The sequence below is a fragment of the Mytilus trossulus genome, chromosome 8 (assembly GCF_036588685.1).
Source record: "Mytilus trossulus isolate FHL-02 chromosome 8, PNRI_Mtr1.1.1.hap1, whole genome shotgun sequence".
NCBI lineage: Eukaryota > Metazoa > Mollusca > Bivalvia > Mytilida > Mytilidae > Mytilus > Mytilus trossulus.
Window position 1 is genome coordinate 78,675,210 of NC_086380.1, and position 72,089 is coordinate 78,747,298.

The following is a 72,089-nucleotide window of genomic DNA, read 5'->3' on the forward strand; positions in this document are numbered from 1 at the left end:
CGAGTTAGTCAGGAAAGGATAAGGGGGGTACCCTGGTATATCACAAATTCAAAAATGAACTATTGCCGGCTGGCCAAACGAAGAGATTCTCCACGTGGGCAATTATACCAGAGGAAGAGGTACTTATTGCCTTTCAAATGGCTCATAGCACTTGTACCCTAGACCCGTACGAACTTGTCAGTAGAAGGTTAAAAGGGGAGATATGGTATTCCGGTTTACAACGAATTCGAACTGAACTATTGCCGGCTGGCCAAACTAAGAGATTCTCCACATCGACCATCATACCAGAGGTAGAGGTTGGTATGGCCTATAAAATGGCCCACAGCACTTATGCCCTAGACCCGTACGAGTTGGTCTTGAAAGGATAAGGGGGGTACCCTGGTATATCACAAATTCGAAAATGAACTATTGCCGGCTGGCCAAACGAAGAGATTCTCCACGTGGGCAATAATACCAGAGGAAGAGGTACTTATTGCCTTTAAAATGGACCATAGCATTGTACCCTAGACCCGTACGAGTTTGTCAGTAGAGGGTTAAAAGGGGGGATATGGTATTCCGGTTTACAACGAATTCGAACTGAACTATTGCCGGCTGGCCAAACTAAGAGATTCTCCACATCAACCATCATACCAGAGGTAGAGGTTGGTATTGCCTATAAAATGGCTCATAGCACTTATGCCCTAGACCCGTACGAGTTAGTGAGGAAAGGATAAGGGGGGTACCCTGGTATATCAAAAATTCGAAAATGAACTATTGCCGGCTGGCCAAACGAAGAGATTTTCCACGTGGGCAATGATACCAGAGGAAGATGTACTTATTGCCATTAAAATGGCCCATAGCACTTGTACCCTAGACCTGTACGAGTTTGTCAGTAGAAGGTTAAAAGGGGGGATATGGTATTCTGGTTTACAACGAATTCGAACTGAACTATTGCCGGCTGGCCAAACTAAGAGATTCTCCACATTGAACATCATACCAGAGGTACAGGTTGGTATTGCCTATAAAATGGCCCAGAGCACTTATGCCCTAAACCCGTACGAGTTAGTCTGGAAAGGATAAGGGGGGTACCCTGGTATATCACAAATTCTAAAATGAACTATTGCCGGCTGACCAAACTAAGATATTCTCCACATCGACCATCATACCAGAAGTAGAGGTTGGTATTGCCTATAAAATGGCTCAGAGCACTTATGCCCTAGACCGGTACGAGTAAGTCTGGAAAGGATAAGCGGGGTACCCTGGTATATCACAAATTCTAAAATGAAGTATTGCCGGCTTGCCAAACGAAGAGATTCTCCACGTGGGCAATGATACCAGAGGAAGAGGTACTTATTGCCTTTAAAATGGCCCATAGCACTTTTACCCTAGACCTGTACGAGTTTGTCAGTAGAGGGTTAAAAGGGGAAATATGGTATTCCAGTTTACAACGAATTCGAACTGAACTATTGTCGGCTGGCCAAACTAAGAGATTCTCCGCATCAAATATCATACCAGAGGTAGAGGTTAGTATTGCCTATAAAATGGTTCAGAGCACTTATGCCCTAGACCCGTACGAGTTAGTCAGGAAAGGATAAGGGGGGTACCCTGGTATATCACAAATTCTAAAATGAAGTATTGCCGGCTGGCCAAACGAAGAGATTCTCCACGTGGGCAATGATACCAGAGGAAGAGGTACTTATTGCCTTTAAAATGGCCCATAGCACTTGTACCTTAGACCCGTACGAGTTTGTCAGTAGAAGGTTAAAAGGGGGAATATGGTATTCCGGTAATCAACGAATTCGAACTGAACTATTGCCGGCTGGCCAAACTAAAAGATTCTCCACATCGACCATTATACCAGAGGTAGAGGTTGGTACGAGACCCGTACGAGTTAGTCAGGAAAGGATAAGAAGGGGGTACCCAAGTATATCACAAATTCGAAATGAATTATTGCCGGCTGGCCAAACGAAGTGATTGTCCCCGTAGGCAATGATACCAGAGGAAGAGGTACTTATTGACTTTAAAATGACCCATAGCACTTATACCTTAGACCCGTATGAGTAAGTAAGTAGAGGGTTAAAAATGGGGATATGGGATACCGGTTTACAACAAATTCGAACTGAACTATTGCCGGCTGCCCAAGCTAAGAGATTCTCCACATCGACAATTATATCAGAGGTAGAAGTTGATATTGACTCTAAAATGACCCATAACACTTATGCCCTAGACCCGTACGAGTCAGTCAGCAAAGGGAAAGGGGTTTATTGAACTGTTGCCGACTAGCAAAACTAAAAGATTCTCCACTAGGGCCACGATAACAGGGACAAAGGTTGTTATTACCTTTAAAATAGATAAAAGCACTGATACCTTAGACCCGTAAGATTTTTCAGAAGAGGGTTAAAAATGGAAATTAACTATTGTTGACTGGCCATACTAAGAGATTCTCCACGTAAGCCATTATTGGTTAACCTATCGCGGGAGCATAACGTCCGATTTATTGTACTTGTCCATTGTCGACGTCGTACTGTCAGTGACTTCGCCTTGGAATACGAATATGTATATTTAATGTACTGGCTGAACAGTTGTTGTAGTACATATTGCCTTAACTATCATCTTTATTTATGATACCGTGACCCGGATCTCGAAAAAATGAAATCAGTTAGATCGGAGAAGAGAAGACAGAAGCGCTGTTACCAGACTATTCCAAAATAGAATTACCGGAGAAATAATATCTCGGAAATACGTTGTGTGTCGCTTTCTCAAAGTCGCTTGCTACAGTAATCCTTAGAGTTTTCCGAAACGTGTTTATCCCAATTCAATCCACTTTTCCATAGATCCTGTATGTATCCTTTGTTCGTATTGTGACCGGGCTAAGTATTCTAAGTGGATCGTATTTTTTCGAAGAATTTTCAAAATCTCACTTTTTGTTACAATGTCTAGTATTGGAATATCACATTTAGTCCGGCGGCCACAAGTATATTTCAGACGAGTTGTGCACATCCTGATATAAGCATGAACATTGGCATAGACCTTCCTGAAATATTACTCTTTTATTTCAGATAAGAAGGCATTTGAAAAAAATGTCTCACTGCCGATTAAATAAAAAATGGCGGACATCATACTTTAATCGGCCCAATATAGAAGGCTAGTACTGTGGATTCATTTATTTTCGTGGGTACCAATTTTCGTGGATTCAGGGAAACTTACATATTCGTGGATATTTAATTTCATGGTTTTACCGAAGTCTGCATACTAGTACAAGCCTTTGTAAAATTTGTCATTCGTTGAACATCAAATTTCGTGGTTTGCCTGTACCAACGAAATCCACGAAAAATTGGTATCCCACGAATAATAATGAATCCACAGTATGTGAAAAGGATCTATCAGCATGCTGCTATAATAATATTTGGTACAAACCTTTGTTATGTAATACTTTTGGATATATTATATAGATAAAATGTCTCTAAAAACCCTACTTTCGGTAGAATCCAATATAGCGGATATTGACTAAAATAAGCTTATTTTTTAGGGAGGGGGATTGAAATGTGTTTTAACGTATTGTTACTATCATTAAATTGTACAGGAACATTTCTTTGATGCTTCCAAGGGATACGATGTATAAGATATATGTCTTAAAAATCCTTTCTTCCGGTAATATTCAAAATGGAGGACATAAATATGTCATTTTTTTATTTTGATATTTATCTTTTTTTCAAAATGTGAAGAAAGTGGGTTTTTTTTTGTGGTGGTCATCAACTTTAGGCTTTAATTTATCCTCTAAACCACTTATCATATTCTGGAGTTAATATTTCAATACAAAGTTAACACTTCCGGTAAAAAAAAATCAATATGGCGTAAATGTCAAAGATGAGTCCTCACTCCATATGTTCGATGTAGAGCTTTGGATAGATTGATTTAATCAAAATAAAATCACTTAAGTACTAAAACTTTTAAAAATTACCACTATTTGGCAAAAAAAACTTGTAAATTCCCAGTTACCACCACATGCACACGACGCAGGGCACGGGAGACTTGATTTTCCTCATAAAAACAACCGCGACAACCTTTCTTACATCCACAATGTGCAAGCTTCTGACAACATGATGAGCCCTCAGAAAGAGTTTTTTAAAAGTGATCCTCTTTGTCCCGTCGTCATCCATTAGCGCCTGGACTTGGTAGCATACGAGCCAATTTCAGGCTCGTCCCCTAAACACGTGTCTTAGTATATTGTACATTTTGCATGCTGGAAAAGACTAGATTAAGTTGATAACCTCAATTAACCTACCCTTTTGCGTAAATAGATATTTCTTGCTTTGTTAACCATGCTAACCCCATATGATTATTTTTTGCTATCTTACAGTAAACACCGGTGATTTAGGCGGATCAATTATCATTTTTTAAGTTAAAGTCACATCTTCAAATGCTATCAATGTCTCCCAAACAGTCTTTTTCCCCCTTTTCAAGAAAACAGAGAACCGTATCACAACCGGAAAATGGATCACAATATTTGTGTGTGATCCCTAATCGCGAGTGCATTTGGAAGGTCATTTATATATATTTATCCAAAGCTTTTCCTCCTTTTAAACACAATCCATAGTTTGTCTACCCCTATGTCACGGAATAGCGAAACAGTAATGACAGCATCATCAGTAACGACTGTTCGAATAATGACTAAGTCTTGTTTAATTTCGTGTTTCACTGCATCAGACACATGCACCATGATTCTATTGTCAGTCTTTTGATACATATGTATTAATATGGTGTTTAACTTGAAACGCATCACGGCGGTAAAGATAAAAATATCCTGAACATGTGTTGCTACAACTGTCATATGCATCCAAGACTTTATCATAATAGTTTCATGCTTTTTAAGATAAGGGCATACTACCCTATCAGCATACTCGTTATGAAACAACTTGAAACTGTAACAGTGGATGAATGCATATATAGGCAATACCGGTAGTTTGAATGCTGCCACAAGAAAAAAGTAATACACTTAGGGGTAAGAGAATACAAAGACGAATCCAGAGTCGAAACAAATCTCAAAATTGGTAAAGTTTTCTGAGAGATGACGACATTAAGAAAGAACTTTTAGTTTTTATTCACAGGCGCTTGCTCAATAGATTTTGAGGAAGAGTTAGTTGTAGCAACAAATGCTCAGGATGTTTTGTGTTATTTACCACATGATGGTGTTTCAAGTTTAGCCCCATGTTAAAATGAATAGGCTTATACTATAGAATCAATATACAAAAAAAAAAAACATGTGTCTGATGCAGTGATTCACTGACTCATGACTTGAACAGTCGATACTGATGCTGCTGTCATTGCTGTGTCATTATTCCGTGACATGGGGGCAGATGAACTTTGGCTTGTATTTGGAAGTGGAAAAAGCCTTAGATATAATCTATCCGTGACCTTTCAAGTGCACGTTTACTTGAAAGGGAACTTCGTTGTTGACATGGATGGCGTTTGAAGATGTGACTTAATGATTTAGAATGATGATTGATCAGCCAACATCACCAGATATGGATTTGATAATGCCATTGATAAAAACGATACGTGGTTTTGTAGTAAGATCGAACAAACTTATCAGATGGGGTTTACGAAGCAAGAAAACATGTTTTTGAAAGTGGAAAGACTTATTGATGATATTTGAACGACTCGGTCTAATGTTTTTCATCATGTAAAACGTGCAATATACCATGGCGGTTGTGGATGAGTAACAAGCTTGAGATTTGGTTTCTATGCTTTCTATTCCAGACGCTTATAATGGCGGGAAAAATATGAAACATTGGAACCCCTTTTGACAACTCTTTGTGAGGCCTCTTCACCTTATCAGGAGCTTGTACATTATTGATGTAAAAACCAATAACGCCGCTGTCTTCGTAAATGAGGAAAATCAGCTTTCCGATTGTGAATATTTGCGGCCATAAATGATCTGTACTTTTAAAGATGTTTTAGTACTACAGTGATTTTATCTTATTTTCATCAATCTATCCAAATAAAAGCTCTATTTCGAAGATATGAACTGAGGACTCATCTTTGAAATTTACTCCAAATTGGTTTTATATACCGGAAGTGTTAGCTTTGTATTTAATCATTATCTATAGAATACAATAGGTGGTTTAGAAGATAACTTAAAGCCAAAACCAAATGGTAACTGACCAGCACAAAAAAAAAACAGTTTCTTTACATTTTGAAATAAAGTTGAATATTAAAGTAAAATAATGATGTTTCATGTCCGCCAGTTTGACTATAACCGGAAGTAATGTTTTTAAAGACATATGTCTTATGTATTGTATCCATTAGCAGCATCAAAGAAAGGTTCCTGAACAATTTAATGATAGTAGCAATACCCTCCTTTAAAAATAAGCTTATTTTAGTACAATGTCCGCCATGTCTGATTTTACCGAAAGTAGGATTTTAAAAGATATCTAATCTATATAAAATATCCAAAAGTAGTACATAACAAAGGTTTGTTCCAAATATTATTATATCAGCATGATAAAAACCGCTTTTCACACACTTACACTAGCCTCTGATATTTGGATGATTTAAGTATGATGTCGGCCATTTAAGATTTTTACCGGATGTGAGACATTTTTTTCAAATGCCCCCTTATCTTGAATAAAAGAGTAACAGCTGAGCTGAGTCTATGCCAAATTTTATTCCTGTAGCATGATTTGCACAATTTTTCACAAAGCGGCCGCATTAATTTCTGGTATATGAGATCATTGAATCAGCTATTCCATAACATACCAAGTACTTTTGTGTTTTGTCCGCATATAGTAGTACTTTTTCCGTTTTAGCTAGCTTACGTATATCGGTTTGACGTCCAGGATCGTAGATAGAATCCAGTTTCCTCCATCATTGATTTCCCTTCCTTATAGTCAGCCCACCCTCGTTCTGTAAACTTAACAGAATGTTGTTCACATACAAATCAGTCATTCAAACTTTGCGAATTATGCGATGTCGACAAATGCAGTCGTAAACAATTTTGATAGGCATAGTGCTTGATTCCTTCTGTACAGGATGATAAGGAATGTAGTGATACTTTTCTTAAGTTCATCTGTTTCAGCTACCTTCTCTATGAATCCTCTTTGTTCCTGTTCTTGTATAATGTTCCCGTACTTCTTTAACATATCTGAGTTTTGAGTAAGTCTTTGAAGGACGTTTTCTGTCCTTCTGTTCGTGACTGCTTAATTTATAGGCAATTCATCACGTTTTCAAGGTAACATAGCGGAATATTTGTTTTCTCAGAACTCAATTGATCTGTCCTGATAGACTTAAATATATGCATTGTCGTCTTCGTTTACCTCCCTACTATTTATTCCTATTGAATCTAAATTCTAAAATCTCTCCAGATTGAATTCTTTAACTTTGTGTGATACTAGAACATTACACATACTAGTATTCGACGTGTTTGTTTTCTTACCGTGTGTAAGTACCGAAAGCATTTATCCGATATTGGATTTCACGGCGGTCGGATCGTTTACACGGACTATATAATCTTTAACAATGTCCCCGTAGTGATATGCGCCTACCAGCAACGATATCTCGAATGAATCGTGCTTTGTCACCGTGTGCGCTATCTTTAAACCACGCAAATAACCGTTCTGTGTATCAATATTACGTATGTGATTCTGTATAGGCATGCCGATCATCTGTACTATCAGTACTTTGATTGACAATACGTGTCCTACATCGGTTTTCAGATAGATTGTTGACTTTTCTTTGTGTCTCACGTTTTTCTCTGCACCTCCAAATGCCGATTAATATATTATTTATGTTCCCGTTATCTGTAAATTTAGTTAAGTTTTGCGTTTCAAAAGATGTTTGCTCTCCTTCGTCAAAAAGAATATCCGTATCGATAAAGAACTGATTTGAGCCTACTTGTGCCACGGCAGTTTTCAAAAGTACATTCGATTGCAATTCTGTCCGTTGAGAATACAAAATAGTAGTATTATGTTCCGTATCATCAATGTCATTCACGAGTTGAACGTTGGGCGAATTCGAAGATAGTGGGTTTAACGTGCATTACATTAGTTTGTGTGGTATTTCTCATTACAATGTGCGTTTAGATTTACATTCGTTTAGTCTGTGTATACCAAGGTAGTTAAAGATAACAAATTTGTTCATACGGCATTATGTGTCGGCTGTTTTACTGCAATGAGTTGGTGGATGTATTTCGTGACATTAAACGCTAGGTCTAGTCTCAATATTCTTGTAAGATTTAGATTTCACCAATTTCGGATGTCGACTCTTTTGTCCTGTGTCCGGTATAACGATATCGTCTAATATGCTTTCAGGGAGGTCCGTTATACCAACGTTTTTGTTCTATGTCCTCACGCGAGATATTGTCTGACTTCAACGGGTAATTTCTTGACAATAATGGGAAGAAGTAGTGTGCCGTATGTTTCATGTGTCTTACCCAAAGTTTCTAGACCTTGACGCTACCTCCAATTTGATCGTAAAAAACTTCGTAAGCTTGTTTACTGATTTATAGGCGAAGGAATTTCTAAATCTAGTGCTTCGTGTTCTTCTTCATGAGCTTTCAAGCAGTTACACTTTTGTATATTTGTAAGTAACTAGTTAAGATGTACGGACGACTCACATGAGTCCCAGAAGGTTTGCCATTCTGAAATCGTGCCTTCGAAAGTTGGAAGCGTAAGTTTTGGTACGTTACTCTGATTAAAAGTTGCAGGAAATGTACTTTATTGCGTGTTGATTGTGAGAATGGCTTGGGCAAACTGGTTTTCAAACGACAGTGCGTTGTGTAGGTTTGCTATATTTTGCGTTGAAACAAACGGTATAGTTTTTAGATTTAAAGTGTGCGTTATAGTACTTTAGTATTTGATTCAATGTGACGGGACTGCAGGATTTTGGACATTTGTATGAACTTACGTACGTGTCAAATTAAGGTTATCATATTAACCGAAAATTCATCTGTATGAAATAATCTAATTTACCACATATTCCGGTTCCGTTAACTTTAGAATTTGTTCATTCAAGTTCTAAAACAATGTTTGTGTTTGCACAAGTTTTCCTAGTGTTGTAATGACTTCTACTTGATCGAATTTTGTATTCTCCTTTGTTTCATCTAATCTTCGGTATACCTTGAACTACACGTATTTTGAGACTGACTATCTGAACAACGGAACCAAAATTACGTTAGTGATTGCGAAAAGCAGATTAGCGCAAGTGAAAACCCTTACATAACCGCAACTAGAACTTATGGCCGCAGTTATTGGAACTAGACTAGCTTTTCATGTAAAATCGACCTTCTAATGTAAAAACGTGGCTTTCTGGTTGGATAGCTGTATAGTATTGCACTGAATAAATCATCGAAACTGTTTAAACGATTTATTGTGAATCGAGCGTGAGGAATAACAAAATCTACAAAATCAACATTAATGGAGATATTGCCCAAAAGAATGCAACCCAACCAATCTCTTACCACGAGGAATTGACGTCGATCAATACATCGATAGTGTCCTTTAAAAAAGACAGAATTAGTTAACGGTATTGACAATTACAGAAAAAAACGAAGACGAGGAATTTCTAAACAATGAAGTTCATACTGATCACTATGATATCAGTAACGTTATAGACAATTGGAAATATTGAAATTTTCAGGAAAGTGATTTGAGTAACTGCTTACGTTCAGCGGTTCATATTTAACTACCAATATACCGATATACCAAACATCTGAGATAAAAACACAAGGCAATATCCTAGCACTAGACAATTGTGACTCTTCATAGATGACGGTAGCTTTTTGAGATGCAATGGAAGGATTCACAGCGGAATCATTTTAGAGAATACCAAATTTCCGTATTTATTACCTGCGAATCATTTACTTACCAAACTGATAGTGACAGACGCACACGAGCGTTCACTTAATTCGGACTCAATGCTACGCTTACTTACGTATTACAATCGTATTTGGTACCGATACTTAGACAATATGTTAAGGAGTAATTGATCAAGTTTTCGCTGTTGTTAATCATTGTAATGTTACGTAAGTGTCACGTGTTGACATTAGAGTCAAAATAGATATACGACAAAATTGAAACATATGTACGTGGTTTAGAATCCCTTGGTCAGACAGAGAATACATATGAACCATTATTGGTCCCTATCATATTGAAAAAGTTACCGGGGACGTACGCATAAATCTTACAAGACACCATGAATCAAATAGTTGGCAATTAAATGATACTATCTCAAGAACTCAACATTATGGAGAGAGGCAATTCCTCTGATCATACGGAAATTTAAACCACTACAGCAGCATTTCACACCAATGCAAAGGTACGTACAAAATAAATCAACACAAATAAACGTAAAATCATGTGTACTTTTGTAACGAATCACATGTTCCCGTTAATTGCACTAAGATAATTGATCAAACAGCAAATATTTCTGTTGTTAAACAGCATCGTTTATGTTTTAACTGTCTTTGACCCCCAATATAGCTGATTGCAAATCACACAAAAGTTGCAGGAAATGTAAAATAAAACAGCATACTAGTTTATGCAAAGACGAGGTTAAAAAGATGAAAAACAGAGTAACACTAATGAATATATTACTAGTAACACAATTCAGTAAACACAACACAACGCGAAGAAAACGGGTACAGTTCTTCACTCACAGACACAGACTAAAAACTGTCGTAGCGCAAGTAAGTTCGGGCATTCAATGTACTTACACAAACACATTATTTGACAAGGGCGCACATATGCCCTCATCACAGAAAAATAAGCTACAGAGCTTGATTTGACAATTACCAGACAGACGACCATAAACTTGTCAGGATTTTTTGACACAAGTGATGGCACAGACAACGGCAAATTACCTATCAACGTTTTGATTGTACCAGAAATAGCTGTACCAATGAAGACTTATGTACGTAATATAACAAATTTAAAGTATTTGTTTCGCTTGAGATTAGACCATCCGGTCTCACATGACCCAATGGTTGAAGATTCTCTATTGAATCATATCTAATTCGATTATTACTGGTCAATTGTCGATGATAGAATAGTATGAGGAACAGGACCTACTACCGTCAAGTCGGAAATCCGTAATCTTCTGTCCGGCACAATCAATTGAATACCTGCAAATCCAGATCACACACTTACGTCAATGATGAACATATTAGTAGGTCACACAGTTGAAGAGTAGAACTTTTATAATGGAGAAATTTATGGAAGTTGAAGCTGCTAGTATAAATAATAGTGACAACAAATCTGAAAACAGACAATTCCAAGATGTATATAAATCAAATGGTAGAGGTTACCATATGGAAACATAAAGATATGTTGATAAGTTACCTTGTAAGGAGGAACACCACACCTTACTAGACAACAGAAGTACTGAATAACGGAGAACAGAAAATGTCATTAAGCGTCTTAATCGTGAACTTACACTTTTACAGAAAAACGGAAAAATTATTAATGAACAAGAAAAACGTAGATTTATCGAGAGAGTTGATGAACGAACAGCCAAAACAATTGTTCATTCCATACCGCACCATCATTTCCGTAAAAAGTCGTCAACCACGCCAATCAGAATTGTATTTGACTGTAGCTGCAAACCTTCACCTATTAATCTAAGCTTAAATGATTGTTTGATGGATCTTTGGCCAAACTTTAATGATTTAACCGGAATTTTTCTCCGATTTAGAATGCACAAATACGCCGTCTCGACAGGTATAGAAAAAAGCCTTACTTATTATGGGCTGGATGAAGAGGATCGTGATGTTACCAGATTCTCTTATTCGTAGTAACCCGGATGACCCAAATAGTCAACTAACCGCAAATAGATTCAAGTCAGTATAATTTGGAGCAACTTTCTCTCCGTTTATCCTAAATGCTGTTATACGTAAACATTTGACTGCAATTCAACAGACTGGACAGCAATGTTAAAGAAATACTTTTATGTTGACAATATGATATCGAGCTGTAATTAACAAAAAGCTTTGTTAGACTTCTTCCATGCATCACGTTTAGTATTTGTAAATGATTTGTATGATGCAAGAGCATAAGAAATTGAACATTTATCAAAATCATCATGTAACCGAGAAGCTTAATCCTTATGGAACAATTTTGTTCGGTGGATGGAATAACGAAAAACTGCATGAAACGAGCACATATGGACAATAAAACACTCAACACGAAAATGACTGAAGTAGAACGTTTACTCAGTGATCGCCCACTAACATACGTTTCATCGGATCAAACGCGGACGACGAACCCCTTACTCCGTCACATTTATTATATTGAAAACGGACCAAGACGCTACCGTATAACGGCCTTAAAGACTGTAGTTTACGACCAGGAACCAAAGACACTACGCATGAACCAGTAACTGGCTAGACAATCGAAGTTTCTTTCATTAATTCTTAAAAACTACATAAAAAGATGGAAGCAGGAATACATAAATTCGCTTAGGAAATATTACCGATACACAGATCGAAACACATAGAACATTAACGTCGGAAATATGTAGTTCAGAATCAGGACTATGTATCTAGAGTAAATTGGACTTTGGCGATCATTGACAAATTATTTTACGGCAAAGATGGACTTACACGATCAGCCATAATTCGAACAAAAACTGGTTTGATATCTAGACCAATCATCAAACTTGAATTCTTTGGAACTTGAAAATATAGCAGCTCAGAGTGAGGAAAAGACGAAAATAAAAACATAGACTAACATGTGTTAAATATAAATCGTGAAAAGTAAAATGATAACGTGTGATTAGCATATGGACATTAAAATGAATTTAAACCGTGGGCTGTTAAATATTTTACATATAAACTTTAAAATTTTACTAGTAATTTATTTTATTAGAAATTTAATAATTAATGTTGTGATCACTTTCATTTATTTTAAAGTAATTCATGTGCGGCCCAAGTATGTTAAGAGCAAAATCACAAACGCAACGTTCTCGCTGCCCATATTCATTGTAACATGTGTGACATGTTGACATTAGAGCTTGAATAGAAAGAATTATTCACACGAGTCATTATATCAGAGGGAGAGGTATCCATTGCCTCAAAAATGACAAAAATCTTTAATGCCCTAGACTCGTACGACTTAGCCAGGAAAGGATAAGGTTGGTACCTTTATATATCACAAAGTCGAAATGAACTATTGCCAGCTGGCCAAACCAAGACATTTTCCACATGGGTCATGACACAAGAGGTATATGTAGTAGTTGTATAATGGCCCATATTACTTATGTCCTAGACCCGTACGAGTTTGTCAGTAGGGGATAACAAGGGTTGTGGTACTCCGATTCATCACGAAGTCGAAAAAAACTATTGCCGGATGGCCAAATTAAGAAATTCTCCACGTGGGTCATTATATCAGAGGAAGAAATAGGAATTGCCTCTAAAATGACCCATACTACTATACCCTAGACCGTACGACCTAGTCAGCAAAGAGAAAGATGGGCACCTTTATATATCTCAAAGTCGAATTGAACTATTGACGACTTGTCAAACTAAAAGATTCTCCTCGTGGACCATGATACAGAGGTTAAGGTACTAATTACCTTTAAAATGACCAGCAAGTAAAAGTATGTTTGAATATTTTGATATACAAGAGTACTTCCCTTACCCTTTTCCTACCAATACGTACGGATCTATGATATACGATACATGGGCCTTTTTGAGAGAAAACACCTACGCTAATCTTTTCGTTAGCCCACAAGGAGAAACTCTTAGTTTGGTCTTTGTGATATACAAGAGTACTTCCCTTTGCTGTTCAACAGGTACGGGTCTAGGACATAAGAACCATGAGTAATTTTCGAGGCAACATTATTCCATACATCTGATATGTTTGACAACGCAATCAGGGTTAGTGCTATGGCCCATCTTAAAGGCAATGGCTACCTCTACCTCTGCTAATATGGTCCACGTTTAGATTATCTTAGTCGGTAAGCTGGCAATATTTCATTTTGATTTCGTTGTACACCGGGATACTATATCCCCTGTTAAACCGTCTGCTGACAAATTTGCACAGGTCTAGGGCATGATTGTTATGGGCCATTTTAGAGGAAATGCCTACCTCTACCACTGGTATAATGGATCACGTGGAGAATCTCATAGTTTGGCCAGCCGGCAATAATTCAGATCGAATTCGTTTTATACCGTGACACCATATCCCCCTATTAACCCTTTACTGACAAAATCGTACGGGTCTAGGGTATAAATGCTATGGGCCATTTTAAAGGCAATAAGTACCTCTTCCTCTGGTATCATTGCCCACGTGGAGAATCTCTTCGTTTGGCCAGCCGGCAATAGTTCATTTTCGAATTTGTGATATACCAGGGTACCCCCCTTATCCTTTTCTGACTAACTCGTACGGGTCTAGCGCATAAGTGCTATAGGCCATTTTAGAGGCAATACCAACCTCTACCTCTGGTATAATGGTCGATGTGGAGAATCTCTTAGTTTGGCCAGCCGGCAATAGTTCAGTTCGAATTCGTTGTATCCGGGATACCATATCCCCCTTTGAACCCTCTACTGACAAACTCGTACGGGTCTAGGGTATAAGTGCTATGGGCCATTTTAAAGGCAATATGAACCGCTTCCTCTGGTATCATTGCCCACGTGGAGAATCTCTTCGTTTGGCCAGCCGGCAATAGTTCATTTTCGAATTTGTGATATACCAGGGTACCCCCCTTATCCTTTTCTGACTAACTCGTACGGGTCTAGGGCATAAGTGCTATAGGCCATTTTAGAGGCAATACCAACCTCTACCTCTGGTATAATGGTCGATGTGGAGAATCTCTTAGTTTGGCCAGCCGGCAATAGTTCAGTTCGAATTCGTTGTATCCGGGATACCATATCCCCCTTTGAACCCTCTACTGACAAACTCGTACGGGTCTAGGGTATAAGTGCTATGGGCCATTTTAAAGGCAATATGAACCGCTTCCTCTGGTATCATTGCCCACGTGGAGAATCTCTTCGTTTGGCCAGCCGGCAATAGTTCATTTTCGAATTTGTGATATACCAGGGTACCCCCCTTATCCTTTTCTGACTAACTCGTACGGGTCTAGGGCATAAGTGCTATGGGCCATTTTAGAGGCAATACCAACCTCTACCTCTGGTATAATGGTCGATGTGGAGAATCTCTTAGTTTGGCCAGCCGGCAATAGTTCAGTTCAAATTCGTTGTATCCGGGATACCATATCCCCCCTTTGAACCCTCTACTGACAAACTCGTACGGGTCTAGGGTATAAGTGCTATGGGCCATTTTAAAGGCAATAAGTACCTCTTCCTCTGGTATCATTGCCCACGTGGAGAATCTCTTCGTTTGGCCAGCCGGCAATAGTTCATTTTCGAATTTGTGATATACCAGGGTACCCCCCTTATCCTTTTCTGACTAACTCGTACGGGTCTAGGGCATAAGTGCTATAAGCCATTTTAGAGGCAATACCAACCTCTACCTCTGGTATAATGGTCGATGTGGAGAATCTCTTAGTTTGGCCAGCCGGCAATAGTTCAGTTCGAATTCGTTGTATCCGGGATACCATATCCCCCTTTGAACCCTCTACTGACAAACTCGTACGGGTCTAGGGTATAAGTGCTATGGGCCATTTTAAAGGCAATATGAACCGCTTCCTCTGGTATCATCGCCCACGTGGAGAATCTCTTCGTTTGGCCAGCCGGCAATAGTTCATTTTCGAATTTGTGATATACCAGGGTACCCCCCTTATCCTTTTCTGACTAACTCGTACAGGTCTAGGGCATAAGTGCTATGGGCCATTTTAGAGGCAATACCAACCTCTACCTCTGGTATAATGGTCGATGTGGAGAATCTCTTAGTTTGGCCAGCCGGCAATAGTTCAGTTCGAATTCGTTGTATCCGGGATACCATATCCCCCCTTTGAACCCTCTACTGACAAACTCGTACGGGTCTAGGGTATAAGTGCTATGGGCCATTTTAAAGGCAATAAGTACTTCTTCCTCTGGTATCATTGCCCACGTGGAGAATCTCTTCGTTTGGCCAGCCGGCAATAGTTCATTTTCGAATTTGTGATATACCAGGGTACCCCCCTTATCCTTTTCTGACTAACTCGTACGGGTCTAGGGCATAAGTGCTATAGGCCATTTTAGAGGCAATACCAACCTCTACCTCTGGTATAATGGTCGATGTGGAGAATCTCTTAGTTTGGCCAGCCGGCAATAGTTCAGTTCGAATTCGTTGTATCCGGGATACCATATCCCCCTTTGAACCCTCTACTGACAAACTCGTACGGGTCTAGGGTATAAGTGCTATGGGCCATTTTAAAGGCAATATGAACCGCTTCCTCTGGTATCATTGCCCACGTGGAGAATCTCTTCGTTTGGCCAGCCGGCAATAGTTCATTTTCGAATTTGTGATATACCAGGGTACCCCCCTTATCCTTTTCTGACTAACTCGTACGGGTCTAGGGCATAAGTGCTATTGGCCATTTTAGAGGCAATTAAATGGACTAGTAATGTTGAGATTAAAGACTCTTATTGATCTCCGTAATTTTGAAGAATTATGTCATTGAAATAGTAATTGACAGTTTCTATTTTTCTGTTTATTATATTCCTTCAATAAACCATGTTTCTTGTTTTTCTGATCTTTTTAATTGTGTGATACTATCGTATGTATTGTATATTTTAGTTTTAGAATTGGACTATATTTGTAGACAACGAACAGATTATGGAATGCCCATATGACAATTAATTCCATTTAATTACCCTATATGTAATCATCTTGTTTTAATTACTATAGTTTACATTGATTCAATAATAACAACTTTTTAATGTTCATAATTGTTTTGTGTTGTGTGAGGCAATGCAATTAAACTTTTCATTTACTTTCATTTTAAATGACGCGGACCTTGCAGAAGACACCTATTGGCTTACTATTTCCTACTTACTTTATATTGCTATAAATATCATAACCATAATGGATATTAACAGCAAAAGTTATTTTATTGTCACAATCTAATAACTACCCAAAACATTTCATCGAACGCTGTTTTGATCTCATGAATATTATTGACGGCTAGCCTCATGAATATTAACGCCGGCTAGATCCACACTAGTGTCAGCCATTTATCTTCCACTTCCGACGGACTATCATCGTTTCCTTAAGACCATACTCATAAATGGTGTCAAGGGAGAGCCGAAAATTGAGTTCCTGAAATTTTCATCCCAAGACATGTTTTGACTCGAAAACTTGAAAATTAATATATTTTCCACAAAAAAAAGACAGAAAAAAGAACCAACAATTACAATTAATTATTAACTTAAAATTTAAAGGAATACTCACAATACATAGCATGACAAAGCAATGAACAATTTACAGCCGTAATAATTGATAATATACACTCTACATCGTGACTGACTTCCTCAGATGTATTGTCTTCATATAAATCTGACTCGATCAATATCTATGTCATTACTACATATAGACAAGTGAAACTGTAAACTGGTTTGGAACCAGGTTAATTTATATACAACTATATCATATATAGTAGGTATATCTATCTATCTGTTTACAGCAATCATAAATCAAGTAAAATATGTAATGAATCTGAGAATGGAAGTCCTCCAATGCATGGCGATAGGGAATATGACAAAGAGACACGAACCAGACCAAATAGCAGACAACATCATAACGCACGGTAAATATGTGTCTCGAACAATTGTGGCCCCTAAAGGTGACTGGGGAAATGAAATATGGTCACTTAGTCTTCTCCCGACCGGCAGTAAAACGCTTGCCGAAGTGGGGCGTCTGTTTGGCTGTGCGGGATGTATCAAGTTCGCAATCACGTCCTGTCAGAATAGGGACGTTAACTCTGATGCCTCGTGTAAAGAAAGTGACACGCTCTTTGCGCGTTAAGAACCCTTGCAACAACTCTTTGAGGTGTCCGTAGGTGGCCTGTTGCAAGGCAAAATTTCTGTCCCTATCAAATATACCCTCCTTTTCCAGTGACAGTCCAAATTTCCCCGACCATCATCTTGAATGGCCTCGATTTTGACAAGACCTACCTATTGTATTTATTGTTTCGTCCTGAACATGCATGAAATATTTACCACTGGACGTTAAGCAACCATATATCAATCAAACAATCGAACAATGGTGGAAGCAAACATAAAATTTGGGTTTACTAAAACATTTTTTTTTTTTTTTTTATCATTTTCCCATGTATATATCGGTTTGGATTGGGTTTACAGATATGGTTATAATAAGCCAACACCACAGATAAAAAAGGGGGACGGTGGAATAGAGAAAAGAATAAAAAAAACAGAAACATAGGAATAAAAATAATAAAATGAATATTTGATAAAAAAAAAAGAACATATCAAGGAAAGGCCCCGTGTAGATCCTCTTTTATAGCCGTTTACGTAAAACACATCTGTCTGAAGACATTCATTGAGCTTCATTATAGTTTTATTGCGCTTGCTGGGATTAGCTTATTGATGTGTTTCTGTGAAAAATATTTAATACATTTGTCAGATAAATTTCAGTAAAATGAAACTTAAACACATTAAAACCAGTATGACACGTTTTAAATCAAAAGAACCTCATTATATAGAATTTGAAGTATATCGCGATAACACTTCGGATCAACATGATCAAAGGCTTCATGATGGCAAAACAAAAAATCGCTGTAAATATATTATTTCCATTAGTTGACGTTTAGGAAGCATCTTTTTTCAATATGTTCACGTTACATTCAAATCTTTGAGAGAGGTCATTGAACAAAGTCATGCTTTTTTCAACGTCTGTACACTAAATCCGTTTGATGTGTACTGATTGGTGACATTTTACAATGAGTTAGTTGAAAATGGCTTTGAACTAGTTTATTCTTACTGTGAGTACTCTTATTTCGGTGCTTTGTGTCTATTGCTTTTATGATAGTTGTGTTTTTGCCTCGTATCGACCTTTTTAAATTTCAACTAAGTTTAACAATATTTATTAGTTCTTCTGTTGTGCTGATACAACTTTGTACCAGGTAAGGGAAATGATTGTTACGGAATCGTATTAGGTGGCGTTTTTTTTTTATATTCCTTCCTATGTTTGCGTTAAAAAACCTTTGCGAAATAATGCAAACCTTTACAAAATAACTCAAAAAATTGCGATATAAACCTTTGCGTTATAACGCAAACTTTTGCTCTATCTTATTTCTTATTTTCAAAGGAAGCAACAGTTATAAATTGAAGAAGCTGCATATATCAAAATTTATCTCTTTTGGTACTCATTGCAAAGTAAAATGCTTGAATATTTAGAGAATTTCATTTACTACAGTAATAATGAGTAGAATAATAGATATAAGAAGATGTGGTATGCACGTCATTTAGACAACTCTCAATCCAAGTCACAATTTGTAAAAGTAAACCATTATACATGTAGGTCAAAGTACGGTCTTCAACACATAGCATTGGCACACATCTCTCGTTAAGATTCAAACAAGCTATCTTTTCGCAATTAAAATGAAGATATTTTATTTTTTATGTTCTCTCCATTCAAATTGCTACATTTACCCAAGTATCTGCAAATAACTTACAAGGTTGAAATGAAAATTTCATGATTTTGTATCAAAGTATCGTTATCATATTCTAAGATTAAAAATTTAAAAACAAAATGTAACTTTATTAATAATTCATTTTAAAGCAGAAATATTATTTTGTCTATTTGACATGACAGTTTCGATACTTTGTGACATAATTATGGCTCTTTCAATCAAAATATGCCTACACCATATCTGTTTTCTTGTTACATGTACATTTATTACTTTTCTGATACACAAATCATTCTTAATTTATTAATTATTGCACTTCATGTATTCCCCTATCCTATGCACACTTATTATAATGATTTGACCTTATATTTATAGTTCTTTTTTATCAACTAGTAAGTCACAACAGAAATGAATGACAGACACACAAAACATAATGAATAATTGAACTCAAAATATTTGCGTAATAAAGCAAAGGTTTGCGTTATTTCGCAAAAGTTTGAAGTATAACACAAACGTAAGAAGAACTATTAATACGCTTATACATGTACGCCTCAGTAGATTGTGTGTGTTTAAACGCTCTTTTAAGCGCAACTATTTGGCCTTGCGTGGCAACCAGTGCTTATGGTCGGGGGAAGCCGGAGTGCCCGGAAAATAATCGACCTTCTTTACGAAAACCGACAATTCTAGTCTATTAAGATTGGAGTCGAGTGCACCCGCACGAGCGCGTTTCGAACTTACAACTTCTGTCAAGGTAAGGGGTAGAATTAGAACGTCCAAAAACAATTTTCTTACACACTTCAATATCAAGATCGTTAAACATTTAATTATTGAACAGAGCTAATAAGGTAGACAATAACTCCTATAAATAAAAGTTGTATGTACATTATTACAGCGGATTCCAATGAGTGTGTAGGGAAAGGTAATATCTTTGGTTTGCTTGCTTGTTAGCTGAACCGCGAAGTCATTGTTAGGTTAGGTAAACGTGTTTAAGGTTTATTACCTCTTCTGATCCGTAGCCATAACATTACGATTTTTTCCAACTGGAATTGTATCAACACAGCAGAGCAAACGATTAAGGTTCATGTAGACCCTATGGCTAAAATGGACGTATTTTCACCTCAAAATGTACTCTGAGTACAGACAAACCTGCGAACCTTAATATAGATTAGCCATTTCGTACATACACCAAAGGGAAACGTCGTGCAAAGCATTATTATTCATTGTAACATGACATTTAATAGAAAAGGGGGATTTTGTGGCAAAAAAAACCCCCAGAATGTTGTAGAAAATCCACAGATTTTAAAACCGAGATCTTTGTTATAAAATTCTAAAATGAAATTAGAGTACTCACTTATTTTTAGCTAACCTGGCCCAAAGGGCCAAGTGAGCTTTTCCCATCACTTTGCGTCCGTCGTCCGTCGTCGTTTTTTACTTTTACAAAAATCTTCTCCTCTGAAACTACTGGTCCAAATCAAACAAAACTTGGCCACAATCTTCATTAGGGTATCTAGTTTAGATAATGTGTCCGGTGACCCGGCCACCCAACCACGATGGCCGCCATGGCTAACAATAGAACATAGGGGTAAAATGCATTTTTTTGCTTATGACTCAAAAACCAAAGCATAAATAGCAAATCTGACAGTGTAAAATTGTTTATCAGGTAAAGATTCATCTGCCCTGAAATTTTCAACCCGTTGTTGGATTGCTGCCCTAAAATTGGTAATTTAAAAGACATTTTACTGTAACAGTTTTTGGTTATTATCTTGGATATTATTATAGATAGAGATAAACTGTAATCAGCAATAATGTTCAGCAAAGTAAGATTTACAAATAAGTCACACGACTAAAATGTTCAGGTGACCCCTTTAGGAGTTACTGCCCTTTATAGTCAATTTTTAACCATTTTTCGTAAATCTTAGTATTTTTTTTCAAAAATCTTCTCCTCCGAAACTACTGAGTAAAATTATTCCAAACTGGGCCACAATCATCTTTAGGGTATCTTGTTTACAAAATGTGTCCGGTGAACCGGCCATCCAACCAAGATGGCCGCAACGGCTAAAAATAGAACATAGGGGTAATATACAGTTTTTGGCTTATAACACTAAAACCAAAGCATTTAGAGCAAATATGACGAGATAAATATTGTTTATCAGGTCAAGGGCTATCGGTCTTGCATTTTTTTTTACTAATTGGACAACTTTTTGTTGGGTTGCTGCCCCTAAATTGGTAATTTTAAGGACATTTTACTGTTTTTGGTAATTATCTTAAATATTAATATAGATAAAGATAAACTGTAAACAGCAATAATGTTCAGCAAAATAGGATTTACAAATAAGTCAACATGACCGAAATGGTTAGTTGACCCTTTTAGGAGTTATTGCCCATTATAGTCAATTTCTAACCATTTTTCGTAAATCTTAGTAATCGTTTACAATAATCTTCTTCTCTGCAAAAACTGAGCCAAAATAATCTTATAATAAGCTTATAACTCAAAAACCAAAGCATTTAGAGCAAATCTGATAGGGTAAAATTGTTTTTCAGGTCAATATCTATCTGCCCTGCAATTGTCAGATGAATCAGACAACCCGTTGTAGGGTTGGGTTCCAGCCCCTAAATTGGTAATTTTAGGGCAATTTTTTACTGTTTTTAGTTATAATTTTTAATATCATTATAGATAGAGATAAACTGTAAGAAGCAATAATGTTCAGCAAAGTTAGATTTACAAATAAGTCAACATGACCAAAATGGTCAATTGACCCCCTAAGGAGTTATTGTCCTTTATAGTCATTTTTTTAACAATTTTTATAAAATTTTTAATTTTTACTAACATTTTCCACTGAAACTACTGGACCAATATAAAAAAGAAGATGTGGTATGCTTGCCAATGAGACAACAATCCACAACAGACCAAAATGACACAAACATTAACAACTATAGGTCACCGTACGGCCTTTAACAATGAGCAAAGCACAAGTTCATTATAGATAGAGATAATTGTAAGCAGCCAAAATGTTCAGTAAAGTAAGATGTACAAACACATCACCATCACCAAAACACAATTTTGTCTTCCTTTGTTTAAATTAAATATTCACATAGACCAAGGTGGGCGACACAGGCTCTTTAGAGTCTCTAGTTTTATGATGTCTGTGCTAGCGTTAATTGTTTACCAAAAGTCTTAAGGTTTATGACCCCTTCTGTAGCCATTTTTGTACTAATTTTTCAAATTTCAATTGTATCAAAACTACAGATATGGCGAATAATAGAGATAGGCATTTTATACATACACCAAGGGGAAACTTGATGAAAAGCATTATTATTTACTATTTCGTTTCATTCAATAGAAAAAGATTACTTTGTGGCAAATAAACCAAGATTGATATAGAAAATCCACAGCCTTTAATACAGAGATGTTTGTTATAAAATTAGAATCATAGATTACTCACTTGGTTTTCTATGATGTGCTAGTGTTGATTTTTTTACAAAAAGTTCTAACCAAACCTGTAAAATCCGAAATACCTCGTGCTTAGTCACTAAAGTCGAGCGAAACATAAAGATGAACTTGATTTGGTCCATATTTTTATTTGTTTTAACCAATAACTACATTAATAAACTTGTTTTAAGGAAATCAATGGTAGTGCCGCCTGCAATAATCCTGTTTTTATCAGTCAACAAATTGCCAAATATGAGAGTACAATGATAAAGGCTGTGTATTTTCTATAAAATTTCCATATGTTTAGCATTGAATCAACAAAACGGTACATCATTCTTAAGCCTGCCACATATTTGCGCCTGTCACAAGTCAGGAGCCGCTGGCCTTTGTTAGTCTAGTTAGGAATTTTATTTTAGTTTCTTTTATATAATTCGAAATTTAGTATGACGTCCATTGTCACTGAACTAGTACACACTTTTGTTAAGAGGCCAGCTGAAACACACCTCTGGGTGCGGGATTTTTTCGCGGTATTAAAGACCCGTTGGTGGCCTTCGGCTGGTTTTTGCCTTTAGTCAGTTTTGTGTCCCTTTGACACATTTTCCATTTCCATTCTCATTTTTTTCTTCTTTTCTTTCCTTTTTTCTTTTTATGTAAAATTGAAAATTAGAAAAATAAATTAACATAAGTGACTGTCGTCGTTGTACCAACTGAGATGGCCCCTTTTTTAATAAGGTTACCTGTACATAGGCATAGACGTAAGTTCAAACGTCGGTATCGAAATTATTACGAAAATGTCTTTGGAATGGACAACTTAAGTATTTTAGTAATATCAACCAAATATATGAAATTATGAAATAATTTACATGTAGATAACACCTGGAGTTGATTTCACAAAACAACTTGCGACTAAAATTGATCCTAGATAATGAATAATTCATTAGTCTAACGATCAATCTTAGTCAAACTTTTTTTTGTGAAACCGACTCCTGTTCTTTGAAGTTAAATGTAAACATGTGTTTATTTCTTTTTTGCAGAATGAGGATACATGTGCGCGAATCAAGTGTATTTCCTTCTAAATGTCATAAGAAACCTCAAATATATGGTTTTTTTTATAACTAAATGGATAATTTTCATTATACAACTTATATACATATACTTTTTTTCTGCGGAAAATTCTTTAATTTGTCCACATTTAGAAGAAGTTTACTTATTCTTAATTGCTTGCTTCCAGGGAACAATTCGCCGACATATTTTCCGTATGCATAGTGACCTGAGCGTAACCCTTCTCGTACAAATCCGGTGGTCGCAATACGCATGGATCTGTCATTTAAAATAAACAATTATCTGATTGTACATGCCAAAAACGTGCTCAATACCCATGCTTTTTGTTATATGTTTACTATAAGGTGACAATCGGTAAACTACGGCTTTAAATAAAGGCAACAGTAGTATACCGCTGTTCAAAACTCATAAATCCTTTAAAACACGGCATTTAATGAACAGCAATATTTGTTAAATCATTACAGACAGAGAAAAAAATGACGATTATACGATAAATTTGCGTAAAAAATGACAAAATCGTACACAGAGTTCTAAGTTTATGATATATAAAATTGAGAATGGAAATGGGGAATGTGTCAAAGAGACAGGCGCAAAAATGCGGCTGGGTTAAATATACATGCATTGGTTCAAGAATTGGAAAAACACTATTTTTCACCACTCATTGGTTTCATATGACTATAATTGAATGCATAGGTTTTTAGCTTTTGCTTAATAGTTAAAGTCATTCTAGAGGTTTCCAGATTTGCGACCGTACCAACAGTAGTACGAACTGGGAGCCGTCATTGAACTTTTGAAATTAATTCATATATGTCCTTAATGTCAATGTATTTTTTATGAATCATTAAAAAAAATATTTGGATGATATTTAGCTACAACTTGGTATAAATTTTATGTCGATATGTTACCTATTCATAACAAAAGATATTGTATGTACTCGATTATGCTTTCAACAAACCGTTGCTAGTAACCGTTGCAACGAACGGTTTGTAATTATGATTTATTTCCCCTGAAATTCCACAGGTAAAAATAAGCTTTATATATCGCACACTCATTATTTATCTAATATCTGCCTGAAGTATTGATTTAACAGTATAAAATGGAAACGTTGACACTTTTTGGGGATAGGTTTTAAGAATAGAAAATAAATTAAGAGCTATTTTGACATTCGAAATTGACCTTTTTCAAAATATATAAAGTTAAAAGTAAATGCAAAACCTGTTTCTTTAACTTGAAAGGCCGACCGTGCAAGGTATTATTAGCCAGTCAAGGGCGATAAAAAGTTCCATTTGTTGTATTGTAATTGCTCAAATGAAAGGAGGTATATGCAAGATCTTGTACAGTGTATACATATAATTACGCCAGAGCAAGTTTTAAAGTATAAAGTTCATAACAATATAAAGTATTGTTGATGAAGTGACTTGTTTTGATTATATAATCAGGAGGATACCTGTGCATTCTTTGATATAATTTCATTATCTTAAATACCATTTTTATATTTTTCTGAAAGCTGCAAAAATCATCATTCAGACGTATGAGACGTATGAGACGTATGAGAAATTTTATCAAAAGTTAAAAGTACAACTATCAAATAAAAGATACACACATCAAATATTGAAAGAACACAGTGTCAATACAATTGTATTTTAGTCATGATAACAGTGGCAAATTCAAAAGTTTTCATAAGTTGGGGACCACTATATACCTACGAGGGGGCCCGCTCCTGTCATGCTCCAGTGATTCGCAATATATTTAACCATATTTGTTTCCAGAAAAGAGAGCCTGCACTCTCCCCCCCATAAATCCGCCTCTGTATTATTATATGACAAGTATTCCAGTCCATTAAATAAGTTGATTCAAGTAATGTGTTGTTTTTTTCATTGCCAACTGAATAGTAAATACTGATTTCTCAATATTTATTCACTCTACTTTCCAGAATGCATATCGAAAAATATCGAAGAATTCCCTTTTTCACTCAAAATGAAAACTCAACTCCCACACCCTCTCAAAAAATGATCTTGCTGCAATGATCGAAATTATATAACTTTTATAATAAAAAAAATAGTTTCAAAATCATGCAAGAACTAAATTCTTAAACGAATACTACGCAATTTTGACACGTTTACAAATATAACCAACACCAGTATCATGTGTTTTAGAAAGTAGTTTATAGTTATTGTTTTGATTTATGCTTAACTCTGTATGAAAACATTGTTTTCTATAAATAACGAATCAAAACAAAACACATTTAACAAACAAAAACAAAATACCTTTAACAAACAAAAATAAAAATCTATATTTAGAATGTAAAGGTCGTGTCAATTTGAACTCAGTTCGTTTAAGGTCTGTTTGATTCATGCACTTGTGCATAACTATATTATTCCATAAAGAATCATAAACAAAGTGTTCTAGAAACATTAAAATCGCTATCAAATAAATCGTTAATCTAGTTGGTTTGGTGATACGGAAATCATTTTTTTAAATTTCATTATGATGAATCAGATAATTTCATGTGTTAAATTATATCTCCAAAACAGCACCAACGGTTGTGTTACGTACCTGATACGTAGCAAATCTGGAAACCTCTACTAAACGAGTGACCGGTGAAAAGTAAAGTTATTCTAATTCTTAAACCAATTCATACAAACATCATAAACTTAGTGGTCTGTGCACGATTTTATCATTTTTCTGCCTAAATTTCGTATAATCGTCATTTTTTTTCTCAATCGGTCACTGTTGTTGTGAAAATATGGCAGGTTATTTAAGTTCGTCTTTTGAAGCCGAAATTTAACGATTGCCACCTGTTTGTCAACAATAAACAAAAAAGGTATGGATATTTAGCACGTTTCTAACATGTACCATCAGTTGATAGTTTATTGTAAAGACATCCATGCGTATATATTCCGATCACCGGATTTTTACGAGATGGCTCACACTGAGGTCACTTTGCATACGGAAAATATGTCAGGAAATTACTTCCAGCAAGGAAATTGCTTCCTGGAAGGAAGCAATTATAACATGTTTAATAAAGTAAACTTCTTCTAAATATGAACATATTAAAGAATTTTCTTCAGATAAAAGTATATGTACATAAGTTTTATAATGAAAACGAACCATTGAGATATTTTTTTTTATATTGCATTTTTTTTAATTTGAAGTTTCTTACGACTTTAAGGCACACTATATCCATTGTATTAACCGAGTCATGTATTTAATACTGTATATTTTTTTGTGAGAATTAATTTAACCAACTATTGATGGCTAAATATGCAGTGACAAATAGTTGATGCATCTTCAGGACAATAACACACACTAGAGATACTCTGTAAGGTTCGGGTTTGATGGAATGAAGTGTCGGTTGTTTAAATTGCTAAATGAAAATAAGGATATGATGGATAAGGACACACATTTTGCCTTACAACATGCCCATTGTTATAACCTCGACACATACCATACAAATATCCGTGTAGAACTTTAACATAACGACTTACAATTGACTATGTTTGAGTTTCACTTTATTATAATTCATTATAAGTAGTTTTCAATTGTTTTCTCAGAACGATTGATGGTTATTATTGTTTTATCACTTTTTTTTTCAATTTTTCAGTCATCTTTTTTAGTGACCTAAAATATTTTCGTAATATGTTTCTCTTCTCAAACAATCAGGGAGCTCGATTGAGTTCCCGTGGAAATTATCTAGTGCAGACTAGTGATTTAATTCTAAAGATCATTCCAAGCTCAGATTCTCAAGTTTGTAGACGTTTCTATGTACAGAGGGAAGTTTGTACCTTGTAATGATTTTAGGGGGTCTCGATGAGGAATCTGGCGCTTTTTTGTGTGATGAAAATCTGTATTACGGCCATTTCTAGGTAAGGAGTTCCCCTCCAATTTGAAGTATATTTTGTTGACTAACACTTGCTAGCGTTGTTCAGGATTTACATTGTAAATATTTATAATTATGTATTGAAACGAAGTTAATGTCGAACGCGGTTTGTTGGTTTATTGATTTAAATTATGAGCTTAGCTAGATGTGTGTTTGATTGGGGAATTGTATTATTTTGTTATCTTTATAAATGTTTAACATTTTCCTTGACGTTGTCACTTTTGTGCTTTACACTTTATTTAAAGAATGGATTATAATAAAACTTATAACACTTATTTCAACAACAAGGTGTCATTACGGGATGAACATACCTTACAATGTGTGTTATAATTTAAATTGCTATCTATGTATCGATCTAAGTTGCAATATAAAAACTGTAATAGGCGAATGCCATGAATTATAAACGGTTTTTGTATTCGGCACAAAATTGAGAAAGATCTCAGTAAAACCCTGCCCTTCACCAGTTTCTTAGCCTTATATTGATTTGTTTGACTTTGACCTTTTATTGTATATTAATCCGGATAAAGATCACAGTTTTTAATCTATTGAGTTCTCGGAGGTATTAAAACGACTTCATGATGATAATCAAGGCATTGTTAAATAATTTAAAGTCATTTTGCTTCCAGAGTCTTTTATTTGGAATGTTGGACTTGAATATAACTCATTAATATTCGAGTAATTTGCGCAGTCATATTGGTTTCAGCACGCAACGAGGTGGCAACGACTTTCCAAGTCTATCAAACGAGCTAAACTATTATTTAAAAAAAAACATGTTTTTCAAGGACAACAACTACACGTCTTTGTTATGTTTTTGTAAGAGCAAACTTTTTTTTAGAGAAAATCCATATTTCTATGTTAGGATTTAACATTCGCTACTTGTTAAAAAAAGGAAGCTGAATATAGATTGAAGCGAAAATATTTATGACAGACGACATCAAACGCGACTATTTCTTAAGTAAAAGAAACGATCACGTTTGAGTAAATATTCAGAGGAAATAGAGGAAAGATAAAAGGTCTTTCCTGCAAAAGTGATGTTTTTGTAATGTAATGTATACGCCCGTTCGTTTGAAATACGACAAGCATACCTTCTGAAACTTTTCGCTTTTTACGCTTAATGACCTCATCCGCCTACATTTTCGAGATCGGAGTTATGATACATGTAACATAGACTTAATGATCTTTCATTTGATATGCGACAATGCCATGTTCTAGAAAGTTTGATTATTGCACTTAATAACTCCATCCAACTACTTTTTGGAGGTCAGGAATTGTATACATCATGGCCTTATATTTGATATACAACAACCTTATCTTAAAAGAATTTTTTTTTGTCACTAAATGACCCTACCCAACCAATTTTTGGGGGACGTCAATTTAAAAACTGAAATGCTTTATGTTTTTTTCATTTAAAATGCTACAACTTACCATCTGAGAGAAGGGGCAATAAGGCCCTTATTTGGCCCAAAAATTACTGCAAATTTAAAAGTTATTATACATACTCTTAAATTACTGAAAACCAGGCCTTAATTCCCCTACTCCTTTCCTTTGAAGTTTTGCACTACATGACCTCACCCTTGCCCCTGGGATGATTAAAATTATCATTTTAAGTAGAATTTTATTAAGACCTTCAACTTGATTTATTAAATGACCCCATTTGACAAAGTGCCAAAAATGATGCAATATCAACTATATATTAAATAGAAGTTATAAAACTTACAAAGTCAATGCAAAACATAAAAAATTCAAATTGATTTTTAGGTGTTTTTTTCATGGAATCTTTTTAATATTTGGTCGAATATATAACAATGTTAACCTCTTCAATTTCTAAAACATTTAAAGTGGTACATATAACCTCTTGTTGATTCAGAAATACATGCCCCCACTCGCAAAACTTCAAAATGAATATATCAAATATGTTAAGTGATAAATAATCTGCAGTTGAAGGTGAACATTGTCGAAAAAATTGGGATAATTCCAAAGTTCATCAAGGTCACAATGAATCATTAAATATATGCTGCAATACCAAACATGAGAACCGGGAGTCGTAGAGACATTGGAATACCACCATTCAACTCAAGACCACTTGACCTTTCAAATATCACGAGGTCAATGTCATAGTATACTGTGAAGGTTAAGCTGAAATTTTATCATGACCTATCATTGACATCGAATTGAAGGTCTTGGATAACTAATCATCTTTGCAGTTTATAGTTCGTTGATATCTGTTACCTTTAAAAAGATAAACACACAATAATATACTTTGAAGAATCATCCCGTTGTGACTTTTGAACAGACGATCAGACATTTTTGGGCTTAATATATAAAATGTAGAGCTCGTCAAGAGGAACATTTCATACGCTGTATGTATGCAGCAAAGTCTTATTTTTTTTTAAATATGTAAACTTGAAATTGCAGCGTAAATGATTTTGCACTCAGTGACCTTTGACCATGGGTGCATATAAAAGGTCACATGAATTAAAGATTATTGGTGATGGTTTCAAATCTCTATGAGATACCGTTCTCGAAAAAGAATTTTTCAAAAATTATTTATAATTTTCACAGGGGAAATATCTCTTTATAAGCAATGTTAAAGGTAAATAACAAGTTATTTGTTTATGTTTATAAACATTGCTATCTGTTTTTGTACATGCTGTCGTTTTCAATTAAATTCTATCGGTAATAATTTTTGCGAAAAATGCAATTAAAGAAATTGCTTCAAGAGGATATAACTCTCAAAGGGGATGATGAAATCCTATGCAGCCTCATATGGTTGAGATCTACCTATAGTACACACAAGGTCATGATATCTTTAAAAACCACAATGGTTGACCATATTAAAAAAATCAATAAAAGGTAAACAACTTATTAATAAAATGTTGATGACCTAAACAAGGTCATCTGGTAATACCTCATTATAATGTCTATCAATGGTCCATATTCGATCTTGATAACTTCAAAAGAAACGTGGGGAAGCCATGCCAAAAATGTTGGTAGAAAAAAAAAGAAAAAAACATTAGAAAAACAATGACGTCTGTCCTAACGTAGTGAAAAGACATAAAAAAAGGTAATAGAAATCAACACGAATCATTAAACCTGACAGTGAACCATTTTATTGAAATTGGCGACACTTTCCGATTTGACTTATTGTTAAAATGCTTAATTTAAAATTTGAAACAATCCCCGGTGAAATACAAATTTACATTTAATTTAATGAATTGAAAGTTAACACAACAGCTGTTTGTATGTAGCTCATTCAGGAAGAATCTCAAAACCTCCGAATCAGTTAGATTTGTATAATCAGATCAGCTGTTCCATTCCTTAAACAATTTATAAGTACCTTTTAATAGCAAAAAATTTCTACCACGCAGACTAGGGTGTTATAGTACTTCAGTCAAATAAAAAAAAAACGCCAGCGTGCAAGTGTTTACTATCACGTTGTAATAATAATCAGATGCAAGAGTTGATATATTTTTCCCTAATGTGAACAATTGTGTCTATGATATCGTAACATGTGTGCTTTACATTTGATATTACACACGTATATGAAGTTGAGATTACTAGCATAAAACTTATAACTGATATGTTAACTTGAAATTGCAGCGTAAAAGATTTTGCACTCAGTGACCTTTGACCTATGGTGCATATAAAAGGTCACATAAATGAAAGATTATTGGTGAAGGTTTCAAATCTCTATGATATACCGTTCTCGAAAAAGAATTTTTCAAAAATTATTTATAATTTTCACAGGGAAATATCTCATTATAAGCAATGGTAAGTTAAATATCAAGTTATATGTTTATGTTTATAAACATTGCTATCTGTTTTGTACATGCTGTCATTCTAAATTAAATTCTATCTGTAATAATTTTGCGAAAAATGCAATAAAAGAAATTGCTTCAAGGGGATGTAACTCTCAAAGGGGATGATGAAATCCTATGCAGCCTCATATGGTTGAAATCTACCTATAGTACAAACAAGGTCATGATATCTTTAAAAACCACGATGGTTGACCATGTTAAAAAAATCAATAAAAGGTAAAAAACTTCTAAAGGAAATGATGATGACCTATAACAAGGTCATCTGGTAATACCTCATTACAATGTCTATCAATGGTCCATAATTGATCTTCATAACTTCAAAAGAAACGTGGGGAAGCAATGCCAAAAATGTTGGTAGAAAAAAAAGAAAAAACACTAGAAAAACAATAAGGTCTTTCCTAACGTAGTGAAAAGACCTTAAAAAGAAAATAGAAATCAACACGAATGAATAAACCTCTGACAGTGAACCATTTCATTGAAATTGGTGACACTTTCCGATTTGCCTTATTGTTAAAATGCTTAATTTTAAATTTGAAACAATCCCCGGTGAAATACAAATTTACATTTAATTTAATGAATTGAAAGTTAACACAACAGCTGTTTGTATGTAGCTCAGTCAGGGAGAATCTCAAAACCTCCGAATCAGTTAGATTTGTGAAATCAGATCAGCTGTTCCATTCATTATACAATTTATAAGTACCTTTAGCAAAAAATTTCTACCACGCAGAAAAGGGTGTTATAGTACTTTAGTCAAATAAAAAAACGCCAGCGTGCAAGTTTTTACTATCACGTTGTAATAATAATCAGATGCAAGAGTTGATATAGATTCTTCGTATGTGAACAATTGTGTCTATGATATCGTAACATGTGTGCTTTACATTTGATATTACACTCGTATATGAAGTTGAGATTACTAGCATAAAACTTATAACCAATACAATTTATGTATATCGAGACATATTAGTTAGTTGTTTTCGTTCTCTATAAAGCTAAAGTAAGTACAGTTACACGGAAACATCCGTGGATCGTGGTCCGTAGCCATTACAAGGAATATGTTATGTTAAATCAAACTAAAAGGGAAAGTGAAAGTTGGGAATTCCCTTTTTTTCAAATATTTTACCGCGCACTATTAAACGTGTATAGTGTACATCTGTGACCGTGCCTGAGGTAAGACAAGTTATACCATATCACTAGTTAAACACACTATCCGGTTGCTTTCATCATTAGTGCTTTCGACGAACTAATTTTGATTGAATATTGAATCTTTAGTAGCGAACAGAACATTCAAACATTGACAAAAAGAAATTTGAAATCGATTAACCAGTGTAGCGTTTGATTCAAAGTTGCTAAAATGAAATCATAGAGTCTGTGTAATATAACGTCTTTATGGGAAATATATCTTGTTTCAGATTTGAAAAAAACATACAAGAAATATGCTAGGATTGTAAGGCGATATGCATTTTACCTAACCATTTTAATAACGCTTACATACTTCAACATATCTTAAGTTCAACGTAAGGTTATCGTGTTAGGTTTTAAACAATAGTTTAAGTACGATTTGTTCCAATTTTAAGGTATTAACCAACTACTTCAGATAAAAATACAGTTACAAATTTAGAATTTTGAAAATAATGAACGACAATAAAAAAATCATCATTACTGTGTCGCCTTCAAATGTGACTATATTAAGAACCACAACTGGGCATGCGTTGCTTTTTTTAATTGGTGACCTACCATGCTAGTTCAAAGGCAGTCATAACATGAGCTACCATGAAACAGCGTCTTGATAACAAACATGAAAAGGATACGAAACAATGCTTCAAACATAAGGCAGTTTTTTTTTAGATAACGTTGTTTGTAAAATATTATTTTGGCTGACACAAACGGTTTTCGAAGCCATTTTAGAACAATGTGTATTAGCCTTCCCCATAAAATTAAAAAAAAAAAGTAAAAAAAAAAATGTAAGTGAAAAATAAAAAACGAACAAAATAAATGCGCTATCAACATAATCAATAAAACCAACGTTATCCCCCAACTAGGACCAAGTTATAAATGTCTGAAAAAAAAATCGTCGTTTCAATTATTCACTGAATATTCAGCTTGAAAAGTAAAATCACAAAAATACTGAACTCTAAAGAAAATTTAAATGACAAGTCCCTTATCAAATAGCAAAATTAAAAGAACAAATGCATCAAAAGAATTGACAACTGTTGACATTCCTTAATTGATACATACATTTTCTTATGTAGTAAATGTTGGATTGAACTTGGTTAACAAAACTTTGAATTTAAATACTAAGACTTTTCTACCTCAGGAATATATTATCATAGCTGTGTATGGCAAAACTTGTTGGAATTGTTGGTCTAAAATTCTTTTCTACTTCGTACTTTATTTGGCCATTTAAACATTTTATTTATCCGAACGTTACTAATGAATCTTTTGTAGACGAAACGCGCGTCTGACGTTAATATAGAATTTCAATCCTGGTATCAATGATGAGTTTATTTACATGATTTTACGTGATGAGTCGTTCAAGATTCGTTCATATCGGTCAAAACATGTTTTTTTTCTTTTTTATATTTTAAAGAACAACGAATACAACTCTTTGTTATATTTCAGATCAGCATCGCTTGCTAACGGTTACAACCAATCTTTTGATAAGGCGTAAAATAAGAACATAGTTCACAGTCACTAGGAAAAACTGTGCAAGTAAAAGACTTATTAGCATAAACAGTACCATTTTCTCGGCACCAGAAGCGCATTTCGATAATCAATGTCGCATCATCCAGATCCAAATATTTGAAAATCCAAAGCATTGAAAAAAAGGGCTATAAACCAAAACGAAACAACAATGCATAGTCAAAGTCTGGCAAGGAAAAAGAGCTCTCAATGAGGGAGATACATTTCTTAATTTTATTTTTTTCCATCATTTTGTAACGGCATATTTTTATTAGCACATAATTCGTATTTTACTGCCAGTCCTTAAAATGTGCAAGTTACCGTAATAGAAAGATGAATGTAAATCAAGACAAAAATATTATGACAGATGACACCGAACGCGACTTGTGTTAAGTAAAAAAAACCGATCACGTTTGGGTTTTAATTCAAAGGAAAAAGAGAAATATATAAGAAGAATCAAAATACATAATTACATCTAACTGTGGTGATATCATTGCAATCGGTGACACTTTGTCTTTGCCTTAAATGCATGATATTGAAATGATTATCATAAAAAAATACTTTAGAAACACTTCCCGACTTAATACCAATTCATTATTATTAATTAAAGGGTTGCACAACAAATCAATTTGATTAGACTATAAATAAGTTAAGAAGAATCTCAAAACCTTCAAATTGGTGAGATTTGTAAACAAAAATCAGCTTTTTCATTCATTGATCTTAACTATAATTTTCTCACATGCTGAAAAACAGATGTATTATTAGTTCAGTCAATTAGAAAACGTCAGAGGGTGAATATGTTTACTAGCAAGTTAAAATTCTTGGGGTAAATTCAGTAAGTAAATAAATAAACGTCACCATGGACCCCCTATTCGAAGGAGACTTTTCTGTATAAGTCCTGTGTTCTTCTGATTAGAAGATAATGCTTGATTTGTAAAAAAAATTAAATAATTGATAGATGAATCAAAACTAGAGTTAACCAAATGAATGTCGAATGCACATAACTTTATTTACTACAGGTTGAAAACTAACAGGGTCAGTAAAGTGCATATATACAGTGTTTGAAAACAAGACTACGCGAATGCCCAAAAATGCCGCATGACTCAATGATCCGCAATGTTTGTGTAGTACAAAAGATATGGCTACATTTGTACTTTGATGAATGATATAATGTGTTGTTTCCACAGGCACTCGTCTCATAACTTTTTTTCCTATATACCTTTAAGGTATATAAAAAAAAAGTTCTGAGACAAGTGCTGGTGGTAGTTTCTGAAAGTAAATCAGGTATAAATGTAATTCAAGACTTGTTTAGAATTAAAGTCAATAGGGGATTTTTTCTTCAAAATTAACCCCTCTCTATCAGATGTTAAAGTTACTGTGATCTAGATTTTCTTATGGTGATAACTGTTTCTATGATATCGTATCTTGTGTGTTGTATACTTGATTGTAACCACGTATATATACGTTGACGGGTCGTTGAATTAGAATGAAACGTAGAACCAATCTTGTGTATGTGTAGCAAGACATATATTTGCATGGCCAGCCATTACAACAAATAGTTGTTTTTTCTCTCTATAAATTTGAATTTTAAGTACATGTAGGTTTAGTTGATGCCGGACATGATCCGTTAATCGTTGTTCGCAGTCATTGCACAGATAAGTCATTTCCTGTAAATCAAACTAAAAGTGAAAGTGAAAGTTGGAAATTTATTTTTGGAATTCCCTTTTTTCAAATATTTTACCGCGCACTTACATGTATAGTGTATCTGTGACCGTTTCTTAGGTAAGACACATTATATTATAGAAGCTTAATATGCACATTACTCGGTTGCTTTTATCATTACGCTTTCGGCTAACTCATTTATAAATTGTAATTGTCATTGAATGTTGAAGTCTTTATAGCAGACATACAATTCAAACATTAACAAGAGGAAATGTTTAATCGAGTTACTATTGTAGTGTTTGTTTCAAAGTGGCCTAAATAGAATTATAGAGTCTGTGAAATATAACTTCATCTTACTGACTTACATATCTTCTTTCAGATTTAAAATAAAGGATTGTAAGACGATATGCATTTTACCAAATCAAGTTCATAATTCTGACATACTTCAACATTTCTTTAGTTCTACAGTAGGTTATCGTCTTAGGTTGAAACACAAGATTAAATATGATCGATTTGTGGCATTTTAAAGGTATTAACGAGCTTCTTCAGATAAAAATACAGTTGCAAATTTTAAATTTGCAAATCATGAACGACGTTTACAAAATCATAAATACTATGATGCCTTAAAACGGAGATATATTAAGAACCGCAACTCGGCATGCGTATCTTTATTTGATTGCATCATCCATTATGCGAGTTCAAAGTCTGTCAACACATTTGCTACCATGAAACAGCGTTTTGATAACAAAACATATGAAACAATGCTTCACACATATGACAGTTTGTTAGATTATGTGTTTGTAAAAAATCATGTTGGTCGACACAAATGGTTCAGACCCGTTTGAGAACAATGTTTAACAACCTTCCCCCTAAAAGAATTTAATAAAAGGCAAAACAAAAACCACTTAGTGAAAACAAACTTAAAAACGAACATGATAAATGTGTTATCAATAAAATCTACGTAATCCCCCAATAAGGACCTAGTTATAAACAACTGAAAAAAAATCGTCGTTTTAATTAGTCACTGAATGAACCAAAACTGCTTTATTCCTGAATTGGTACAAGCATTTACTTTTTTTAGACAATTGTGGATTGAACCTGGTTTTATAAAGGCAACAGTAGTATACTACTGTTCGAAATTGATTTATAATTAGCTAAACTTCTCACTTGTATGACAGTTGCATCAAATTTCATTATATTGACAACAATGCGTGAATAAAACAAACATATATGAAAGGTAGAGTCATCAACCAAATGTTTCCAACAAAAGGGGAGGCCCAGCCCCTGGATCCACATATACTAAAGGTAAACCAGGTATAGATTGAATTTAAGATTAGTTTGCATTTAAGGCAACAAGAGATTTTGTTGACTAAATTATCAACGTATCTACTATACATACTTTATAAATTTTCATGAATTTGACCTACCGAATTAGACTATTTACCGGATTTGTAATCACATAAGCAACACGACAGGTGCCGCATGTGTGGAGCAGGATCTGCTTACCCTTCCGGAGCACCTGAGATCACCCCAAGTTTTTGGTGGGGTTCGTGTTGTTTATTATTTAGTTTTCTATGTTGTGTCATGTGTACTATTGTTTTCTGTTTGTCTTTTTCATTTTTAGCCATGGCGTTGTCAGTTTGTTTTAGATTTACGAGTTTGACTGTCCCTCTGGTATCTTTCGTCTCTCTTTTATAATATATTAAATTCTTGCAAGTTTTAACAACTCCTATTGCATTTTGTTTTAGAATCATTTCCACAAAACAGATCGTACAACGAAGAGAATGGAGCGAAGAGTCCAATTAAATAAATGCAGCGGTAATGAAAAAGGAACGAAAAGAAAATTGAAGGTAACATGGTTTTTAGACGATAGTGAAATGGTAATTTTTAATTTATCCATTACGCATCAAGTTTGTAGTATATTTCAAGATAATCCATTGCAAATATTATGTTATGAACGTTATACATGGAGATGGACATAGAGTAAATACGGTTCATATGAATAAAACTTGGGATGTACATTCAATGCGGACATTAACAGTTGTGAAAAATCAAATAGGTTAAAGTATGAAATAAAGCAAGTACAGTTAGGCTAAAATTTATGAATGAGTACCTATGTATTTCAAGTGGGATCAGTTAAGTGTATACCACTTTGATAAAATGAATAACAAGGAAGCTTGGTATATATTCAATGATTATACATGTAACATGTATAATTGACAAAACTAGATAAGCATTTAATTATCTTTTCCGAATTTGTTTTGTTTCTGCTTTGAATGTGTTGTTGTATTGTTTTGCGATTAGACTATTTGAAAGTATATTCCAATCTATAACAATCGAACGGACGGACAAACGGATGAACGCACGCGCAGAACAGCAAACATAATAGATATAGGAAGATGTGGTGTGAGTGCCAATGAGACAACTCTCCATCCAAATAACAATTTAAAAAGTAAACCATAATGATTATAGGTTAATGCCCATTAATGGCGCAAAACAGTTTTGAGAATATAACATTTACCATACTTTTAATTTAGCGAACAAACTAGTAAAATAATTAGTACATCAAATTATCGTATGATTAAGTATAGTGTGTTGTAGTCATTTCGTTATCTACTGTTAGTGTCCATCGTTTATGCAGATGGGATATTTTGATTCATTTTGTTTCTTCAATTTAGGCGACCACAGCTTACTTTGAACAAATGCTTAAGATCACAAAAATCTAAAATTATGCAATTAATTTAAAAAATCTACTTATAATAAGCATGATAAATGCATCGTAATATTTCTGCAATAACATAATTTCAAGATTAGCAAAGCTTCTGGTATTACAACAACAATGAAATATTTAAAAAATGATATGGAAGGAAGTAAACCGTTTACTTTGATGACACCCATATATTTATAAAAGTCTTTTACAGGGAGAAGGAGAGCAATTTCCACCTATCAAAGTATCTAAAATGAACGAGAAAAGAGTTGGTACTGCAATTGCAAAATCAAGTGCAACAAGAGGTGCGTATCTATAAAACATAGAAACTATTTCTATTTCAAAATTTGTTGGGGTTATTAATCCTCACTTTAAATGTTTGCGTTAGTTATACACATGAGACATACATAAGAAACTTTAGCATTTTAGTATGTTTTCAATGTTTAAGGAATATATCAAGAGTAAGCAATTAAGCAGGAACCGGTTTTTAAGTTATTGTCGATTATTGTCGGACCTAATAAATTTGAAAGCCAATGATGAATAAAGTAAATTAGCAAAAATACAGAACTCTAAGGAAACTTAAAATACTTAAGTTTTTTTTATAAGCTTAAAAAGATCAAACGAATGGAACACAACTGTCATTTTCCTGACTGGGTAAATTCATTTCCTATGCAATGGTTTATAAAAACAGTGTATAGCTACAAAAATGTAGTTAAACCATCATTTTGATGTCAGTTGTATAAAATTAATTATATTGTCAACAATGTATAGCTAAACACACACACATAATGCACTTGACTCGTGGGCACAACAGTCAACAATGTGTCATAATCCTAATCACTACAACAACAAATGACTATTTCAACAAAGAAACACACATGAAGAGCTTTATGACCCTGACAAAAAACGTTGAATCTGCTTCTATAAATGAAACGTTGTCGGCAGTATTTCTACCATTGACCACCAAATAACTGTAAAATGAATGTATTTTCCCAATGGAACAAATCAACGCCGACTTATGCCGAATGCATTATCCGATCTGACAGTGAAAACGAAGTCCTCCGACACAAAACAACGCACATTGGAAAAATGAGATTTTTTTAAGAACATCAATCAATCAATTTAGCTTTAAAGTCATAAGAAACCTCAAATTCAAAAAAAATATGCATATGTTTTTTATAACTAAATGGCTAGTTTTCATTATACAACTAATGTTCATATACTTTTTTCTGAGGAAAATTCTTTAATTTGTCCACATTTAGAAGAAGTTTACTTATTTTTAATTGCTTGCTTCCAGGAAGCAATTCGCCGACATATTTTCCGTATGCATAGTGACCCAAGCATAACCCTCCTCGTAAAAATCCGGTAACCACAATACGCATGGATCTGTCATTGAAATAAACAAATATTTGATTATAAATGTTTAACACGTGCATAATACCCATGTTTTTTGTGATTTGTTTACTATAAGTTGACAATCGGTAAAACTCGGCTTCAAAACACGGCATTTAATGAGCAGCCATATTTGATAAATCATAACCATCAGAGAGAAAAAAAATGATGATTATATGATATATTTGCGAAAATAATGATAAAATCGTGCACAGAACTAAGTTTATGATGTATAATGCATTGGTACAAGAATTGGACAAACATTATTTTTCACCACTCACTCGTTTCATATGACTTTAAGGAAAATACTCACACATACTATGAAAAACTGTTAGTTGATTTTAAGATACTGTAGAATATCCTAACTGTTTATTTATGTGACTGAATTGTGAGGGCAAACAGTTATTTTTCAGACACAGTTTCTACACATTGATAAAACATATGATAGAAATAATTGATTACATAATATAAAAAAGAAGATGTGATACGATTGCCAATGAGACAACTATCCACAAACGACCAAAATGACACAGACATTAACAACTATAGGTCACCGTACGGCCTTCAACAATGAGCAAAGCCCATACCGAATAGTCAGCTATAAAAGGCCCCTATAAGGCAATGTAAAACAATTCAAACGAGAAAACTAACGACCTTATTTGAATTAAAAAAATAACGAAAAACAAATATGTAAAACTAGTTTAAAATTATACTGTAATACATGTTTAGTGATATTTATTTTGTTTATAATCATGATGACATGTGTAACAAAACTCATTTACAGTAGAGTTGAATTTAGTATAGTTTCACAATTTATATCTTTGGTGAATTGCACATTTTATATAAATTTCGCACTTTTCTCAACACAGTTCCAATTAATCCAGATGTGCCTCAAAATTCTTCTCCTTATATCACAAAATGAACACACATATATTTTGTTAACTCTGTACACAAATTTGCAACAGACATACTTTTGCACACAAAAATTCTTAAGTGAATTGACAACAGATGTTCCCATACAGATTCACACTTATAGCTCCGTGTATGCTGATACTTCATATCTAGATTATGTGCAAAACTTTGAGTCCAAATTGGAAAACAGATATATTCCACTTCATAATGCAAACCATTACATATATCTCCTGGAAAAAATAATAAATCTTTTAGCACTCAATAGCTATAAAAAACAATTTAGCAAAATAAAAGCAAAGAAGAATGAGAATAACAAAACATTACGAATAAGACCTGACATAAGAAACACGTATAGTACTGATAAAAAAAAATGTACATATTTACATAAAGAACTCATTATCTTTATCTACTGTAAACTATGTAAATACATCTTTTGTATAATATATTCATGTAAATGTTTTTATTTTTATATTTCTTTAAAGAATTATTGTAGTATTTATATTATTTTTGTATTGAGTAAAATTTATTTCTCAATTATTGTCTTCACAAACTGTGTGTGGCATATGTTTGTCATAGCTCAGTTTGTAAACAAAGTCACGTTGTTGACCCAAATAATGACCCGTAAGGCGAGGTCATCATGTGTAGAAACTGTATGTTTTGTCAATTTGAGAACAACATTGTGTAATTTTCTTTTACATGATGCGGTAAAGATAAACATTAATGATACTGTGTATCTAATTATTGTGATTAAATTTTATCACTATTTAATATGTTTTTATGTAGGATCACTTCTCACAGTAAAACAATTTGCACTTTGTATAAAGTATAAAGAATTAAATGCTAAAAGTACAGCAAAATTGACCACAATTATTTACCTGTTGAATAAAGTAAATACTCGTGAACTGGTAACAGAAAGAATAAAATCGATAATTGATACTATAAATAGATGGGGGTTCCCCAATCATAAACTTACCTTTTACATTAACAATTATGGCTGATCAAAACCTTCACATCTGTACAGTTAATGCTAAGGGATTACAGCAAGCTGAAAAAAGAAAAAGACTAATTGAATGGACAAAACAACAAAAATGTGATATTCTCCTAATACAAGAAACACACTTTACTGACAACTTAGAAGAATCTTTAAAAAAAGAGTTTGAAGGTGAATTATTCTTCAGTAATGGTCAGAGCAATGCTAGAGGGGTATCTATATGGTTAAAAAGTAGGCTCAACTATAAATTTATTGACTTTTATAAAGATAAAGATGGAAGACTTCTTCTCGTAAATATAGAAATTGACGAAAGCATACTTACAATTGCAAACGTTTATGCACCAAATAATACTAAGCTAAGAAACACTTTTTTTAAAACGGTTAAAACTTTTATAGATAAATATAGTCTTGGACAACTAATAATCGGAGGAGACTTTAACGATATTTTATCTGAAAACGATACTAAAAATAAAAATAAAAGAATAAAATTTGATAAACCAGTCTGCGGACTTAAAACTTTAATTAAATCTTTGAAATTAACAGATATATGGCGTGAAAAAAACAGAGATAAAAGTCATTTTACATGGTGTAAAAGAAATAAAACTGAAGCCACTAGAATTGATTACTTCCTTGTTAGTACTGAAATTAAAAAAAATTGCTCCTCTTGTGATATTAGACCAATTGTTATTCAATACACTGACCATAATAGTGTATCTTTAAAAGTACATATATCAAGAAATAATAAAGGACGTGGATACTGGAAATTAAATAGTAGCGTTTTAAACGATGAAATCTACCTAAAAATAATATACAATCTAATTAACAACTATAAAATTAAAGCAAATGATTCAAAAAATCTAGATACTTTATGGGACACTTTTAAAATAGAGGTTCGAGATTGTACAATTCAATTCTGTAAATTAAAAGCCCTCAACAAAAAAGATTCAATCAATGTGTTAGAAAATCAACTTAGACAACTTAACAATGAAATTCATACAACTAACATCAGAGTTAATGATTATGAAACAAATACCTCCCTGATTGAAAAAATAGAGAAACTAGAACAAGAGTTAGGAAATCTTTATAATGAAAAAGTAAAAGGTAACCAAATAAGATCAAGGGTAAAATGGATTGAAGAAGGAGAAAAAAATACTTCCTACTTCTTAGGTCTCGAAAAAGCCAGGCAGTGCAAAAAAACCATCACTAGATTGTATGATGTAAACAATAATATAATTATTGATCAAGAAAAAATACTTAACATTGAAGTTAACTATTATAAAACATTATACTCCTCAACTAAGCCTGATGTGGAAGATACTAAAAAGTACTTTAACAATATTAAAAAATGTCCAAAATTGAGTGATACTGAAAGTGATTTATGTGAAGGAAAAATAACAGTGCAGGAATGCACAGATGCAATATTCAAAATGAAACTAAATAAAGCCCCAGGTCTAGATGGACTTAATGTTGAATTTTACAGAAAATTCTGGGAAAAAATAAAAGATTTAATTGTATCAGTATTTAATTTTTGCTATAAAAAAGGAGAATTATCATCTTCACAGAAAATTGGAGCAATATCATTAATATACAAAAAAGAAGATCCACTTTCTTTAAATAATTATCGCCCAATAACTCTGTTAAATTATGATGTAAAATTGTTGGCTTATGCACTTGCTCAAAGATTAAAACAAGTATTACCAAAAATAATTCATACTGATCAAAAAGGTTATATAAAAAATAGATACATAGGCTTCAATATAAGGCAAATACAAGATATTATTGATTACTCAGAGAACTTTAAAGTAGATGGCGCTATACTTTTTGTTGATTTCTCTAAGGCATTTGACTCCCTCGAATGGAACTTTATGTCAGAAACTTTGGTAAAATTTGGCTTTAAAAGTAGTTTTATAAGATGGATTAAAACAATGTACACAGACATAAAAGGTTGTATACTCAACAATGGTTGGGTGTCCAGCAGTTTTAACATTTTTCGGGGAATTCGACAAGGATGTCCAATTTCTTCGTTAGCCTTCGTATTAGTGGTTGAAATTATGGCACTAAAACTAAGAGAAGATAATAATCTTAAAGGTTTAGAGGTGAAACTAGATGGTAAAAATTGCTCACTTAAAATATGTCAACTTGCAGATGATACAACACTATTTCTTAAATCACCAAAAGATGTTAGTTTAGCAATGAATATAATTGAAACTTTTGGAAGTTTATCAGGACTACAACTAAACAGAAATAAAACAGAGGGATTTTGGTTGGGAAAACTTAAACATAGCAGAGACAAATTTGAAAACATTAATTGGAAAACAGATAATATTAAAAGTCTTGGCTTTTATTTTGGTTATAACAATCAAGACTGTCAAAAACTAAACACTGATAAGCAGCTTAAAAAGTGTGAAAAAATAATATCAAACTGGATGAAAAGAAATTTAACATTAATAGGTAAAATAATAGTAGTAAAATCATTAATTCTACCAAATTTAACTTATATTGCATCAAATATGTACATACCAAAGGAAATAATACAAAAGTTTAAAACTCTAGTATATAATTTCATATGGAATGGGAAAAAAGATAAAGTTAAACGTGCAACTCTTTGTAAAAACTATCTAGAAGGTGGGTTAAAAATGATCGACATAGACCTATATCTCAAAGCTCTTCAATTGCGATGGATTTTAAAACTTAAACAAAATTCTGGTGATAATTGGACAATCATACCCCAAGCTTACTTAAACAAATTTGGTAAAAACCTCTTGATATTTCAAATGAATATTAAAAATGTTAATATGTTAGACAAAAAAATATTTAAATCCCTTCCTGAGTTCTATCAGCAATTGATTAAAACTTGGATAAATGTTAAGGGAGGACAGACAAAGATCCCACAATCGTTTCTAGACATAAGAAAGCAGATTTTATGGGGCAATCATAACATACAAACAAAAGGAAAACACTTATTATTTACTAAATGGATTGAACATAATATTCTGTATGTAAATGACATACTTGATGAAAAAGGTTGTATATCAGAAAATAAAATTTTATTTAAATTAAAAGATAAACGAGATTGGATTAGAGAATTATCATTATTAAAGAAAGCTATTCCAAAACATTGGCAGAATATTTTAAAACAAGAAAGCTCATTTAAAACAAAAGTAAATATAAAGAAAACAAAAAATCTGCAAATACTAATCAATCATAATATCCATCCAGAAATGAGTAATAAAGAAATATATTCAATACTAATTGCCCCCTATAAGCAAGAAAAACCTGTAGGTATTCTGAAGTGGGAAAGAATTCTTGAAGAAAATTTAAATATAAAATTTAAAAGCACTCTTAATTTTATATTCAATTACCTAGAAAACAACAAATTTAAGATGTTCAAATGGAAACTTCTCAACTTCATCCTTCCATGCAACGACTTATTAGTACAGTGGAAAGTACTAGAAAACAATTCTTGCAATTTTTGCAAAGAAATTGACAACTATAAACATTTTTTTATTACTTGCCCTTATAATAATACTTACTGGCAAGAAATATACAAGTTATTACTTTATCTTAAAATAGATAGACATATTTTAAGGCTAGAAAATTTAATAACTGGCTATAAAATAGCAGATGTAAAATATTTTGATATAAACACCCTGATAACAGTTATATTCTTCTCCATATATAAAGCACATTTTGTTTCAAACAAAAAAGAATCAAAGATAGAAATCTTTAAAATTTTCAAAAAAGAAATATATGACATTATAAGATTAAATTCGATAAGAAATATAGAAACCGGGAATACGTTATTAAAGACTTCAGCATACTGTAACCTGTAAGTAAAGGTATAGTTTGTTTTTAACAGATAAACAGATGCTAACTTCCCTTGGCCTTGTATAAATATTTCACCACGAGGTGCCAAGATAAACCCGCACAGCAAATAACCTTTTGAATTGAATTTAAAATTATTTCATAAACTTACCTAGTTATGTTTTACTAACATAGTCAAGCAAGTAAGCTTAGACAAAGTAAATCCTTCAAAACAAAGAATATTAAAGTAACTCCAATACACAGGTAACCACCTGTGAGAAAGTAAACACATATAATAAACACAAAACGATACGGTGTAGATCCGTTATTTTTCCCGACTTGTAAGCAGGCTAAATCAATGTATATTGATGTTAATTTAATTTATGTATTATGTCTTATTGTATAATACTAACAATTATAAAATATTTTATTATATATTCTCCCTGGATGTATAATAACTGATATACAGGGATACTTAGCCTAATGCTGTAAGCTAGGTAAATTGTTAAACAGCATTTAGTGCAATAAAGATGATTTAATTGTTTCAAAAAAAAAAAAAAACAAATATGTAACACATAAACAAACGACAACCACTAAATTTACAGGCTCCTGACTTGGGACAGACACATACATAAATAATGTGGCGGGGTTCAACATTTTAGCGGGATCCACCCACCCCCTAAACTGGGACAGTGGTATATCAGTACAACATAAGAACGAACTATAAAACTCAGTTGAAAAAGTCTCAACTCATCAGATGGACAAACAATACAAGTGGACGTGGCCGGGTATAAGTCTGTTTTTTTTATTTTTCTAGTTACCCAACCAAAATATGAAATAGCAGGAGCATCAATTGAAGAATGCCTAGAAGAGTATCCTGTTTTTAAGAAATGGGTTGAAAAAAACCTTCCGTCTCATCATAGAAAGTAAGCAGTATTATGTTTGCTTCTATTTGAAGATATACACAATAGCAGCAACTATGTTTGAAAATTTCGGACACAATGCTTTTGTTGATAATGTGTGTTGAACTTAACACAATTGCTTGTTAATCCTCTCATTAGACATGCTAACTTCTAAAATATGAACATACGTACATTTTTTGCCTGCAATGTACAGTTAAAAATCTATTTGGTAGTTTGAAGAAGGCACCCAATGTACAAAATGAAATTTAAAATGACTTATTCATGCTTACACACATACGTATAGTAAAAACTTCTTAATTAGTCTTTGAAGAATACAAACAGCCTGATGTATACGTGGGTAACACACTATTCACATTCATAATTTCGGTGTAAATTATACTACAAAGGTTTCTAATAAATTAATTGCAGACAATTAAAACATGATCAATAATGTAGACACAGAACTGAATGACATTTATTTCTTAACAGATCCCAAGGGGTAAATTGGATCTCCATCTTTCGGGGAAAGGATAACTATTTAAATGAAACTAAAAGAATCCATTCAGTACAATCTGCTTTCAAAGGTACCAATATAGTAACGACTAAAACCTTGAAAACGCTTGCTGAAAAGTATTGTTTGACCAAAGGGAAATGGATGTTCTTCGGAGAAACAGGAAACACTATTGATCGACTCTGGAGAGCCATAGCAGATGGTGTAATTAAAGGAACAATTCCTGCTGTTTCTGCTGTAGTTAGCGCTACAGGTGACGATCATGTTATTTGTATTCAGAATAACAACTTTCTGAATAAAGCAGATGTTTTTGCTATTAGAGATGGCATCCGTAATTCTGGCATTCAAAATTCATTGAAGTACAAGCCAAATATATATAAGCATTTGGGAATAGATGACCAAAACAAATGGGGGATAGATCCAATCTTGTATCGAGGTAGGCTTAATCATGTTAATACTCTAAAATCAGTCATTCGGTATGTACTATCTGCGTCTTTTCGGACTACAAATTAAAACAAAATATTGTTTAGTAAAGATAAAACATTGTCAATGTAAGAGTAAGTGTTGGTTTCAAACTTATCAATGAACTGAGGTTGACGATAAACTGTTATCTATTATGATACATGAACACTAGTCTATGTAATCAAAGATACAGCAATGAGTGCCAAACAGGAATGCCAACGACAATTCGAAAGTACATATCACGTGAAATGATAGTCTCAACTAATATTGTAATTTAAATTCAATATTCAGGCTGGAGCGGTTCACTAGAAATAAGAAACACATATTCTTCATCGGTAATTAACAAAACTTATCAACTGATCATTTGAAATGACATTTAAACTATATTCCTTAAATGGTAGTTTGTTTCTTTCAATGAACAAAGCATTTTTAGATTTGTTAGATTTTCGTCGATCTTTTCAGTTTTGTACTGTTGGCATGTTTATACATGAAACAAATAATTCTTTTAATCTAGTATTGTATCCTTTAAAAAGATTTATCATCTGATTATCATAACATTGTTTAAACTAAATGCAGATTGCACTGGAAGCAATTGAAGGGTTAATGGCTTCGTGCAAAAAGACTAAAATAATAATCTTTTTTTTCAGATGAATCATTATTTGACTTATCATACGATGAAGAAGCTAGCAGATCAGCTGTAAGTACACATATAGTAAATGTGTTCTATATATCAAACAATCAAAAACACATATGATATCGGGTATGTTCAGTATTGCGTAACTACAATCCCATTCCCTTTTACGAATGACACTTTTTACCGGGTTTGTGATTGAATGAGCAACACGACGGGTACCACATGTGAAATTTCTCTGTTTGTTATTTTCTCTTTTTTGGATATTTTATTTTTATTGTCCCCCTGATATGTTAAGCAACGGAAGCGTATTAGCGCCACATATTTTTTTTTTTTTTTTCTTCCTATGTTTGCGTTATAACGCAAACCTTTGCGTTATAACGCAAACCTTTTGCGTTATAACGCAAACCTTTGCGATATAACGCAAACCTTTGCGTTATAACGCAAACCTTTGCGATATAACGCAAACCTTTGCGATATAACGCAAACCTTTGCGTTATAACGCAAACCTTTGCGTTATAACGCAAACATTTGCGATATAACGCAAACCTTTGCGATATAACGCAAACCTTTGCGATATAACGCAAACCTTTGCGTTATAACGCAAACCTTTTGCGTTATATCGCAAACCTTTGCGTTATAACGCAAACCTTTGCGTTATAACGCAAACATCTTTATTTCAATTATTCATTAAGCTTTGTATATATGTCCGTCTGTCATTCATTTCGGATGTGATTTACTAGTAGATAAAAAAGAAACATACATACAAGGCCAAATCATTATAATAAATATGCATAGGAATAATGGAATAATTGAAGTGCAATTATACATAAATTCAGACTGATTTGTGCATCAGAAAAGTATATAATTTAACAAGAAAATAGATATAGCATATTAAAATTGAAAGATCAAAAATAATGTCATACAATTGTGAAACCTCCAAGTCAAATAGACAAAATGATCTTTCTGCTTTAAAATGAATTATTAATAAGGAAACATTTTTTTTAAATCTCAGAATATGATCAAGATTCTTTGATAGAAAGTCATTGAATTTTCATTTCAATATAATGAAGTATTTTTAAGATGCTTGGGTAGCAATTTGAATAGAGAGAACATAATTTTATTAATGAAACATCTTCATTCTATACATTTATTGCCAAAGGGTAGCTTGTTTGAATGTAACCTACTTTACACAGTTCTCAAACGAGAGCTTACTTTGGAAGTATATTTATATTCGGTTATAGCTATATTAGCAGGATTGATTTTTTTCTTAGGTATAACCTCAATTTACTCAATTTTCTTTGTAATATATATACTAGTAGTAACTTGGATATCGTTTTTGGGGACCTTATAGTTTGTTGTTTAGTGTGAGCCAATGCTCCGTGTTGAAGACCGTAATTCGGCCTATGATGGTTTACTTTTACGAATAGTGACTTAGATGGAGAGTTTTCTTATTGGCACTCATACCACATCTTCTTATATTATTATGCTCATGATTAGTCATTGATATGATCTAATTATTCAAGTAGTTTACTTTGCAATTACTACAAAGGTGATAAATTTTATTATATCCAGCCTCATCCATTAATAACTACTGTTTCCTTTGAATCTTAAATAAGAAATAAGATAAAACAAATGTTTGCGTTATAACGCAAAGGTTTGCGTTATAACGCAAAGGTTTGCGTTATATCGCAAAGGTTTGCGTTATAACGCAAAGGTAAAGGTTTGCGTTATAACGCAAAGGTTTGCGTTGTAACGCAAACATAGTAAGAAAAATAAAAAAAAAAATGTGTGGCGCTAATACGCTTCCGTATTAAGCTCTCTCTTATATGAAATAATAATGTTCAAATCTGAGCCTATTTATGATAATAATATTTTGAACTGAAATTGAGGAAAGTACGGAAGCGTATTAGCACCACACATTTTGTTTTTTATTTTTCTTCCTATGTTTGCGTTATAACGCAAACCTTTGCGTTGTAACGCAAACCTTTGCGTTATAACGCAAACCTTTTGCGTTATAACGCAAACCTTTGCGTTATAACGCAAACCTTTGCGATATAACGCAAACCTTTGCGATGTAACGCAAACCTTTGCGTTATAATGCAAACCTTTGCGATATAACGCAAACATTTGTTTTATCTTATTTCTTATTTAAGATTCAAAGGAAACAGTAGTTATTAATGGAGGAGGCTGGATATAATAAAATTTATCACCTTTGTAGTAATTACAAAGTAAACTACTTGAATAATTATATCATATCAATGATTAATAATGAGCATAATAATATAAGAAGATGTGGTATGAGTGCCAATAAGAAAACTCTCCATCTAAGTCACTATTCGTAAAAGTAAACCATCATAGGCCGAATTACGGTCTTCAACACGGAGCATTGGCTCACACTAAACAACAAACTATAAGGTCCCCAAAAACGATATCCAAGTTACTACTAGTATATATATTACAAAGAAAATTGAGTAAATTGAGGTTATACCTAAGAAAAAAATCAACCCTGCTAAAATAGCTATAACCGAATATAAATATACTTCCAAAGTAAGCTCTCGTTTGAGAACTGTGTAAAGTAGGTTACATTCAAACAAGCTACCCTTTGGCAATAAATGTATAGAATGAAGATGTTTCATTAATAAAATTATGTTCTCTCTATTCAAATTGCTACCCAAGCATCTTAAAAATACTTCATTATATTGAAATGAAAATTCAATGACTTTCTATCAAAGAATCTTGATCATATTCTGAGATTTTAAAAAAACGTTTCCTTATTAATAATTCATTTTAAAGCAGAAAGATCATTTTGTCTATTTGACTTGGAGGTTTCACAATTGTATGACATTATTTTTGATCTTTCAATTTTAATATGACTATATACTATATCCATTTTCTTGTTAAATTATATACTTTACTGATGCACAAATCAGTCTTAATTTATGTATAATTGCACTTCAATTATTCCATTATTCCTATGCTTATTTATTATAATGATTTGGCCTTGTATGTATGTTTCTTTTTTTATCTACTAGTAAATCACATCCGAAATGAATGACAGACGGACATATATACAAAACTTAATGAATAATTGAAATAAAGATGTTTGCGTTATAACGCAAAGGTTTGCGTTATATCGCAAAGGTTTGCGTTATAACGCAAAGGTTTGCGTTATAACGCAAAGGTTTGCGTTATAACGCGAAGGTTTACGGTTTGCGTTATATCGCAAAGGTTTGCGTTATAACGCAAATGTTTGCGTTATAACGCAAACAAACGCAAACATAGGAAGAAAAAAAAAAGAAAAAAAATGTGTGGCGCTAATACGCTTCCCTAGGAAAGTTTAAATATGTTTACACGAATTTAATTTTATTCATGTTTTTACCATATAAAAAAGGAACGATATAAACGGCTTCCTTTTTAACATCATGAGTTCAAAACATGCTTCAAAATAATTTTTTTTCTCTTTTTAATGATTATAAATGTACTTAAAATGGAACAATTCAGTATACATTATACATGCTCTATTGCCATTGTATACATGAATGTGACATTCAGAAAAAGTAAATCCAATGAGCCCCAAATAACTAAACATTGATTTATGGAATAATAATAACCGCACTTGTCTAGTATTCCATTCGGAAAATCCTGCTGGATTTTAAACAATATACTTTTTTTTCATATTACCGACTTTTGACTTCGATTATAGTTTTGTTCGACAGGTTACCAAATTTGTGGTGAGTCGTCATGGAACTCAGTCAAGTAAAAACAACCAACAGAAATGAAATCAAACATAAAATTTGAACACTATTGGGTGAAAATTTACTTTTTTTCTACTATTTAGTCGTAAAATGAAAACAGTTTGTGTCCTAAAAGAATGGTGTCTGCTGAATGTATAGTGTCAGATGCATGTGTTATCAAAAGACAAAACGTGTATATTTATTCCTACAACGACATTGAACGAAATAGATATAATATTATAGTTTCTTCAACATATGTGTGCAGCATGGTTAGTTGAGTATGACATTAAGCTTTATCTGTATTTGGTCTGTTCTATGCGCTTTTATGGAAATAGGGTTATCAAGAACGCTAAAACCGTTTGATTGGTTGTATATGTTTGTGTGTATGTATATGACCATTAGGGGTAATGTTTAACTACATCAATTGATTGACAGTTGAAAAAAACCCATAAAACATACAGCTATTATACTTACATGACTTAACAAATTATGTTTTTTGTAAATTTACAGGTAGCTGGTATCACACTCTCAAGAAAGTCTTCTCCTATACTCTCTTTATCTGAGCCAAGCGAGAACAGTCACTATCCAATAACGCTCGGGATCAAAGCGATTTCAGCTGTAATAAGATACGGGAACGACCATGACGAAATAAAAATATCCATTGTATTTCACGATGGAAACACTATTATTAGAGGAGTTGCTTTTGGAGATGCGGCCCGAAAATTTAAAAATAGGTTAAAAGTAGGTCACACATACACATTTCGGAATCACAAGATTGAAGTAAGCGATAAATATTATGATAACACAAAGTATGCAATACAGCTTCGAGAAAATACCACCATCAAGAGAATACAACCAGGATATGCTGAGGTACCCAAAGTGAAAGGAATGAAAATATTTGAAATAAACCAAAGTTATAAGAACTTGTTGGTTTCAACATTAAAAGTGAGAATAGATAAAATTGGAGAGTTGTTAAAACCAGTAAAATATTTTCTGCGAGATGTATTCATTAGTGATGAAACAGGCAAAATGAGGGTTTCAATGTGGTCATTTAAGAAAACCGAATTTCCTCACAGTGTTGGAGATCATATTATACTGAGATACATGACTGTTAAGCTCGAAAACCAACATTGTTTCCTACACAAATCTGATAACTCGAGAATTGTAAGATGTCAGGAGCAGTAAACTGAAGCATGCTTAGAATAATAAGAACACATGTGCCCATACATAGCAAGAACATAACTGTTTTAGTAATTTTAGGATATAACTTTTTAAGGGCATATTTGGATGGCTAAAGTTGACTTTCGTACTAAATATCTTCTTCAACATATACTATGAAAGGAGCATTTGTATTAAATGTGAATTTTCTTTATGCAAATTAAAAGTTCCTGTTTTTATGCTTTAAATTTGAATAGTATTCTTTTTATTTAAATATCAGCAATGAGGAATAACATTACATATTGTGGTTAGTTTTAAGACTGTAGAGAGTACCAAAGGAGTTTTCAGTTGTAGTGTACCACTGTTATAGATGTTTTCCTGTTGGAAAGCTACAACTGCGAGGAAAATGACGGAACACGTTCCCCTAGATCTAGAACTGTGCTATCTACAGGGGTCTGATAAAGGAAAACAACAAAAAGACGAGCCTTCTTAACCGATACATAACATTATTTTAAAAGCACTTGAGTTTGTGTATTTTGTCAATGTTATTTACGTTTTTAAAAAAATGTATTAACCTACAATAATAGCAATGGCTTATATTATACAAAATGAGAGTCGTTCAAGTATTTGTGTCGTAATGTTGCTGTTTCTTGCAAGTATACCTTTCATCATTTTTAACTCATGGACTCATAGACTAAGAAATGGAAGCATTCATCTATACATCACTCACAGGTCATAAATTATCTGAAGTTTGTCGTCAGTGTGTCATATGTTCAGCAGTCACTCCATAGCTGTATCAATGGTTTGAAATATGTTTTTCTTAAACCAGTCATGATCACACATTTTGAAATTATTACGAAACTTAAAGTCATAAGAAACCTCAAATAAAAAAAAATTAATGCATATGTTTTTTATAACTCAATGGATAGTTTTCATTGTAAAACTTATGTACATATAATTTTTTCTGAAGAAAATTCTTTAATTTATTCATATTTAGAAGAAGTTTACTTTATTTGAATTGCTTCCTTCCAGCAAGCAATTCCCCCGACATATTTTCCGTATGCAAGGTGACCTCAGTGTGACCCATCTCGTAAAAATCCGGTGATCACAATACGCATGGATGTCCTTAAAATAAACTATTATCTGAATTTACATGTTAAACACGTGCTCAATTTCCATGCTTTTTTGTTTATTTTTCGTCAATTGTTGACAAACAGGTGACAATCGTTAAACATCGGCTTCAAAACACGAACTTTAATTACCTGCCATATTTTCACAACAACACTGACCGATTGAAAAAAAAAATTGACGATTATACGAAATTTAAACGAAAAAAATGATATATTCGAGCACAGAAGACTAAGTTTATGATGTTTGTATGCATTGGTTTAAGAATTGGAAGAACATTATTTTTCACCGGTCACTCGTTTCTTATGACTTAAAACTGTAACTGCCAAAAGCTAAGTTAATTATCTTTAATTTTAGCATTTAAGTAAAAACATTCGAAATTTATGCATGAGGTTAAGAACAGTAAGTATTCATTCAACTTCCGAACATGGGAGTGTGAACATTTTGTATCAAATAGATTTCACGACATATGAAAAGACACAGGTTGTCGTTTGTTGATGTGATACACATTGTTTTTTTTCTCTAATTTTTAGTTGTTAATTTATGTGTCATTTGGTCTATTGTGGAAAGCTGTCTTATTGCCAATCATACATCATCTTCTTTTTTATCTATGTATTCAGTTAACGTCAAAATTCACATCAGAATATGGGAACTGATAAAATAAGAATCCTTTAATTTTTAGAACATATGCGTGAAAACAAAAACCATTGTGCAAACTTCAAAACATTGAAATATTTGAAATTAGTATCCTACTTACTTCAGTACACATAGAGGGCGAATTGCAGGATATGGATGAAAACCAAACAATTAGTTTCCTTTAAACTTCTACGTAATGAAATTGAAGTGTGAATCAATGACCCATGAAAATGAAAATATTTAAGTAAAACAATCTGTATACCATCAATTTCAAAACACAGTTGTGAGAACAAGCGGATTTCCGTGAAGTTTGAAAAAAAGGAGTAAGGATTGTTAACGACATTGTTAGTGACAACAATCAGTGTTATCTTTTTTGAGTGTAAAAATATTGATATTGATTCATGATGTTTTGACATTGTATACGTCTTAAAATTGAAAGCTAAACCAACTATTACAAGTCCCTGAGCATGATCAGAAAAACTTGAATTCGAAGGATTTGGCAAATTTTCAAGTCATTCCTTGTCAAGAAGCTAGTCAACTTATTCGGACCTAAGTCATCCTTTGATTTTCATATTTTATAGATTTAAGTATGAAAAACATCGGGTCAACTACGATTAAATAACATACGTAAACCCCATCCCAAAACAGCAAATGATGATATATATATATAACGTATAGCGGGTTATTTTCGCGGGGTGCAAATTTTCGCTTATTTTCGCGGACAAAACTAAATCACCAAAATAAATTCCGCCAAATTAAAGGTCTACATACAATAGTATTAATAAAAGTTTTTAATCCGCCAAAATAATAACCGCCAAAATATTTCGTATACCTTGTTCAATGAAAATCGCGAAATTTTACACCCGCGAAAATAACCCGCTATACGGTAATATATATACATAAGTACGTCTGAGTCAGTGACAATCCTACAACAGATGTATCCATCGGATTGCCATCACTGATGGTGATACATGGCTGTGTACATAATGTATATACAACTCGTCTAAACATCAACCCAACAATGTTAGATCTGTAAATTTGCTTTCGCAAATTTTTGATTCTTCCCTCGCCGGGATTCGAACCCATGCTACTGTGATATCGTGACACCAAATCGTCTGCACTGCAGCCGTCCCGCTAGACCACACGACCACCTGGGCTCTCATAAAAAGAGCTTTCGGTGGGCATGTGTTACCTTTCCATGTCAGTTTTAATCTAGCGGCGTACTACAGTACATGATATGTAAGACATGAAGATGTTATTGTTTACAGATCAGCTAAATTATCTATAGTAAAGGATCCTACAAATTAATGTAAGATACAGTCACAGAAAATAATTACATTCATAAGTAGGTCTGATTCAGTGACAACCCTACAACAGATGTATCCATCGGATCGCCATCAATGATGGTGATAAATGGCTTTGTACATAATGTATATACAACTCGTCTAAACATCAACCCAACAATGTTAGATCTGTAAATTTGCTTTTGCAAATTTTTGGTTCTTCCCTCGCCGGGATTCGGACCCATGCTACTATGATATCGTGACTCCAAATCGCCTGCACTGCAGCCGTCCCGCTAGACCACACGACCACCTGGGCTCTCATAAAAAGAGCTTTCGGTGGGCATGTCTTACCTTTCCACGTCAGTTCTAATCTAGCGGCATACTACAGTACATGATATATAGTTATCAAAAGAACCAGGATTATAATTTTATACGCCAGACGCGCGTTTCGTCTACACAAGACTCATCAGTGACGCTCAGATCAAAATAGTTAAAAAGCCAAACAAATACAAAGTTGAAGAGAATTGAGGACCCAAAATTCCAAAAAGTTGTGCCAAATACGGCTAAGGTAATCTACTTCTGGGGTAAGACAATCCTTAGTTTTTCGAAAAATTCAAAGTTTTGTAAACAGAAAATTTATGAAAATGACCATATAATTGATATTCATGTCAACACCGAAGTGCTGACTACTGGGCTGGTGATACCCTCGGGGACGAAGCGTCCACCAGCAGTGGCATCGACCCAGTGGTGTTAATAGTTATCAAAAGAACCAGGATTATAATTTTTTACGCCAGACGCGCGTTTCGTCTACACAAGACTCATCAGTGACGCTCAGATCAAAATAGTTAAAAAGCCAAGCAAATACAAAGTTGAAGAGCATTGAGAACCCAAAATTCCAAAAAGTTGTGCCAAATACGGCTACGGTTGAGATCTCACAAACATGTTTAACCCCGCCGCATTTTTGCGCCTGTCCCAAGTCAGGAGCCTCTGGCCTTTGTTAGTCTTGTATTATTTTTATATTAGTTTCTTGTGTACAATTTGGAAATTAGTATGGCGTTCATTATCACTGAACTAGTATATATTTGTTTAGGGGCCAGCTGAAGGACGCCTCCGGGTGCGGGAATTTCTCGCTACATTGAAGACCTGTTGGTGACCTTCTGTTGTTGTTTTTTTATTTTGGTCGGGTTGTTGTCTCTTTGACACATTCCCCATTTCCATTCTCAATTTTATATAAGACATGAAGATGTTATTGTTTACATGTCAGCTAAATTATCTATAGTAAAGGATTCTACAAATTAATGTAAGATACAGTCACAGAAAATAATTATATTCATAAGTAGGTCTGAGTCAGTGACAACCCTACAACAGATGTATCCATCGGATCACCATCAATGATGGTGATACATGGCTGTGTACATAATGTATATACAACTCGTCTAAACATCAACCCGACAATGTTAGATCTGTAAATTTGCTTTCGCAAATATTTGGTTCTTCCCTCGCCGGGATTCGAACCCATGCTACAGTGATATCGTGACACCAAATCGCCTGCACTGCAGCCGTCCCGCTAGACCACACGACCACCTGGGCTCTCATAAAAAGAGCTTTCGGTGGGCATGTGTTACCTTTCCACGTTAGTTTTAATCTAGCGGCGTACTACAGTACATGATATATAAGACATGAAGATGTTATTGTTTACAGATCAGCTAAATTATCTATAGTAAAGGATCCTACAAATTAATGTAAGATACAGTCACAGAAAATAATTATATTCATAAGTAGGTCTGATTCAGTGACAACCCTACAACGGATGTATCCATCGGATCGCCATCAATGATGGTGATACATGGCTGTGTACATAATGTATATACAACTCGTCTAAACATCAACCCAACAATGTTAGATCTGTAAATTGCTTTCGAAAATTTTTGGTTCTTCCCTCGCCGGGATTCGAACCCATGCTACTGTGATATCGTGACAACAAATCGCCTGCACTGCAGCCGTCCCGCTAGACCACACGACCACCTGGGCTCTCATAAAAAGAGCTTCCGGTGGGCATGTGTTACCTTTCCACGTCAGTTTTCATCTAGCGGCGTACTACAGCTTATATATATATATATAACAAGTATTATATAAGAATGCTTTTTTTATGTTTTTCAGTCACACATATACGCCTTATTTGCTTCATTAATGTTGATACATACTCTGCTGCTAAATTGTATTGTTAATGTTACAAATATGTAATTCCACTAGTAGTACGTTTACCAGACTGGGAATTGTAAATCTTTCATCGTCAAACATACTACATGGCTGTGTTATATATCTTTGGATTCGTCTTAAAAGTACTTTTGAAATATCAATGTCGTCAAAAAGAAATGTGGTATCAAATAAGATCTAGATCAAAGATCAAGTTAACTATTTTAACTTTTTTCTATATTTTTCAAATGTTATGAATTTTAAAGCAATTAATGTTAAATTTAAGATAAAGACATCTTTTACATCCAATAAACGATGAATTATCAGGAAAGCATAAAGATAAAAATTTCGAAACGTCGATTTTTATACATTTTGACGTGTGTATGACCCCTTATGGGCATTATGGTTTCTGGTCTGTGCGTCCGTTTGTTCGTCAATCCGTTTATACTTCCGTCCGTCCGTCCGTTCGGCCATCTGTTCCGCTTCACGTTAAGTTTGTGTTCGAGCTAGTTCTTGATGAAATTGATGTCCAATCAACTTGAAACTTAGTACACATGTTCCCTTTGATATGATCTTTCGAATTGTAATGCAAAATTAGAATTGTTACCCCATTTTCATGGTCTATTTTTTCTATTATTCAAGATCAATACACATGTATTGATTACACATTAGTTTCCTATAACATTGAAAGCGTATTTGGCAAAAACTCATGTTTTATAGCTTACAGCTGATATGGGTTTTGAACTTGTTGAAGGTATGTGTGTCCTACATCTGTAAAATTACTTATACTTTTGTCTTTTGTGGATAATAATAAGCTACCTCATTAGCAATCAACCCACATCATCTTATTTATCTGTTTAATCAGTAAGAAAATGTTGGGTATTATTTTTACTGAAAAATATTTTAAAATATATTCAAAGGCAAATTATAGTTGACAATGTGAATTTAGAATTCTACTCTTACTAACAATTCTATATTTTAGCACGTATTAATTTTAATTGTGTGCTTTTAATGTTAAACTGGCACTAATAAGTAACGGAGAACACAGAATCCAACATGGAATAAGAATTTGAATGATTTTAAATGCATTCTTTTTACAGTCAGCTTGTGCAAGGTATAAGAACTCCATTGGGAAACAATTCGTCCTACCACGTAAATCAGCTTTAAGAATATATTAAAATATTAATCACAGAAAATTCAAAATTACATTTTGCTTTAGGCTGACATTTTGTCGTCTCAGATGGTCATTCCTGATAACTCTACATGTTCTTTAATTATATAATTTCTAGCAATAGGAGTATTTCTAAGTAATAAACAGTAATTCACACTCGAACGATTACAATTAAAATAAACACTATTAGATCAAACGGAACATGACCAATTGTTTTCGTTTGTCCATTTGAGGCCTGTTATGGCTTACTATGATATGGGTTTTTCTCATTGTTGAAGGCTCTACGGTGACCTATAGTTGTTAATATCTGTGTAATTTGGTCTCTAGTAGAGAATTGTCACAGTAGCAATAATATCACATTTTTTTATATTAGAAACTTATTAACAGACGATGTTACGAAGTGTTTTATACCCCAGTCCCACTAGGCCACGATCGCACTACGATCTGTGAAAAAAAATGCTAATTTTGATGATCGTGGTACGATCGTGAAGGTCGATGTAAGGTCGTACCACGGTCGTGGTGAGGTCTTCAAGATCGTGAAGAGCGTGGCCAACTTTGAACATGTTCTAAACAATCGTGGTGCGGTCGTGGCGAAATTAGGTCGTGGTAGAAGCGTAGCGAGAGCGCACTAAGATTGTAGTAAGATCGCAAAGGTCGCTGCACAATCGTAGCGAGAGTGTAGCGAAAGCGTGATTCTATTCGGAGAGATTGCGCTACGATCTCACAGCGACGTTATCAAGACCTTACTACGACCACCACGTTCTCACCGCGACCCAACTACGCTTCCACTACGACTTTACCACGCTGTTCACGACCATAGTACGATTGTAGCACGTCCTTGCCGTCCTCATCACGCTCGTCTGACGACCTTACTACGTTCACACTACGACCATCACTTTTATTGTCATTTTCACATAAAATATATAAAAATAACTCTCTAGATTTTGTTTGTCTGAATGTATTTATCCATTTGCTCTAACGGCTCAACCATGCTTCTCGTTTTTATATAGATAAGACCGTTGAAATGGTTCAACATTATTTTTTTTTTGGGCCCTTTATAGCGTGCTGTTCGGTGTGAGCCAAGGCTCCGTATTGAAGGCCGTACCTTGGCCTATGCTGGTTTACTTTTATAGATTTTTACGTTGATGGAGAGTTGTCACATTTGCACTCATACCACATCTTCCTATATATATTGACACATATGTGTCATCTCTGCTATCATGTACTAAAATATCGTCATTTGAGCTTTATGGACCAGCAATAGGTTGTTATTTAGGTTTGATTGGTCGTTCCGACATCTCTTGATGACAAAGTATTATACTACTTATGTGTATAGTATCAGTTTAATTGAAGTCTAGAGCTGGCATGTCAGTTAACTGCTAGTAGTCTGTTGTTATTTATGTATTATTGTCATTTTGTTTATTTTCTTTTGTCACACCATCTGACATCAGACTTGAACTTCTCTTGAACTGAATTGTAACGTGCGAATTGTTATGCGTTTACTTTTCATCATTGGCTAGAGGTATAGGGGAGGGTTGAGATCTCACAAACATGTTTAACCCCACTATTTTTGCGCCTGTCCCATGTCAGGAGCCTCTGGCCTTTGTTAGTCTTGTACTATTTTTAATTATAGTTTCTTGTGTACTATTTGGAGTTTAGGATGGCGTTCATACTTTGCTCCCTCTGCCTCTACATCAACCCCTACCACCCAGTTTGGATGGCATGACTGTATTGTTTCCGAGAAATCTCCGTTTTAATCAGAAATAGAAGGAATGAAACTATATTGATATGAAACACGATATTGACGGTATTGCTGAGAACGTCGTAAGATCGCGGTATGAACGTAGTAAAATCGTGGTAAGAACGTGCTATAATCGCAGTAAGATCTTGTTGCAATCGGATAACTCGTGGCATGGTCGTAGTGAGAACGTGAAGAGCGTAGAAAAATCTTTATAAGCGTAGTGAGGTCGCAGAATAAGCGCGGTGAGAACGTGGTTTAATCGTAGCGGGATCGTTGTAGAAGCGTAATAAGAACGTAGTAGCATCGTGAAAGCAACGAAAATTAACATTTTCATGCCGCTTATACCGCGACCTCACCACGATCTAAATTTATTTTAGATCGCGGTGAGCGTGGTGCGATCGTGGTCTTGTGGGACTGGGGCTTAAGCTAAAAAAAAAAAAAAGATTATAACAACTCCATCAGCATGCCTAGAAAAATTTGACATTGAAGGATTCGCAATTTATCATGTCCTCTTAAGTTAAATAACTTCTTAGCTTCATCGGCTCTTAATCAACCTTTTCCTATCAGTATTTAGATTTGAGTAAAAAATAACAGCAAATTAACTGCTATTACATACTTTTACCCCATTCTCAAAACACAAACTATGAAAGATATATCCAGTATATGAATACATACGTTTATCAGTCACATTCATAAGGTTTATTTGCTTAATACTTTTGATTTATACTCTGCTACTTTATTGTATTGTAAATGTACATAAACAAATACAATAACACATTCATTTCTTTTCTTTATCATTCAACTTAAACAATTACATTTACATCCATTTAAGTTGTTGGTCGATTCCTACATACTAGAAAATTTACCTCGGAAAGTACGTCATTACTTGGTGGAAATGAAAGTAGAAAATCCGGAATTATTTCCTACTGCGCATTAGGTTATAATGGTTTACACATAGCCACAGGTAGGTTGATTTTTTTAATTTTAAGTATATTTGATAGCATCTCCAAACGATGATGATGATGATTGGAGGGTCATTGTTTCAAGTTATCAATGTTACAGTTTTGCAAAGTTGTACTTCCTTACAATACGTGAACGTTTGCCGAATACAATTGTATATAACACTGACAACAATGAAAACAACTTATTTATAGAACTATACATATTTAGTCGACTACTGTGAATATTTCGTTAAATTATCCTTATTAAAAAATATGTAATGATTCATAAATGTCAAATACGTAGAAATATCTATAGCTGGCTACTCTATAAATGTATCACACATTTATTCATTTACAATATGTCAATATAATATTGATAAAAAATATGCTATAGGTATTCGCAATACACTGCACCGATAACATACATTTGGTTGTCGGTTTATCAGTGTAAGGTCAATTGCGGGTCAACATATCAACGAACAAATTACACACCTGTCATTCTTTTAGATATGAATTTTGTTTACTTGATATCAAACCGAATATCTAAACTATATTTGTAAATACATATCAATGTTTGTAACGGTAGGACAAATATTTATTTAAAGCTTGTTATTCAGATTAAATTGTGGAGATGTCTAAACATTTAACATTTGCCTTACTGAGTATGGAAGTACCAAAAAATAATTATCTGTAAAACATATGGTGTACAGTAACTGTTAAAATTTGAAAGAAAATGTAGAAAATTTGTTTAAATTCTTGCCTGACTTATCACGCCGTAAGGGAAGAATCGCCATATCTTGTGGATTCTTGAGATTAAATACTGCTTCTTCTTCTACAACAGAAGAGAGAAAGCATCAGCACTTAGACAGTAAAAGGTAGATTTTGCTTTTGCTCTTGTATACCCATATTTTATTTAAGAAATATAAAATGAATCTAATCTATCAAATTAATTCATTACATGTAATAACAGCAAAACGTGTCGATTTGCAAACATGTTATAGTCAGGTTAATGATTCCTGTTTAAAATTCAGAAATCGGAACTAGGAACAGTGTAGAATATATAGTGCATACTGTGCAATGCCGAGAGTAAAGAAAGTAAGTTTATACTTTTTATTTAATATCCATTCCAATATAATAAAATATAATTTACATAGCCCTTTATTGACTTTACACTGATAAGCCGATGTATTTTATCGGTGCAGTGTTCTGGGAATACCGATACTATATTTATGTGAGTTTCCAAAGACAGATGATTTAACCCTCTTCAAATTAATAGGTTGTACATAAGACATTTAACATGAATATTTTGAAGATCTGTAATTTGTAGGTAGAAAACAAGTTTCTGTAAGTATATTATTAAGGTTAATTCCATACAAGTTTAAGAAATTTAATAGAAATGAAATTCGTTTTGAATTTTATTCAAAAGAATCAAAATCTTAATTCGGATCAAAAATGACAACACCAAGGAAAATAAAAAAAACCTAACAAACTGACAAACAAAAATAAAATGGTAAGTAGTGCAGCACATTTGGTACCCGTTGTATACTCGTACGATAGAATTTCTTAAAATATATATTATGTAATTTATTTTTCTATTTTCATGCAATAGTAATTGTCCATAGTCAGATTTTATAATGTTCATTCATGTGTATATTTATGTATATATTGGAAAAGACGTTACTAAGTTGAAAAAACATCTAATTCATTTGTCTCTTTTGGAACAATAAAATATGTTTCAATTAAATTAAACTACGATAGAGTACGAGCTGACCATACATGTTAATGAATATCATATGGATTAAATATATGCAGACATTTATCAAAATATTTATTTTTTATTTTTACAAATAGTTATTATTACAATAAGATGGATAAAATGAACAAAAGAACAATTGAAGTTAATTATTTGTCTAATTGTATATCTGAATCCTACTTTGAAACTCTTGCCTAAGGTGACACTTTTCGATTTGATTTTCCTCTGAGTTCAGTATTTTTGTGATTTAACTTTTTGCTGACACAAGTAATATTATTTCAATTTAAATGTTTGCAGTTCATGCATGTTCCTTTGCATTTGCATTTTTTTTGTAAGGTTGTTAAACATGTTAAATATTCAAAAACTATAATCCTCCCACATTATGTTTATTTCCGATAACTTTAATATCAGAGAGCGATAAATCAATTCAATAAATTCATTTATTATACGTCATGTCAAAATGCCAGAGTTTGATTGGCTAATACGAGGGTGTCAATTTACTCTATTACCCCTCATGGAGACGCTTGATCAAGTGTGCGCTTTATTTAATACGACTCTATCTTATGACAAATACTCTATCACCCTTCACAGAGACGCTTGATCAAGTGTGCGCTTTATTAAATACAAATGGTTATGTACAAGATGTCACAGTTTATTACTTTGAATTTAAAAAAAATCGACAGTCATAACAGAACATTCAGTATGATAAATTAAATAACACATAGCTGAGAGGGGGATAGAGCAGATTGGAACCTCACGAAAAGGCATTGTCAACCTTGGCTTCGCCGCGGTTGACAAGAGATTTTCTCGGGGTACCAATCTGTTTTATCACCCTCTCAGCTATATGTTATTTATAAAGTATTACTGATCGAACTGCTAAATACAAGATATTAACATAATTTTATCTAATTAGCGTGACTTTTTATAAAGAGTTGAAATTTGAAGTTTTTATTTCAATTACAATTTAACTTTCTATATTATTTGAGAGTTAAGTTATGTTGATCTGCTACATGCATTTGTAATAAACTATTCTGTTCTAATTCGTAACTTCAACCGAACAAAATAGTTATCAAAGGTACCAGGATTATAATTTAGTACGCCAGACGCGCGTTTCGTCCACAAAAGACTCATCAGTGACGCTCATATCCAAATATTTAAAAAGCCAATTAATTACAAAGTTGAAAAGCATTGAGAATCCGAAATTCCTAAAAAGTTGACTCAAATATGGCTTAGGTAATCTATGCCCTGAAGACACTAACATTACGGTCAGTAGCACTTGCAACAGTTGCAGTGATATTCTCTATGGAGATTATAAAAACAGAATCTTCATTTTCAGAATTTCCAATACTAGGTTGAATAAATTCAATTGTAAGAATTCGAAAATTGCATCTAGAGCACTTGACTGCAATGACTTGAATGACTTTTACTACCATCAAATCACCAATACAAGAAATTCTTCCCGCATACTTTATATATCAAATCAAACAGACATTTTTCGTTCATTTTTTTACATAAATAAGCTAGACCGTTAGTTTTCTCGTTTGAATTGTTTTACATTGTCTTATCGGAGCCTTTTATAGTTGACTATGCGGTATGAGCTTTGCTCATTGTTAAAGGTCGTACGGTGACCTATAGTTGTTAATGTTTGTGTCATTTTGGTCTTTTGTGGATAGTTGTCTCATTGGCAATCATACCACATTTTCTTTTTTATACTTTCTTTAAATAGCACACACAAAGGTTCCTTACCAAACAAAACAAACTAGCATCGGTATATGTACAACTTTGATAAATATAAATAAACTTGACCAGCTTCTTTATATTAGTCAGACCGTATGCATACGTTCCAGACAGTACGCGTACGGTCCAAATACTCATAAGGTCTAGAACACTATATTTGATAAGTTTCCCTCAGTTTAAGTTTGTTACCCGGATTTGTTTTTTCTCTACCGATTTATGAATTATGAACACTTTAATATCTCTTCACTAATGCCCAATGCAAATATATTGGTCTATACTTTGGGAGCTTCTACACCAAAAGGACGAAAAACAAATATGTACATTGTAACACAGAAACAAACGATAATCACTGAATAACAGGCTCCGGACTCGGGACAGGTACAGACAAAAACTTCGGACAGTGATCGTCTCCGTTCCAGAACTATTTTCCTTTACTCCATCAAATTAGTGTAGAGTAGTATTCGGACCCGTATGCGGATCGGAACTGGAACTGCCGGGGAGTTTGGCACAGACATAGGGAATATAGCGGATTTTGACATGTAACCGGGATCTAAAGTTTTCTTGGCACTGCCTTTGAGTAGGTGGATTCATAGTGAAATAAATGTTCGGATTAGTTTGGAGATATCAATGATGTTAATAGATGTAGGAGCAGGAGAAAGGTCGTGTAAATTAATGTTGTTTGCAAGGACAGTTATTTTTTATATTGATATCAAAAGGACAGGAATATTTAAGCCATGTTTTTCGAATGAAGTTTTAAATGATATATAACGGAATGTTTTGAATTTCCGGTTTGGCGGTTCTTTGCAACTTTTTGATTGAATCTATTAATATTGATCTTTAACTCAGCGAGCACATCTTTATTCGTATTTTAGCTCGCCCCTAAATGAAAGGTAAAAACAAAACCAACCAACAAGACTTATATTGACTTGATGTTTCCTTCTCGGGACAAGCTCAACCCTGCCCAAATCTACCCAGAGCCAAATAATAACACACTCATACCTAAACGATGTTAAGTGTTTGGTGAGCATTTACCATACCCTTTTCATCCATACCAAACGTTATTCATTGGTGCGTTGCAGCGCGGACAATGGCATATGTGTAGGAGTAAGAACAAATGCTGAGGAACATTTGGTGTTTGGATAGACGTAGATACTGTTTTATATATTTTCAATTTTTCGGACGTAAATATTCTTTAAAAAAACAATTTTCCTTACAGCAAAAAGTTCATTCAATGGAGAGAAACAGAAAATCTAGTAAACATGGCAAAAGAAAAGATGTTCACAAAATTGGATCAAAAAGGAAACTCAAAGAAGAGGTAAATCAAAAGGGTACATGATAGCAGAATGAGCTTTTAGAGTGATGCAATTCGTATAAATTTTGAAAAAAGTAAAAAATGCATGAATGGCATTATTTTTTAGCTTCCTTATTCATAATACAATTGGTAGTACTAATACATGTTTTGTTATTTAGACCCTTTGATACAATATGTAGGGATCACATTTAGTTGTGTATCCTTCACGTCTTAAAAATATGACGTGCATTTGGCATAAATAGTAACAATTGGGAGGCACTTTCATTATATTACTTTACTTAGATAGGTAAAAACAGTCAACGTCTTTTTATCACCTAAGGCAGGTGAACAGGGCTGTCATTATTTAGCACATTAATTATGCCGTTAGTTTTCTCTTTTAAATTGGTTTACGTTTGTCATTCCGGAGCCTTTAATAGCTGACTATGCTGCAAGGGTTTTGCCCTTATCAAAGGCCGCATGTTGACCCTAAGTTGTTATTTTTTGTCGTTTGGTTTCTTGCGAAGAGTTGTCTCATTAGCAATAGTACCATATCTTCTTCTGTATATTTACAACTAATCAATCAACGAAGTTTTTAATAAACAATAAACCACACACAATCAAAACGTTGTACAATCAAGGAAAGGTCTATAAAAGATTATATATATTGATTTTTATCACAATGACAATGAATGCCGAAACTGACATATACCGGTATCAAAGACGTTCAACAAATTTACCTAAAAAAATCCAATCAAATATACAAAGAAATCTAGTAAAGACACTTACAAGAAAGATATATAGCAATTATTTGTAAAGCTGAAAAAGCCATCAAAAAGTGGAACTGATTGTTAATACAGTATGTTAATACACGATGCATTACCAGTAAATTATTTTCCAACAAATATAAATTCAGCCAAAAAAAATAATAAAACACAAGGGTAAAAAAATATTTAACATTCCCACTCAAACCACTAACGTCTTAACAATATGGAACGAAAAAACCCAGTTTACTTGACTAAAATTAATAATAATTTGAACAGAGAGAAACTATACATGAGATGACTACTAAAAGATTAAAGATAGACAGACAAAAGGACGCATGGACTGAAGTCACAAATCGATACCTAGGCAGAGGTGAGAACATTTAATATGGCCCTTTAAGTATGTTGTTCTACTATTCAAATGGTTAAACATTAGTAGTTAAAGTAGATATTGTTTTACATGTAAGAATACAACAATTTCAAATCAACACGGCCACTACTCTGAATTATTGCGAATTTGTAAAGCCAATACACATTATCGTATATTTTTGTTGTTACGTAGTGATGTGTAATTATTAATTCATTTACAGTTGTGTCACTGCATATGCTATGTTTGAGTACAAAATATATTGAAGTATTTGAAAACTTCTGATTAGTTAAGCCTTTTTTCAACTGATTTGTATAGTTCGTTCTGATGTTGAACGTGTACACCACTGTCCCAGGTCAGTGGAGGGTAAGTATCCCGTTAACATGTTTTACTTTACCACATTCTGAATGTATGTGCCTGACCCAAGTCAGGAGCTTGTAATTCAGTGGCTGTCGTTTGTTGATGTGTTTTCTATTTTTTTTTTTTTTTTTTTTTGGTACATACATTAGGCCGTTAGTTACCTCGTTTAAATTGTTTTACATTTGCCATTTCGGGGCCGTTTATAGCTGACAATGCGGTAAGGTATTGCTCATTGTTGAAGACCGTACGGTGACCTATAGTTGTTAATTTCTGTGTCATTTGGTATTTTGTGAAGATTCGTCTAGTCTTCTTTTTTATGTGTAACAATTTTATATTTTTAATAGTCACCCAACCGAAGTATGTTCATGTAGGCGAACCACTAGATGGAGGCCTAGAAGACGATTGTGACTTTAATGAATGGATAGAGAACAATCTACCATCTCATCATAAAAAGTAAAACATATTATTCATAACAAAATATGTGGTGATATGATGTATTTTAAAAAAAAAAGAAGATCTGCGCATTGAGTCATCAAATGTTTCCATATTTTTTTATCAACATACAAATAAGATATATATATTACTATTTAATTGTAAGGTAATGATTTGTATAATCCAAAAAAAACCTAAAAAAAAAACTAATTAAGGTATATATGACAAAGCAATAGCATCACAAATGGAATAACTAAAGTAGGAAAAGGTCATGTATACAAAACGATTGCAAGGTGACTACTACAGTACTTATAGATAATTTTTTGATTTATTTTTAATTTGTTTTTAAATGGGTCACTTTTTGTTCCAGATTTATTCTAAATTGTCAATTTTGACATCAACAAATATATTTGACATTAATATACACGAGCTCTGTTTTCCAATCAGTTTTCATAATCTATTGAATGAAAATTTTATGCCAGTCTCGACGAAAAGAAGGTTATACGTCAACTATTTACAGAAAATATTACTACTCTACAAACAATTTTCCTAAATAAAAAAGTAAAAATAATTTAACACACAGAAATCTTAAAAAAAAACCTTAACATTAATTGATTTAATCATACACATCGTGACTGAAGTCTTGATAAATAGCATGGTTCATGCATTATTTGTTCATCTCTCATTACAGATCAAATGGGGTTCACTGGATTTCCGTCGTACGTACATGTATGTACGATGACGCAGAATACAAAACTAAAAACAAACCTGACACCCTTGGATTACAGTCTGCGATAGAAAACACTGAGGTAGTCGACCAAAAAACCTTGAAAAGACTTGCCAAAGAATATTCATTTACCAGTGGCAAATGGATGTTGTATGGAAAAACAGGATGTGAAATCGATGGACTTTGGAGAATTATTGCAGATGGTGTAATAAGGGGAATAATTCCTAGTTGTTCGGCAAAAGTCAGTGCAGTAAATGAAAAGAAAGACGACCATATCATTTGTATTTACAATGACAACTTTTTCAATGAAGCAGAAGTTCATGCTCTGAGAGATGGTATAATGAATTCTGGGATACATAATCGGTTAAGATACAAAGCAGATATATATACGCATTTAGGAATAAAGAGTTCAAACGAATGGGGAATAGATCCAGTTTTGTATCGAGGTAGGCTGTATATAAAATCAGTCATTTCACTCATATAACGTACACGTAAACAATGCATTTGCTCTTGTCTCCGTGATAAAAGAAATTGCATGAGGTAAACAAAAACAAAAACAAAAACTATTCAATTAATGACACAAATTAGCTCCTTTCTAATGTATTGCTTAAAAGCATTGTATTTTCTACTGAAACCTGACAATGGTTTTCTATATCCTCCAAAAGTTGGAATATGCCGGATTTAGAAATATCCAAATAATTCACGAAATCGTACAATCTCACGTCGATGTCGTTCTAATGCCATCAAACCAATCAATCAATCAAGATGATTTCAAATAACATAATGGAAAAACAAACAGTTACACATATATATTATTTTTTTAACAAATGTTTAAAAATATTGAGGAGTTGATGCGAGACAGGTAAACTTTCGCCTAAAATTCACAGTTCTCTTGCTCCTAAAACTTGTGCATATCAATGCGTTATTTTGATATTTTTAAAAACTTGCCTACCAAGTTAGCTGATGTTTTGAAATGAATACGTTGTTGTAATTACTTTAATAGGCTTTCACACAAGTACAACTTGGCCCTCGTCTTAGTTTTTGTGCAAATGTTTTCTTCGATTGAAATTGAACAGTGTTTATTCAATTTGGGTAAAAAACGTCGAAAATCTTTTCAACGTAAAACAATAAATAAAATTCATGAAAAAAAAACGCTTTTCGGGATGTACATTCACCAAAAGAACTCATTGCAAAACATATACAATTGTTAGTTTTGATTGAAATATATTCATTAGTTTAGTATGCCTTTCCGCATTAATGTTTTCAACTGTAAATCTTATTTCGATATAACTCCTTAAAAATCTGCATTTCACATGAGATGTTCTTAACATATGTATGATTCAGCTAATATACCAATCAGTGAAATTGAAGATCGTTTAAGATTTCTTCAGACTGCTGTCAATATAGGACATGCATTTTTTTCCCCTAGGGGCCTTATTTTTTTCGGTCTGTGTGCCCGTTCGTTCGTTTGTCTGTTCCGCTTTAGGTTAAAGAGTTAGTCAAGGCAGTTTTTAATGAGGTTGAGGTTCAACCGACACATATTTGTTGTGATATGATCTTTCTATGCAGTGAGGTCGTTGATACAAATCAGAATTAAGAATTAAGAAAATGGATGAATCTATCAATATTCATGCTACGACATTTTTTGAAGAACCGAATGTTCAAATATGTTATTGTCCACACAGATAAAGCCCCAAACAACATCATTGTTGTGTGTAAAACTCATTACATTAACTGCTTGATAAACGAATTAGGTTTTAGATATATATAGATTATACCACTGCATCGAGTGTTATAGTATCCACTCGAGACAGTTAAATTTTCAAATTTATAGTCCGAGCCGCCTCGACGAGAGTGGATAAATATCGTATTACACGACATTTGGTGGTGAAATCTGTTTCTCTAAGGATTTCTTAACATTATGCAGGCAAACTTATTCCTTCTATTCGAATGATCTGCAAAAAGATGTGTTCGTTATGTGACGTCGTCAGGCATGGTGGCCATTTTTCATGCCGTCACAATAGGAAATTCAGAGGAAAGCAAGAAAGTTCGACGTCACAATCGGATTTTACCCAATGAAATACTGAGATCAAACGAACCACACGTTGATTACATTTTTTTTATATAATGTGTGCAGAAAGGGATAAATTGACGAAGAATTAGAGAAATTAGGTTTATACCCTCACGACACTTACCAAACAGGAACTCCTAGATAATCATAGGTCTGTTCTATGTTCTGTTGAAATGTCGACCAAAGATGGAGAACTGGATCTTCCATAACTGTATTGGATAACTACAGTACATAAGTGTCCTTACACAAGGGT

General features: G+C 33.5%; 2 protein-coding genes across 3 annotated transcripts in view; both read left to right on the forward strand.

Annotated features, from left to right (window-relative positions):
• The first annotated feature begins 36,102 nt into the window (after positions 1–36,102).
• On the forward strand, positions 36,103–53,307 carry LOC134682155 (uncharacterized). Of its 2 annotated transcripts, none has more exons than XM_063541730.1 (7): positions 36,103–36,154; positions 37,783–37,884; positions 38,956–39,046; positions 46,658–46,766; positions 47,232–47,689; positions 48,363–48,412; positions 52,594–53,307. In XM_063541730.1, exons 2-7 carry the CDS (start codon positions 37,819–37,821, stop codon positions 53,266–53,268), a joined length of 1,449 nt encoding a protein of 482 aa, XP_063397800.1. In that variant the 5' UTR covers positions 36,103–36,154; positions 37,783–37,818; the 3' UTR covers positions 53,269–53,307. The 2 variants fall into 2 exon arrangements, with proteins under 2 accessions (XP_063397800.1, XP_063397799.1); XM_063541729.1 differs by lacking the exon at positions 36,103–36,154 and adding an exon at positions 37,225–37,339.
• A 13,738-nt stretch (positions 53,308–67,045) lies between these two features.
• The window catches only part of LOC134681438 (uncharacterized), an 8,889-nt gene continuing 3,845 nt past the window's right edge, over positions 67,046–72,089 (forward strand). The window contains exons 1-4 of the mRNA XM_063541070.1: positions 67,046–67,142; positions 68,159–68,252; positions 68,951–69,059; positions 69,730–70,211. Coding sequence (XP_063397140.1) covers positions 67,059–67,142; positions 68,159–68,252; positions 68,951–69,059; positions 69,730–70,211 — 769 coding nt within the window. The 5' untranslated portion in view covers positions 67,046–67,058. The remainder of the gene's footprint in view (positions 67,143–68,158; positions 68,253–68,950; positions 69,060–69,729; positions 70,212–72,089) is intronic.

What these genes read in the sequence shown, in the direction of transcription:
- LOC134682155 (XM_063541729.1), top strand. Translation starts at nt 37,265, where the DNA reads ATGAAAGGTAGAGTCATCAACCAAATGTTTCCAACAAAAGGGGAGGCC. An exon ending in TGGATCCACATATACTAAAG is followed by an intron (nt 37,340 to 37,782) that starts GTAAACCAGGTA and finishes ATTTTGTTTTAG; the next exon opens with AATCATTTCCACAAAACAGA. An exon ending in GAACGAAAAGAAAATTGAAG is followed by an intron (nt 37,885 to 38,955) that starts GTAACATGGTTT and finishes AGTCTTTTACAG; the next exon opens with GGAGAAGGAGAGCAATTTCC.